The sequence below is a fragment of the Cupressus sempervirens genome, chromosome 4 (genome assembly GCF_028749045.1).
Source record: "Cupressus sempervirens isolate cs-2001-9-10 chromosome 4, ASM2874904v1, whole genome shotgun sequence".
NCBI lineage: Eukaryota > Viridiplantae > Streptophyta > Pinopsida > Cupressales > Cupressaceae > Cupressus > Cupressus sempervirens.
In genome coordinates, this window is record NC_143121.1 from 880,749,213 (window position 1) to 880,821,301 (window position 72,089).

The 72,089-nt window shown below is 33.1% G+C and overlaps 1 protein-coding gene and 1 pseudogene across 1 annotated transcript; both read left to right on the forward strand.

The window, feature by feature from the left end:
* The first annotated feature begins 24,406 nt into the window (after window positions 1-24,406).
* Window positions 24,407-26,313, forward strand: LOC149564201 (leucine-rich repeat extensin-like protein 6 pseudogene; annotated as a pseudogene).
* Window positions 26,314-59,034: 32,721 nt separating this feature from the next.
* LOC149564202 (thiamine phosphate phosphatase-like protein) lies at window positions 59,035-60,905 on the forward strand. The gene is made up of 5 exons (XM_089827274.1): window positions 59,035-59,236; window positions 59,539-59,660; window positions 59,894-60,095; window positions 60,212-60,348; window positions 60,578-60,905. The coding sequence occupies exons 1-5, from the start codon at window positions 59,102-59,104 to the stop codon at window positions 60,690-60,692; spliced, it is 711 nt and encodes a 236-aa protein (XP_089683400.1). The 5' UTR covers window positions 59,035-59,101; the 3' UTR covers window positions 60,693-60,905.
* The last annotated feature ends 11,184 nt before the right edge of the window (window positions 60,906-72,089 follow it).

Genomic DNA, 72,089 nt, shown 5'->3' on the forward strand with positions numbered 1-72,089 from the left:
AGGAATGGCAATCTTATTTGGGCAGCATCAAAAGATGGCAAGTATAGTGTTAAGATTGGATATAAAGCCCTTACTCATTCCCAAAGTTGGGATGAGGTGGAACTCCCACTAAAACTCTATTGGGATCCATCTTGTCTACTAAAGGTTGGGTTCTTTTTATGGTTTGCATATCAAAGCAAGATCCTCACAATTGATAGATTTCACAAGCTGGGTTTGGAAGGACCTTCTAGATGTGTGTTATGCAGACAAAACAGTGAAGATACAAATCATATTTTACTCAGTTGCCATTGCACCCAACATTGTTGGGACTAGCTTAGGCACATGTTGGGCTAGCATGCTCCCATGCCAAATTCCTTAGTTGATCTTCTCAATAGTTGGCCCACTAATACTTGCAAAGGTGTTTACAACTGCATTTGGAATATTTTCCCATCTATCCTCATTTGGGAGGTGTGGAAAGAAAGAAACAGAAGATTGTTCAGGGACCAGGAAATGCAGCCAGATGAGATTGTTAAAAAGATAGAAGCAAGCATAGTCAAGACGTTAAATTCCCACTATAACGCCCCGCCAAGGGATCCAAAAGAATTAACCTAAAGTTTCACTAATTTTGCTAAACATTTTTTTTATTTTTAAAGTAAGAATGTATAACATACACATCAAACACATAGTAGCGGAAGCAATAACATGTAATCATCGACAAACATACATTGCAAGTTACATTTCTTAAAGATCCCAAGACGTTGAGTCACGTTTAAATTTAATTAATTCTAAGTCTAACAACTATCACATACATATGAAAGAATAATCAGAAACTCCACTGTCCATAATATACATTTGTTCCGAATGCTCCTTGGCAAATTAATTCGGAATGCTCAATCATCCACTGTACAAGTCACAGGGTATGAAAGGCTTAAAAGAATATACATATGTAAAGATAAAGATACATCATCCTCAAATCCATGATACAAAGTACAGTAAAATAAATAAAATCATCCACCATACATGATACATCAATACATCCATAATGATAAAACATCTATCATAAAATCTAACCATCCATCATAATAATCCAAGAATATAGTGAAGGTAAATGCTAATCACGAAAACTCCAGCCACGGTGACCACAGAACGGATCTCAATGGTAAGAGTAAAAGCACTACCACCTGACCGCGTGGAACCTAAATGGTCCACTCCCACCGCGCTGAGGAGATAGTCTCAAGTCCCAAATAGGATAACGAAACCTATAATCATAAATACTCTCTAAGTCCAGGAAATCCTATAAGTATGCTAACTCAAGGGTTCCTAAAAAGATCGACATCTAAATCCCAGAGGTACCACAAGACACGTAGGAAACCTAATATGCAAGCGGGAAAGTGTCATCGCAAAAGTCATGTAGAAGTTACCCGAGCAATCCCTTAGGAATCTCGGGTCCCTACTGATCCTGTGGCCACTAGTATCCTCTCGTACTGACGAGGCCTACTATGGAATGCAAGGTCGTAACCAAGCGTCCTCTCTACCCCATCCTAGCCTGTACTAGCACTCAAGGCATGGGAGAGAACATACAATTATCTTGTTAGGTTCATTTTCTCTCATTTAGTGTAAATGTTTTCACTTATTAAAAATGACTTACAATGGGTTTCTCAAGGCAGCCTCTTAGGGCTCCGACCCCCATTGCAAGCCACTTCCCGACTCTACACATAGATAACCTACCCTAGGCTCATGAAATCATAAATCAAAGAATCATAATAAAACCACCTCAGTCCTATACAAGCAACTGAAAAACATCATAAAAGATAAGCCACAAAATTACATCAGTTCTTCATGAGCAACAAATAAGCATCAAATAACAATCACATGATCACGACAATTCTCTATCAGCAACTGAAGGTATCAATGATAGATCACAAAATCCAATGGTTCTCCAATAAGCAACCAGAGTATCCCAATAGTAAATTACAATACTGATCGAAGACTCCAAAATGGTCATCAAATATAACTGATCGAGACTTGAAAATGGTTAAGTCAAGTATCTCAAATACGTACATCTCAGCTTCACACAAGGAAACTGGAAAGCAATAACAAACAGTAAATACAATCATGTCATAGAGCACTTCATCACATTACCATAGTCAGGTTAAGAAAGATCAAAACCAAATCATCATGACATCACATTCACAACCCCGAGCCTCTGGTAACAACCTAAACTGGTCAACGTTAAACCAACCCCATAACATTCAAAGCACAAAGAAAACATCAAAGTCTCAGAGATTGGATTGAAAGTATATTATTGAGTTAAGGTAAGGTTTATGTTTCAGTTTCCACTGTTTATATTCAAGTAAAAAGTTTTATAGTTCAATTTGATTGATAATATACTATTGTGTTAATGTGAGGTTTCCATTTCCAGTTGAACGTAAGTTTTAAACAGATAGAACCCTATCCCGTTCCTAACTCCAAATGATACACCTAATTACCCTTAATTGATTTTAAGTCAAAGTCCTAAAACAATCTAAGGTAATAATTAAATTATTAATAATCCTTGTTGATTATAATAATCTACGCGTCCATTAAAATCGATGTTATAATATTAAATTTGCTTAAACAAATTTTCAATTTAATTAATCCTAATTAAGTCAAACCTAAATAAGATTAATTAATGATACATAAAGAATCATATGATGTTTATTAATAATTTATTTATTTATAAAATTATTAATAAACAATAAAATTTCAATATAATTTAAAGTTTAATAAATTTTAAATTAACTAACAATAATATTTAATAAAATAATTATAAAAATATATTTTTTTTAAAAATGATTTTAAAAAAGAAGAAGAAATCGTAATATGAAATTACGGCGTTTTTAAAGGCCCGTCGGCCTGCCGTCCACTTGCGGCCGTAGGTGTTACTGCTGCGGCAGCATGGGGAAAGGTGTGGGGCGTGGGAAGTGGTGGCCCCGCCCCACCCAAAATATATTATATATATATATATATTTTTTATTATTATTTTTTATTTAAAATAAATCTCTGATTTCGATTTTAATAAAAGTATAAAATAAATTAATTTTATTTTAAAATAGATTTATTTAATTTTATTAAAACTATATATATATATATATATATATAAAATAAATAATGTTTATTTTAAATTTAGTTTTATTTAATTTTCATTAAGACAATACCCTCCAAGGAAAATATATATATAATATATATATATATATATATATATATATATATATATATATATATATATATATATATATATATATATATATATATATATATATATATATATATATATATATATATATATATATATATATATATATTTTATAAAAAATTAGAACTTTTAATTTTACATTCAAAACCCTTACCTAATCAAATATTAATTTCTAAATCAAGAAAACAAGGGTTCTAATAATTCATCCAGTCTCCATGGATATAGAAATTATTGACGAACAATTAATAAATTCACAATATTGAAAAGCTTAAAACTTTCATCACAGAGAATTCGAATTTACAAACCCCAGACACGAAGAAGACAGGAAAGGATAATTATGTATTTAATCGATAATCAACAACACAAGACCCTACCTGATCCTAATGCTATTATGAAATCCCCAGGAACTGTAAGAGAATTCGCTCCTCTCAATAACCTTCTTCCCAAAATCTTTCTTTGGTATTTGCCTTCTGAAAATCGCTTCCAAAAGATGTCTCTCCAAAAATTCCAGTCCAACTTCGTATCCCTCAAAAATGAACCCCCAAAGTTGTGATAAACAATTTCTCCTCAAATCGGGGCACTAATTGTGCGTTTACCCGAGAAGACTCTTTGCACAACTCAGTTAATTCCAAATTAACCTTTATTATCTTTTCTTTTATTTTGCATTCAACTTTCATGCACATTAAGTTGAATTATTAAATAACTTTATTTAATATTCCACTTGACCTCTATTTTAAATTAATTTATTACTTTAATCTTATGTGCACTTTTAAGAAATTAAAATAACATTATTAATTTCTATAATTTAATCTTTTAATTTAATTCTCATATTTAAACTCATGCTTAGATCATGCGATCTAGAATTCTTAATAATTTAATATCTTTCAACTTTTAATTTATTTTAGAACTTAATTGATAACATATTTAATTAATTTGAATAACAATAATATTTAGCATTTATTTAAAAATGAACTCCAAATATATTATTATTAAATTAAATAAATATTATCTTGTTCTAAATTTATCTTTGAACTTTAATCTCCAAATTTAATTATTTTATTTAATTAATTTCTCAATTAATTAAATATAAAGATATCATGATAATTCTCTATTAAATTAAATCATTAATTAATCTTTTTAATTAGACTTAATTAATAGAAAATACACCAAGGACTCATAAAGCAACATATGAAAACCCATCATAGAAAAACACATACCAAATCAAACAAAAGGGTTATAATCACGAAATTACATCATTTGATGCATTCGGAGGGTACTTAACTCAGATACTTGTCCTAATTATCTATTAGGACAATTGGCTAAAGGGTTTAGGAATTGGACTTAAGAGTTTATCTCCCCTCTCTTACCATTGAGACAGTGCGATAGGGTACACTCATCCTGACAATTCAAGGAAGTCGATACCCGGTACCTGCAACTTGCATAAAATTCACGCATGTACAAACACAATATTCTAAGCTAAACAGACAATGGCAGGAAGTGGTGCATCGTGTAGATCCTGACTAGCAGGTGACTACGACTCCCTTCCTTAACCACATCAGAAACACCATACATAAATAAAACAACACGCACACCATACACATGCAGTATGGGGTAAGTATCCATAAGAAGCACATGGAATAATAAACCATCTAACTAATCATCATCGATAACTGAAACCATTGAATAATCATCATACATGCATGAAATATAGAGTACCAAGTAATCTCATCATATAATAAACTGAGTGTAAAACAACATCTGATAATCTCTAAAATAATAATACTAATTATCAAACATAAATTGGCCTAAAAGAGTTTGGCAATGATATCAGAAATGTAGCTCGAAAATGTAGACTAGGGGTAGGCACTACACCCACCTCAAGAAGTCCTAGAAAGAAGAAGGATCATTCTCAAACTGGGATGGCTTTATCAGGAAAAAATGGACTAACCTTATTAACCCTCCGCTTACCTATAAAAAGAAGAACAAAGAGGCAAGGGAAAATTGTAGATGGACACCCCCTTCTAAGGGATGGGCTAAGTTAAATTTTGATAGTGCTTCCAGAGGCAACTCGGGCCTATCAGGTGTAGGTTGTATCATTACCAATGAGTTAGGATATTGGATAGCTAAAAGGGCTAAATCTATTGACCCAACCACTAATAACCTGGCTTAGCTCAAAGCTTTGCAAGACGAGCTTTAGCTATACCTAAAATTAGGACTATCCAAAATCATCATTGAAGGAGATTCCCATATTGTTTTAAATGCTATAAGGAAAAGAGCTATGCCCAACTAGGTTTTGAATTCAAAATTAGAAGAGGTTCTTAATATTCTTAATAGGTTTGTAGATATTCAGATATACCACATTTTTCAGGAAGGTAATAAGAAGGTAGACCAATTGGAAAATGAGGGGGCTGATGGCAAAACTAATCTAATTATCAAAAATCAGTAATCTTATCATAAGCCTTGAGCCACCTCACCTTCTTTCTCTTAATTAATAACATTCTTAATTATTTCCTTTTTTGTTGTTAGATACCCTTGGACCATGTTTTATTTTGTCTTGGTTGGGTGGTACTCTCACTAGACCCCTACCGCTAGTATTATAGGAGCTTCAAAGGTCACTATTGATCTCAGAGGATATTAAATGACAGTCATGTCGGCTACCAAGGGTGCTGATGGTGATTCTCTTTTAATATTTCCCCTATGTATCTAGGTTCTTTTTTTCCCCATCCTCTACCTTATATTTTTATTTTAGGATTATACCCTCTGCATTATACTATTTTTATCCTTATCTCCCCTCATCTTTGTCGTGTTTTTGACATATGTATCATCAAATTTATGTAGGATGTAATCCTTGAGGGATTAGAGTTATTACGTTTAGGAATTTATTATATCCTTTCTTTTTTCTCCTTTTTGTAGTTCCCCTTATTTCTTTTCTTTATCTCTAAGCTTAGCTGTTTTCCTATCCCCATTTTTGGGTCCTAGTACTATCCTACCTTTTCATGATAGTTCTGCTGGCATTGCCCTCCATCCTTCCATCATTAGGTGAACATTGGCTTCCTTCATACTTTAGCCCTAGCTGGCATCATGTTTAGATGACATCATTGTCTCTAGGCCTTTCTCGGACCTTCCAAGTCTAGATTCTCCATTTATACCTTCGTTGTCTCTTTCCATCTTTGTCATTTCGAGTAGTTTTTAAATGGATACTAATATTAGTCTCTTTCACACCTCGAAGCTGCAGACAATGGCATTTCGAGGGAAAATTAAGCTAGAAAGATGGAGTAGAGTCTTGAAACCTGTTGATGATATGACCAGGATCGTGATTAGTCAAGTCATATGGGAAGGCTCTTTTAACTATGATTATACATGGTAGACCAGTAGTGATATAATTGGGACATTTGTCTGTTGTTTGGCCAGAGCAAGGGTGGAGCAATGGGATATGATTAGGCTCTATTGCAATATTTTTGACCTAGTTTGGCATAAGGGGTTTGAAGAAGCCATCAGAAGCATTCACAACAAGCTTAGGATCCCCCTCCCAAAAAGGTACATGGCACATCCTCCAGGCATATCGAACTTGGACATGGTGGTTTTGCATCCTTCCCTTGTCATTCGTGAGAACTTGGCTTTCCATGAGGAATGACCTAAAATGGAGGGTAGCATTCAGTTCCTCCTTCGGTAGAGAGGGATTGTTGAAGATGTCAACAAGGATTGGCTTATAAACTAGCTTAACATCTTCAAGGCTTATATTCATCCAAAGGTGGTTCTGGACAACCTAGAGGCCTTGAATTTTTGCACCCCAAACACGGAGAAGTCTAGCAAAGAGAAAAATGCATTTGAATTTCCTTTGACTTCCAGCTTGAGAAGCCCAATGATATTTTTGAGATCATTATGGTGTACTGAAAGTAGGTGCCTAGACCTAGTGGGTTTTTGTGAGCTGCCTTGGTGTCTTGGTCTTGGTTTTGCTTCTGACAAGGTTGATTGTGGGTATCCCCTAATTTTGCTCCTCAGACCTCAATATGGTAGTATGTTAGCCTTTTGTTTCCAATTTGGTCTGTTAGTTTGGAAGATTTGTTGATGTTTTTGTAGAAGTTGATGAAAGCCAACTTCATAGTACACCAAGATCACCTGCATACAAATAACTTGCTGAAGAGAAACCAAAGAAGAAAAGAGCAAGAGCTTGAAGCAATTCAACAAAGTGAGAAAAAGATATTTCACAATAGGAAAATGAAATTGCTATGTAAATGATATGAAGTTACAATGAGAGAGATCGAATATAAAGGCCTCAAGGAAGCTTGTAGAACAAGCTGGAAAGTGCTAAAAGATAAGGTTGACAACGAAGCATATGTCCACAAAAGGTGGAATATCCTTGATCAAGGTGAGAGGATAAGTATGACTAGATAGGAACAAACTCTCGTGTTGTCAACAACTCATCAACTACAAGTATTAAATAAATGCATTAACCTAAATAAACTTAAGTGAAAGAATAATTAATTAATTACTCTAACACCCCCCCCCTAGGGAATACCTTAAGCTCACAAAAACTAAGATGAAATGCAAAATGGGTCTTGGCAACAAGGCCATGTTAGGTACCCATGTACAATGTAAAGAAATGCAACATCTAAAAACAAGGAAAGAGGGAAAACCTCATGGGAAAAACCCTCCCTCAAAAAGAGGTAAGAACAAACATGTTGAAAAAATGAAGGAAGGCCTCAACAAAACCCCCCAAGGACAACTTCCATTGAAAATGTTTCAAGAGACTCTCTCAAAACCATAAGTACAACCAACCCCCCATGAGAGATAGAAAAGATGCCAAAGCCCCCCCAAAATAATGGAGCCCCTGGAGAAAGAATCGAACCAATGAAACTCCAATGCGGAGTAAACAAGGGAACCCCTAAATGAGAGGGAAAACTAGAAGGCCTAGCTGATGCTCAAAGGAGAAAATATGAGGATCCTAAAAGGGAATCCCCAAGGCAGGTGTGATGATACGGTCATGAATGTTCACTGTAGAATCTGCAACAGGTGCACCTGGAGACACAATGAATGGAGCTGGAGGATCAAGCAAAATAGAAGAAGAATCTAGCTAAAAAGAAAAGACCTCAATTGGATGTGGTGTGGTAATCAAAACAGGGATCTCAGGAACAATACAAAGGTTCAAGTATCCTGACTGCACCACATTATGCTCTTGCAAAAGAGAAGTAGTGTGCTCCAAAAATGGAGATGGTGGGAAAAAATGTGAGAAGGTGTGGAGACAGGTGAAAGAATCAACTGTCCCTATAGCTATAAGGCCTCCTGTAGCAAGATCCCGAATGAAGATTGAATCTACAGTGAACTCAACTGTCTTCCCTGATCCACTACGTGTAATTTGAGAAATTGAGAGAAGGTTGGCAGACAAAGATGGAACATACAATACATCATTGAATATAACATCCTAGATGTAAACTGAACCTTTCCCGTAGACTGGTAGGGCAACGTTATTCCCCATGAGAATATGAGGAATGGGAGAAGCCTCAAGAGTAGAGAAGACACCTTAAGAAGATGTCATATGGTGAGAAGCACCTGAATCCAGTATCCAAGGGACCTATGAAGAGGATGCAATGGATGCTCGTAATGCATGACCCTTTCCAAGATCCGGTGTAGATGTTGAAGATATGGAAGAAGATTGAAAGGAAGACCACTACGAGGTAGAAGGATGGAGAGGAAACAATGCTTTTTTGAACAAGAGCTTGCAAATCTACAATTTGTTTCTCATAGCCATCAAATCTCTTCTGAAAACAATGTGCCTCATCATGAGATCCTTTCTGAAAATAGGAACAGGTAGGAATCTGAGTCTTCTTTTTCTCTTTCTTCTTATAAGAAGATGATGAACCAGTAGAAGGGGAATCTGATATTTGCTTCGGCTTCTACTCCTGTGTATCCTTGGCAAGCAATGCCTATGACTGTGAACCTGAAAGTGAATCCATCTGAGTGATCTTGGACTATTCACAAGTTAACTAATCACAAAATATCTCAAATGAAGGCATCATGTGTCTGTCGCCCAAGGCATCCATAGTGGAGTAGAAAGTAGAAGAGAAGATCTGATATTGTCACCTCAACTTTGAGAGTATCAAAAAGATACACTCATCATTTGTCTTAGTTTTCCCACATCCCTATAAAAGTGTACGCAAAGATTTGAACTTCATCAAGAAGTCCTCAATGGTGGGGAAGTTGGTAGGTGTCAAAGATGTCAACTCTGCATTAAGTTGAGGTGCTTAGAACTCATTCACTATGCCAAACAAAGACTAGAATTTCATCCAAATAGCCCACAGAGTGGTCAAACCATCCAAGTGAAACAGAAGACTATCTGAGATGTTCAGTGCAATCAATCCCATGGCCTCATCCATTTTATTCCTGTGCTTAAAAACCTCAAAAGGGTATGTTAGAGCAGGTTGGTTCTCATCCAAACATGACCATAAGCCTCTTGACATGAGAAGCCTTGTCATTTGTGCCTTCCAAGTGTGATAGTTGTGTGGCATGAGCCGGGTCATAGATGGATCTGAAATTGAGAGAAGAAGATAGAAGTAGAAGGGTGTTATTATGAAGTAAATTACAGAAAAGAAAATGCCCCCCACAACGTATAAAGATATCTCTCAAGTACCACAAAAAGCAACTTAAAAAACACAAAAACTGAAAAAGAACCTGGATTCTAGATGTAGAGAAGGAGGAAACAGAAGCCTCTACTTTGATGGCAAAAATGGGAGCTCAAACAAACTTGAAATGTGATGAAACTAGCACCATTGTCTCCATCTCTGAGTCAATTTTTCGACGCTTCTTTCAGATTGGAAAAGGACCTCTGTATGCTGAAGTTATGGCCAAAAAACCAATTGCTACTCCAAAAGACTAGCTCACTGGAAAAATTATAGTCACTAGAAAAAATTTGATGGCTGTACGACCGTCAATTCGACGTCACCAGGAAAAAAATTTGGCCATCAGTTTGCTGACATCAACAGAAGAAACATGATGTCAGCACATTGAGAAATGACATTAGTAGGTTGTGCAGGGGTGATGACGTCAGCCTAATGTGTGCTAGAAAAAGCTGACATGTTTGCCAAAAAAATGGTGTGCAACCAGGAAGATGACATAATGTTTCCAGAAGTGACATCACACCAATGGTTGTTACAAGTGGTGGCAATGCCAATAGCGATGGTGGGGCCTGGGAGGAGAACCCGACGGTGCTACTAGTGCTTTGTTGGTAGTAGTGGAGGGTTGGTGGGCGACCTGCAGTGGCCAAGCTCGAGCATTGTTGTAGTGGCGCGATCGATTGCAGCAGCATCTAGGCTGTGTGTGGACTGGGCGCTAGTGGTGCCACGATGGAGCTCTAGTGACCGCTAGGTGGCAGTGCAAATTTTTTTTTTTTTTTTGAAAAAACTTGTCCATACAGTCTTTGTACGATTGCCCTAGAAATTTTTTTGCCTCCCGGAGTAACTTTCTCCAAAATCAAAAAGTATTATATGGATTCTGACTGTAATGGGCCTTCTGAACTCAATGGCAGCGTCCATTTAGGCCCAAAGTGCTATAAAAAATTGCTCTTCCCCCTGATTGAAAAAAAATGCACAAATAAACTAGGGTTTGTGTCTCTGAATCACGGCTTCAAAAATCCTTCAACCAAGAAGCAGTAGGGAGGCTCTGGTACCATGTAGAAGTTGATGAAAGCCAACTTTAGAGTGTACCAAGATCACCTACATGCAAATAGCTTGTTGAAGAGAAACTGAAGAAGAAAGGAGCAAGAGCTTGAAGCAATTCAACAAAGCAAGAAAAAGATATTTCACAATAGGAAAATGAAATTGCTATGTGAATGATATAAATCTACAATGAAAGAGACCAAAGATAAAGGCCTCAAGGAAGCTTGTAGAACTAGCTGGAAAGTGTTAGAAGATAAGGTTGACAACTAAGCATACGTCCACAAAAGGTGGAATATCCTCAATCAAGGTGAGAGGATAAGTATGACTAGATAAGAAAAACTCTCATGTTGTCAACAACTCATCAACTGCAACTATTAAATAAATACATCAACCTAAGTAAAGTTAAGTAAAAGAATAAATAATTATTTACTCTAACAGTTTTTTGGGTCTCTGCCTAGATTCCCCTTCTGTTTCTTCCTATCTCCTATCTAGTCAATCATAAAGCATGGAAGGAGTAAGGAGTATAGATATTGGGTCCATTTTCTTTTTGGCTAGTTATCCTAAAGATAGTATGTATATAGGAAAGTATATCTATCATGTATCTTACCAAAATGTAATTTACCCGATTATATATATGAATGATACTTTTATATTTGTAGTCTTGTTCGTCTGATAATATCAAACTTGGTTGTTTGTAAGACTCTTTAATTTTCCCCTTGTCTTTGTTCAGATGTGTAGTTTCTCACCATCTACAAAGGTAATGTGCTCTATTTTTCAATAATCGAAATAAAATAATTGTAGCATTCCTGGAGTCCCTTACTTATTGTTAGTTAATGTTTTCTTGTAAGTTTTTTATTATAGATTGTAGAGAAGTCTGAATCAAATCTATAGTAGAAATAAACATCTTAAGTAGGTTGCTATCATGAATGGTGTAGCTCTTCTAGTCTTAACAAGCTAGGGAAGGCCTATGTTGGAGTCAAAAATCAGGACTTTGATTATAATAGGGTTAGTAAATTTTGTAAAATAAGACCATACACATAAGGAGGGGCAAATCATTTTAAACAAGTAATTAAGTTACTCTATAATACAACCAAAATAAATCAAGTAAGATCAGTCCATTAACATGATCTCTTTGAAGACACTCTAATCTGTATCCCCCATGCAATTATGTGGAATTTTGTTTGTCAAACTAAAACTTGGTCTTTAGTAGGATTCAAATATTAAGATGATATCTGAATTTATTAAAGAATGTTAGGACTAAAAAAATGATAGGACTAAGAGAATTTTTATTCAATTTTGGAAACAATCAGTTTTTCGCTTATGGTGGGGTAGCAAAGCATGCTAACGACTAATCAGGAAAGCCTCTCAATTTTTCTTAAGAAACAATACTAACAATTTCTTCTTAGCAGACTACTATTCAGTAGAGCAGTAAGGCATGTGAGCTTTAGATCTAACAGCAAAAAGGAGAGGTCATCTAAGCATCCATATCTCTGGCTAGAGTGGTTCTCTCAGAATAGGAATATAATTGGATTGGTCTACTCAAAACAAACAGAATGCAGATTAAGACTCTTGTCCATTGCAATAAAACCAAACTTGAAACTAGGGTATGCCCCTTTTATATTGTAATAATAAAGGACTAAGGTGAGTCTAAAACTGAGGTATGCCTCTTTTATATTATAATAATAAAGTACTATGGTCCCAGGCAAGATTGGAGGTTTTCTTCTCCGTTCTTTCTTACCAGTGCCCGTCAGAACGAAGTTAACTTTGATGTATCTTTATTTGTTTAAAAATATAATCAAAGGCTTCAATTGTTTACCGATCAAAAAAATAAAAAATAAAAAAAAATAAAAAACAAAGTCTCTAATAAATATTCTATTGACTAAATAAATTATAGAAACTAAAAAACAATATTTAAAGAAAAAACTAAACTAGCTCTAAAAAATAAATAAAATAATTTTAAAACCAAAACTTAAATCAATTTAAAAAATCAAAAGTTAAATGTGATCGTGATAGAGATTATTGGAGCTTACAAAATTCAAAGAAGAAATCTAGTCATTTATTTTGTATTCAAAAACAAAAGTTGAAAGTTGGTAACTAGGGTATGCCTCTTTTAATAATGTAATAATATAGGACTACGGTCCCGAGCAAGACTGGAGGTTTTCTTCTCTATTCTTTCCTACCAGTGCCTGCTTGAATGGAGATATTTTGATAATTGTTTATTAAATTAATTTAATCAAAGGCTTCAACCGTTTACTGATAAAAAAATCAAAAATCAAAAGTTAAATAAATAAGATCACAAACATGAGCTAATGTTGAGATCAAAAGTAATTATTTTTTAAATAAATAGGAAAAGAAAAACAATAGTTAAAAGTGGAGATTTAAAATATAATCTTATGTGAATAAATTAAATTATTAATAATTTTATATTGAATATAAGGAGATCAAAGTACAAAAGTTTCACCAAGAAATACAAAAAACAAAGAGGCAAAGCCTCACCACGAGAGTATCTATAATGGGCACCCAAGAATGCCCAAAAGCTAAAACAAGGCTGAAATTATATTAATGTTGAGAATGTTGCAATCAATTACAAAGAGATGTATTCCAAAGGCCAAACTCTAAGGGAATGACGTCTAGAATGTTACAACAGAGAATGAATGTCCTCTATTGCCAAAAGAAGGGAGTGTAATTCACACAACCAAGCTCTTATCAAATGCAAGTCATGATCATTCGATGATCAGCAATAAAACTTTCAGCCCTATTTATCATTTTCTTCATCCTTCTAGAAGGAACTAAACATTAATTAATTGCAAGAGCTAGAAGCTTCCTCCTTCTAATAATAAATGCATACCCTAGAAATTCCTCCCTGGCAATAATTAATTAAATCACGAGAGGCTTCCGTCCTTCCAATAATTAATACATGCTCTAGAAACTATTCCCTTGTAAATAATTAAATTAATTAAGTACAAAATCACCTTTAATTTTTAATTGAATGACTTTATAAGAAATTAATTTAATTTCTTCTTATCCTTTGTAAAGGCCAAAAGATGGGATCGTTACAAATCCGCCCTCCTTGAAATTGCTTGTCCTCAAGCAATTAAGTAACATAATGAACTCCAACCTCCACCTGGATCCCAATTGAAGTAGTATGTGACATCCTTGTAGATAATAAACCAATTGCAAATTAGCATCATCAGGACCAACCACATGTCTTGCAGCCTAGCACCCAAAACTTGTGTTGATGATGTAGAAGTCAGAATGTCACCAGAAGGCAACTCCGTAGAAGATCTATGAAATCTCTTCTTCCCAATTGTTGCAACACAAAATTGAATATTTGTAGATGGTGAAAATTGAGCCCAACTCCACTTAGGTGAGTGATCAACATCAACCTCAAACATCAGATTGTCATAAGACAATGTTGCATCCATAGTACTATCCTCAAAGTGAACATCAACACTTTGTTGATCGATAGTATAATATGACTCTGTCATTATATTACTCATCTCATTAGCAATAACAAGTGTACTATCATGAAAACACACATTTACAACCATATTACTACTAAACTCCTCGTTGGATGGTTCAATTGACATAGAAGTGGTTGCTAATATGACAGTTCCCTTGCATTCTCCTAATTCCACTATTGTTGCATCACTCTCCCCTGTGGTCTCCTGACTTTGCATGCATGTCTCTATTGACTCTGCTGAAATGCCCACATCACCAACATCAAAGCTGGGCAGCTCTATACTTGTCTCGATCCCACCTAAGGAATCAACTACCTCCTGCACTGGAGCAACATACAAATCTTCAATATTGATGCCCATCTGTCTAGCCATAAGTTGTAACATCATATCCATTCGCTTATGTTACTCCTGTTGCATACGTCGCCCCTTCTCTAATGTACCCAATAACTGTCTGAACATCACATCTTGATCTAGACTAATATACATTTTGTCAAACAGTTTTCCCTCTATCTGGCTATTCCAAATTCCTTATAAGACCTCCACAGGATGGTAGGACTTATAGCTCTGATACCACTGTAATGGGCACCCAAGAATGCCCAAAAGCTAAAACAAGGCTGAAATTATATTAATGCTGAGAATGTTGCAATCAATTACAAAGAGATGTATTCCAAAGGCCAAACCTTAAGGGAATGACGTCTAGAATGTTACAACAGAGAATGAACGTCCTCTATTGCCAAAAGAAGGGAGTGTAATTCACACATCCAAGCTCTTATCAAATGCAAGTCATAATCATCCAATGATCAACAATAAAACTTTCAGCCCTATTTATCCTTTTCTTCATCCTTCTGGAAGGAACTAAACATTAATTAATTGCAAGAGCTAGAAGCTTCCTCCTTCTAATAATTAATGCACACCCTAAAAATTCCTCCCTGGCAATAATTAATTAAATCACGAGAGGCTTTTGTCCTTCCAATAATTAATACATGCTCTAGAAACTATTCCCTTGTAAATAATTACATTAATTAAGTACAAAGTCACCTTTAATTTTTAATTGAATGACTTTATAAAAAATTAATTTAATTTCTTCTTATCCTCCGTGAAGGCCAAAAGTGGGATCATTACAATATCAATGAGACAAAGTATCAAAACATCCAAAACTAGAGAAAAGAGGCAAGACTAATGAAGCAGGTCAACACAAGCATCGACCCAAGCTATCCATCCCATGCTTCCTTCCATCTAGACAATATTTTTCTTATTATGAATCTGATTGAGCAAGAGGATCATGTTTTCAGTGGTGTTCTTATTAGTCCTTTTAACTTCCTTATTTAGCTGCCTAATAGTCTGCTCAAAAAATTGGAAATTGTCCAAATGCTTTCTCCAAAAGTGGTCATCCTTAAGCTCAGTGGAGAAGAAGGTGGTGTAGCCCATCTTGAGAAGTCTTTTGAACTTGTCTTTATCAATCCTCATATTATTTGCTAAAACCTTTTAAATGGATTAATAAATATTATTTATTTAAATTCAATTAATCAAATATGAAAAATTAATAAGAGAAATACAAAAGAATAATATGAAAAATAGTAATGTCTAAAAAAAATCTATTGACTAAATAAATATAGAAACTAAAAAATAATATTTAAAGAAAAACCTAAACTAATATTAAAAAATAATTGAAAAACTAAAATCTAAATCAATTTAAAAAATCAAAAGTTAAATAAATAGAGATCACAACATGAGCTAATGTGGAGATCATGAGTAATTTTAAAAAAAATAAAAACAATAGTTAAAAGTGGAGATAACAACTAATAAATATCAAAATAAGAGTTAAAAGTGGAGTGAGATAAAAACTAGTAGGAAGATTCACAATTTTCCAACCAAACTAACAACTTTTGACAACTACTATAAATTAAACATATAGTCATAAAATATGAAATTTATTTGAATTTACATAATAATCATTTTAAAAAAATCAAAATACATCTCTAAAAGATATAATAATCATTTTAATTTGAAAGTAAATTATAGTCTTCATATATCAAAAATATTTGTAAACAATTTTATTTGAAGAAATTCGATAAATAAGTAATTTTATCATTTTTAAAGTTTTAAAATTTTAAAACTTAAAATTTTCAACAAATTGGAGGTGTAGAAGTTTTTAACCACATGTCAACAACTCAAATTCTAAAATTATTTGCAACAATAAAAATATTTTATTGGATAATTCGATACAAAATGTAAATTTACTATTAAAATAATATACAACCTCATCATAGCAAATCTTCTTAGTTTCTAAAATAGATTCCCTCAAAAATGGCTAATATGAGTCAAATTATCCCAAAATTAGTTTATCGATGAAGAATTAGCATAAAAAAACTCTTTTAGGATTTATTCTATTGGCTTTGTTATATACAATCTAGGGTTTGAAGATAAAAACTACAATATTTTTATAGTTTTGTTATGTTTCTATGAGTTCGTACTATTCTTGAACTTTTTTAATGTCTAATTCAACTAGCTCTCAACATTGAAAGCACATCCTCTTTGTTTCAATATTGCCAACTAGCTCTCAACATTAGCTCTCAACATTGAAAGCACATCCTCTTTGTTTCAATATTGCCAACTACTTTTATATTAACTTTTAACCCATGCACAATGTAGGGACTCAAGTTCTATTAGAGCTCTTATTTAGTCAATAGGCTATATGTGGGAACTTTGTTTTCGCACAATTACTTTTTTCGCCAAAAAATTGTCAGCCTTTGACTGGTAAATTGTTAGCCCTTGTCATTAATAATTTTGTAACCAATTTTCATTTCACTCCACTTTTAACCTTTTTTTTTTTCTAATTATTTAATTAAATTAGTTATTATCTATTAACTATTGTTTTTTCTTATTTATTTAACTTAAAAATTATAACTATAAAATAATAAAATATGTCATACATTATTTAAATATTTCTATTTATTTAACTTAATTAGCTATTATCTCTATTATTGACTCTTATTTATTAATTTATTATTTAACTTAATTAGTTATTATTTGTTGTTTATTAAAAACTAAATATTATTTTATTTCAATTAGAAATTATTTATAATTTAATTTAGTGAGATGAGATTTTTTTTAATTTTTAATTTTTAATTTATCTCTAATTTTAATTTTCTTATTTATCTATTTATTTAGAAATGTATTTAGTTGTTATCTCTAGTTTTAACTCACGTTTTTCTTCCTTTTATTTAACTTTTGATTTTTAAAATTGATTGAAGTTTTGGTTTTTAAATTACTTTAGCTAATAGTATATTTGTGGGAGGAGTTGCTATTTTTCAAATATCTTTTTATTTTTCGCATATTAATTGAAGTTTTTTTTAATGATTATTTTATTTATGTATTTAAGCCAACAAACTTTAAATTAGTTTAGTTTATTTTTAACTATTCACTTTATACGTGTTAATTTTTTAGATAATAATTTATTAAATAAAATAAATAAATAATATTTATTTAGTTTATTAAATAATTAAATTTCATTTTCTTTAAATTAAAAATTAATGTTAATTTAATTTATCCACATTAAATTATAGTTTTAAACTAGCAGTTCTAAGCTTTTGTGCTTGCAATGATCAGCCAATAGATTTTTACTAATATTTTTTAAAACTATAATTTAATGTGCATAAATTGAATTAAAATTAATTTTTAATTTAAGTAGAATAAAATTTAATTCTTTCAATAAACAAAATAAATATTATTTATTTATTAAGTCGAGAGGCTTTCTACAGTGGCAGCAATCTTCAATGTAAACATTTTTTATTTTGAAAAAAAATTGACGTTCATTTACATGTCAAAAATATACTAAATATAATTATAATTAAAATTGTGAAAATTACAGAAAGAAAATGGAAGTAAAATTGAGGAAGATCAAGAATCTATTTATCATGTACTAATAAAATATCATCTTAAAAAATTACACATATAAAGTGAATAGTAAAAATTATACTAAAATAATTATAAAAATAAAAAACAAACATGAGCCTACAACATAATGGTAAATTGTGAGCCTCTTATCTAGGAGGTCTTGAGCCTCTTATCCAGGAGGTCTTATGTTCTAATAATAATTAATCTTGGCTTCGGCCTCTTACTGATAAAATAATTTAAGTTTTTGGCTTAAATACATAAATAAAATAATCATTTGAAAAAAAATTCATCAAAAAATTTATCATGAAAAATTAATATGATAAATATAAAAATATATCAATAAAATAGCAACTCCTCCCACAGATATTCTATTAGCTAAACTAATTTATAAGATAAATTAAATTAATTTAAAAACTAAACTTTAAAGCAAGTTAAAAAATCAAAAGTTAAATAAAAAGAAAAAAAATGTGAATTAAAAATGGATACAACAACTAATTAAGTTTCTAAATTAATAAGAAAAAGAGAGAGTTAAAATTAGAGATAAATTATAAATTATAAATTAAATAAAATCTCATCTCAATCAATTAAATTATAAACAATTTCTAATTAAAATAAAATACTATTTATTTTTAAAAAATAAACGACTAATAGGCAAGAGCCTACAACATAATGGTAACTTGTGAGCCTCTCATGTGGGAGGTCTTGGATCTAAATTTACTTAACACATTAAAATTACAACAAATAACAATAACGAATCTAGGAGTCAACCATTAACCAATTAAAAATTTTAAAAAAATAAACAACCAATAATAGCTAATTAAGTTAAAGCAAGAGTCTGCAACGCAATGGTAAATTGTGAGCCTCTTATCTTGGAGGTCTTGGGATCAAATCTACTCAACTTAAATAATTAATAATAATAATTAATCTTGACTTTGACCTCTTACCTACCAAAAAAAATTAAAAATAACTAATTAAGTTAAATAAATAAATTTAAAAATAAGAGTTAACAGTAACATAATAGCTAATTAAGTTGAATAAATAAGAAAAAACAATAGTTAATAGATGATAGCTAATTAAATTAAATAAATAGTTAAAACAAGTGTTAAAAGTTGAATGAAATGAAAATCGGTCAAAAATTTATTAATGGAAAGGGCTGACAATTTACCAGTCAAACGCTGACAATTTTGTGGCCAAAATAGTAATTTAGCCTATCGGCTAAAAAAATTTAATAAACACCTATGGCTGATTGTTGCAAGCACAAAAGCTTGGAACTGCTAGTGTTTTTTTTAAATTTCTAAAACAACTAATTAAGTTTCTAAATTAATAAGAAAAAGAGAGTTAAAATGAGAGATAAAGTATAAATTATAAATTAAATAAAATCTCATCTCAATCAATTAAATTATAAATAATTTCTAATTAAAATAAAATACTATTTATTTAAAAATAAATAAAAGACCAATAGGTAAGGGCCTACAACATAATGGTAACTTGTGAGCCTCTTATATGGGAGGTCTTGGATTTAAATTTGCTTAACACATTAACATAATTAATTACAACAAAAAACAATATCGAATCTAGGCTTCAACCGTTAACCAATTAATTTTTTTTTAAAAAACAACCAATAATACCTAATTAAGTTAAGGCAAGAACGAGGAACACAATGGTAAATTGTGAGCCTCTTATCTTGGAGGTCTTGGATTCAAATCTACTTGACTTAAATAATTAATAATAATAATTAATCTTGGCTTTGGCCTCTTACCAACCAATTTTTTTTTAAATAACTAATTTAGTTAAATAAATAAATTTAAAAAATAAGAGTTAACAATAAGATAATAGCTAATTAAGTTAAATAAATAAATAAAAACAATAGTTAATAGATGATAGCTAATTAAATTAAATAACTATATAAAACAAGAGTTAAAAGTGGAATGAAATGAAAATCGGTCAAAAAATTATTGACAACAAGGGATGACAATTTACTGGTCAAAGACTGACAATTTTGCGGCCAAAAAAGTAATTTAGCCTATCGGCTAAAAAATATTAGTAAACACCTATGGCTTATCGTTGTAAGCACAAAAGCTTGGAACTACTAGTTTAAAAAAAAAAAAATTAGTAAGAGGTCGAAGCCAAGAATTATTATTATTATGTGTTGTAGTTAATTATTATTATTAGTTATGAATCTCGAGTAGATTCAAACCCAAGACCTCCTTGACAAGAGGCTCACAATTTACCATTGCATTGTAGGCTCTTGCCTTACCTTAGAAGTGCTAGTTATGATAATATATGACATTCTCAAGAACAATACATGACATATTCTAATAATACATGACATCCTTTTTTTTAAAATTAAAAAACTTGACATATTCTATTTATCACAAGTGTCGCTAGTATCTAATTTAAGTAGTTGAGTCTCACAAGCTTTTGAAGACTTGTTAAACACCTTGCATAACAATTGTCTTTATTTGAATAGGTGTAACCATGAATTTTGGCATCTTTTAAGTACATGAAAATTTTGCTTATCCCTAAAGACAATGATTAGAAAAGGTATTTAATAAGTTTTAAAAAGAATGTGGGAGACAACTACTTAGTGACACATGTACTAAATACATAATATCATGCATTATCATAATAATAATTATATATAATTGAAATAACCAACTTAATATGTCTAAAACAAAATACTTCAAATAGGAAAAAAACAACACAAATATCTTATTCAAACAAGAGCTCTATAGAGCTAGAGTCTCGCCTTGTGCAAGAAGTGCGAAACATTTTAATATTTATTTGAAAATAAAAATAGAAGGTATTTTTGTTTGGATCACCACTATGAGATAGATTGTTTGCTATGGCGGTCCTAAAATCTAGAAGACACGTAGATGTTGAATTAATTATGGTACTAAAATGCAACAAGTGTCTTATATGACACCCACACCTAGTCGATGTCCTACCCATCCCATCTCATGCCATCCATTAGATTATAAGTCCCATACCCATACCACAAAAGTAGCACAAATATATACTATTTGTTATATATTACATTGTATAATATAATATAATATAATATTTTAAAATATTATTAATTCTATAATTTTTTTTATAGTTCTATTATATTATACAAATAATTTATTTTAAAATTTCATTAAATTTAAATTTAGCATAAAGAATTTTTTAATTTAAAACAAAATTAAATATAATTATTCAATGCAAATGAATTATTTGTTAATATAATATTAAAATTATTTATAAAAATATATATTGTATTTAAGATGGATTGACAAGATAGAATTTTCTTACATAAATATACTAATTTATTATAGATGTTAAATCATTTATATATTACATGCACTATAATATAATATAATAATTATCCATATCTTAGAAATAAAATGTATAATTTATTATTAATGTAATATTAACCATCATTTTTGTTATTTTTTATTTTACTAACAATGACTATTTTATTAATTTAACATTTAGAAATATTTAGACAATACAAAATTCAAAGGGGAAAAACTAAGATTAATTAGTTTTAAAACTTAGAAAGACAATTTATATATATATTTTTTAAAAAATATTTATTAATAGAATTTTAAAATATCAAATCCACATCTTGCTGTGAAACATTTGAAATAATTTCTAGCCGGATGACTATCAAAATATAGTTGGGAAACAATTTATAGATTTTTCAATTTAACAGCAATAATCATAGTCATTCTAGATTTGTTTCATAGTTTTTGACATTTTTTATTTCTTTAAATGCTCATTCTATTATGTGAAAAACGTAAATGATTTTTGCGAGCTAAAATGCTCTCATGTTATTGCCTTTTTAGTTCCTGCCGTATGGCAGGATACTATAGCAATCGGGTTGTTGTTATTTGTCCACTAATGTTGATCAATGGGAGAACTTTATTTTTTCCCCATGACCTATTTTGCTATGTTTTGCTTTTCTTCAGAGTTAAATTATTTTTCACAAGTGCTTTGTTGTCACATTCTCATTGGTGAGTACTACAAACAGTAGGGTTTCCACCATCTTGTGATGAAATGGTGACATTTCATCTCGTTGATGGGTATTTTGCAGTCTTTAATTTCATGATTTTGTTTTGTCTTGTCAGTTTTAATGGCTGTGTCAGGGAGGGTGCAGAAAATCTAACCCAAATCTCTTCCTTTGTGGCCTAAGTACAAATCATGAACTGTTGTGTTGGCATATGATAGCACATTTTGGGATAAAATGAGGACACGATGCATTTGGTCTTACACTGAGAATTGACAGTGTTGAATATTTGCCTACAATTCTCTATCATCATTATTTTTAAATCTTTCATTGTCCTTGCACCCTTGCTCATTCTTTTGAGTAAACAGTGACATTATTAAATTTCTGAATCTTCAATATCCCTGAATCCACGGTTGATTTTTTTTATTGGTCTCTGTGGATGTCGGTGTGCGTGAGTTACAAATAGAGAGATGAGCAGATTCTGGGGTCATGAAAACTAGAGAGGAAAGATTAGAGAGTGCTTGTTCCTTCTCAGGTAAGCATGCTTTGCATTTGCCATTCGATTCTGTGTTTTTGTTTTTGCTTTGTGTTTGAGCTGTCTTTGTTTACACAGCATGTTATAGTTGAAACCTGTTATATATCTACATGTATATTTAGTTGCAGTAGGATGGGTACAGGCGAAAATGGGTTCTTGTTTATACTCCTTGCCATACATGATGTTTATTTTCAGATTGTTCTTCTTCGTTGTTGTCCTTCTCCTCTTCTAGCTGTTCTTGTTCATATACATCTGGCTGTAGCTGTACAGATCTGCACAGTTTGCTTCTAACACTGCACTTGCTATGATTTTGGTAAAGGATGCATTTTTTCATAGAATATGACAACTTTAGTTTATTGTTAGCTCATTTTGGCCATTTTTATCAAACTCGAGCATACTCACAAAGAACCCAAAAATGTCATGAGCTGTTTTCTCAGACACTTACCAAATCACATTTAAAAGTAAAAAGCCCATGCCTCCAAGTAATCAACAAACTGTTATGGAAAGCAGTTATCACCCCAATATGCTTCCGATCAGGTCCTATGGAATTTGAGCGCTTAATAGACTGTTTCGGAAACAACAAACCTATTTCTTTCTTTCTTATAATTGAATCCAAATTTTGGTGGTAGAATAAGCTCGAATATTGCTTGATGCGCTTGGATGACTCTTTGTAGAATAGAAAGAAATTCTGTTTGAGCGCGACTGTGAGTAAGCGCTTACAAAAGGTATTTAAGACTGAAAAACAGTGAATTCTGTTAAGACTGAAAAACAGTGAATATTTTCAGCCCTCTTGCTCTTTTCCCAAAGGTGCACGCATCTGTTCAAATCTTGCTTCGATGGGGGTCTTGGTTTAATAGCTTTTTAAAGTGCGTACTAGAGTTTCTGCACCTATATTGATTGCTGGTCAGACTATTATTAGGGAAGTAGCAGGTCGCATACATCTTTTCATCCAAAAGCATCTGCAAGTTAAATTACGCTGAGATAATTTTTGTTCTCCTTTAATTCATTGGTCTCCACATTGGCAGAGTGGTTGAACCGTCAAGTTTACACAAAGTAAAAATATAATCCCTCTGCCAAGCGCCTAAAAGGAATGATGGCTCCTGACAAGATGTCAGAGGATTTAGCAATCAATTCTTGCCGCCATCATCTTGGGAGAATGTAAAAAGGGCACTTGCCTAATTTAATGCGGTTGACTACGCTAAAAGACCTTCCTCCTTGGGCAGCGAGCACATTCAAAAGAGATAACAAGCTCTTTATGGTGGAGGGTGTCTTGGAGGACGCACCCACTTTTCCACGTTTCTCTCAACGACCTCCACTCACTCATTTACGTATCCCCATACATTTTAGACTGCCATAAAAGTTTTCGCTTGAAATGGGATTGGCGATCTTTCCACAAAACTTCATGAAGTTTAGAAAACAAATATATATATATATATATATAAAATGAAAGGCAATGTAATTAATATATATATTTTTTGAAAACGTTACTCCCATTCTTTTTCGCTGCAAACGTACCTCAACCTGTCGAATGCAGGCGTGACGTGGGGAAACACTAAAGTCTCTGTATTTTATGCAAACAAACTTGCACACCCCACTTTGTTTTAGCGTATCCTCCGGCTTCATCCTCGAACCACGTACAGGGTGTTTGGAATGTTTATGGGTGTCAGTTTGAAACCAAGGGCGAGCAGAGTTTGGAACTAAAATCTTTGGATTTAATGCCAGGATAAATCTTGCCCATCTCTGACATGACCAGGAACTTAAATCTTATCTTTTTCCCCCCTCCATTCGAATTTCTGCTCAGACACACATGTCACATGTAATCTCTATGTGTTGGAGAATTAAAAGGCCAAGTCTTCTAGGAAACATTTCGCTGGCATTTCTTTAGATAAATCATGTGAGAAAGTTGTTGCAGGGATTGATTTGAATCATGGGCTTCTACAGGGATATTTGGTGGAGGAACTAGGTATGCTCACTGACATTGCTCTCTTCCATCTCAATAGCAATAGGTTTAGTGGCAGCATTCCTCTAGCTTTCAAGAACTTGCAGTTATTATCAGAAGTAGATGTCAGCAACAACTGGTTGTCTGGGTATTTCCCCATTGTGCTTTTGGAGTTAGAAAACCTTATCTATTTGGATCTGAGATTCAACAAGTTTAAAGGTGCTCTTCCTCCAGAGCTTTTCAACAAGAAGTTGGATGCTATCTTTGTGAACAACAACTATTTTGAGTTTGAAATCCCTCCCAATTTGGGTGACTCTCCAGATTCAGTAATTAGCTTTGCTAATAACAAGCTGAGTGGAGGGATTCCCCAAAGCATTGGCAAGATGGGTGGGACATTAAATGAAGTTTTGTTTCTCAATAATCAGTTGTCTGGATGCCTACCTGACGAGACAGGATTGCTGGGCCAAGTGAGTGTCCTTGACCTCAGCTTCAATGGCTTCGAAGGCCATCTGCCCTCATCTCTGGCCTGCCTTCACAGTGTGGAGCAGCTCATTCTTGCTCATAACAAGTTCCATGGAAGCATTCCTGATGGCATCTGCTCTTTACCTTCACTAAGGAACCTCACAGTTTCTTATAACTATTTTACAGGTGAGGGCCCAACTTGCCATGCTCTTCCGGCCAATGGAGTTGTCTTTGATGATTCACACAACTGCATTCCTGCGCATGGAGATCAGAGAACAGCTGGGGAATGTGCTGCTTTTGGTGTAAATCCTAAGAAATGCATTGAAATGCCTCTTCCTTCTCTCCCACTATGTGCTCTGGCACCTCCCCCTCATTTCCCAATACCAGTACCTTCCTTCATCTATGCCTCCCCTCCTCCACCGCCTCCTTCGCCTTCCCCTCGGCCTCCGCCTCCTACTCCACAATGCCCTAAATCCTTCCCTTCACCACCCCATTGAAACTGCATTGTTATCATAGGTTTCTGGGTTTCTGGATTGTGTATTTAGCATTAACGTTTGGGATCCCACTCCGTGATCCATCAGCATAAGTAGCAAGAGATGTATAACAGAAAGTGCATTGTCTTTTCTCATGTTAAGTGCTCTCTCCAAAGCCTCTGTCCATTCTTCTATCCACTATACACTATCTCACGTCACACTGCATAAACAATGCTCAGATTTACTTCCTGTGGGTTCCCTCTGTTATGTTCTGGGGTAGTTAGTTTTGGGTTTTGCATTGATGGCGCCTTTTCTGATTTGGCTTTATGCCTTTTTAAGGAGATGGTTTTATTTCCAATGTCTTTGTGCATGAAAAATAACATTGTTTACAGAACCATTCAGTGAATGGTTAACCCCTTCATAAGCTTGATGCAATTCAGATGCGGAAATGTCTTCCATTATTCTAGAGAAATAAAGGCAATTAGGATTTCTTGTCAATGTGATCTAGCAAAGACTATGATCCATAACAAAATGGTTCGAACTTTTAGCTATTAGCTGCTTTGCTGTTACCTGTAAATATAACTGCTGCCTATTTTTCTTGACAGTATCATATTGGGCTGGCAAACTGAGCTTTGTTATTTATAATTCTTACTCTGTATTTTTGGGTGAAATTAGCATCTATCTTCTTTTGGGAATAAGTATTCATGTGACACTTTTTGTGCTCCAATAAAGGACTAAGTATGCCCAACTACTATGCCTATTATTGGAGCACTACCAACTCTTCTTTTATTATGATTTATACCTTATACCTATATACTTAATTTTATTTTGATTAACTTTTTGTTATGAGTAGGTTTGAAGAGATTCTATATTTGTTTATAATAGAAATCAGGAAACAAAATTGAAGCTAGTTAATATTAAGATTATAGTCTAGTTAAAGTTCTCAGAATTTGTTTGCAGGAAAATACATATCATTAACATATTTAACATAAGTTGATAACAACTAGGCATTTTTCTACCTCAAAACATTAGTTATAAATATCATCGATTATAAGAATAGTTTAATAAATATATGAAATAACTATATTTGTTTCAATTAAAAAATGAAATATATTGATTTTATTGTTTTATTATTGTAAATAATTCTCAGTATATTTTGGTACAAATTATTTCAACAAGTAATATTTTTAAACAATTTTAATAACTATTTATGTTAAAATGATGAAATCTGAACAAAGAAAACAAAAAAATTAGATGTAAATGATTTAAATTTTCTATGAAATTGAATATTCAACTTTCATTGATTTATTTACTGACATGTTTTAGTAGTAATTCTTTTGAAATTTGTATGGGTCTAATGTGCCAGTATTCATGAAACTAGTATCGGTTTTCCCAAAATGTAGTTTCAAAAGTCATGACACTATTTGTAGTTTTTTGAAATAAAGAACACGCTCAGTATAGCTTATGTTGTAAGTTGAAAAATGGTTTAGTTTGTTTGTAATGATGAACAAAAGCTAGTTATAGTCAAAGATCAATGCTTTCAAAGTCTAAGGGATCATATTACCATTGTCTACTGAAAAAGTTTCAAACTCCCACAAATAGCTTGCCATTTTATTTTAATTGCTTGTTTATCAAAGGCTACCAAAAGTGTTTGGGACTAGTATTTGAAACTTTGACAGTGTTGAATATTGAAATCTTATGAGCCTTCTTATGGGCACAATGAAATTGTTTGACTAGAATCTGTCAACTTATACTTTCTGCATATAGCTTCACATTAGGGTCAAAGATCTGGTAAATCAATGCATGTTTTCCCATATTTGGCATTTAATCAGTTCTTTCTCCTTGGCATTCAAAATACCCATTTGATTAATGTTCAAGCAAAGCACAACATCACCTTATTCTCTCTATATTTGCCTCCATGTGAGAAAACTAGCAAATGATTTTAATAATTTCACAAATAATGAGTCAGAGCATTGGATACCAGAGACAAATTTCTCAAGTTCAAGTTCATGAAAGTGAAGAAATAATTTAGCAATCATAGAACACACAAACAACATTTTCAAGGGTGAGTAGTCAAATCCATTTCAACAAGGCCAATAGACTAATCAAACAAAATTACAGTATCATTCGCATTGCAAATAGGTCAAATAAGAATACATTATTCCATGTCTAAAAACATATTAATTATTATCTATAACTCTTTTTTTTAATCTAATTTCGTAGTCACTTCTCGCAGATTTGGACTTTCAGAATGTGTGACCGAATTTTTATTCCATGCCCAAGTGCAGAATGGACTTCTCCAATTATTGGTGCAATTGACTCAAGACATTTGGAGACTGTGTTTATTATTGAATGCCCAAATGTTGAGAAATCTTTGCGCATAGTGCTCAGTGAAGAATTCTTGCAGAATAAATCTAGTTCAACACATTATGCAGACATTGTTTCTAAATTCTTGACCAATTGCATGGACCTTTTAGAAGATATACAAATTGTGAAGCAATTAGCAAATGCGTATGTGAAGCATTACTTCAAGCCTGAAGAAGACTATGATCCATACATTGCTGCATATGTTATAGAGATGAGTAATGACCTTATAGGTGGACTGTTTTCACTAGAATCTTTAAGTTCATGTGCTGTCACAACTTGTGTGTACAATTCCCTAAAAATTGCGATTAGTAGTAAATATAAGGCAATTGTTGATCATGCCTTGCATGCTCATTGTTCGCATTTTTCACAGCAGAGTGCTTTGAGAATCTCAGCCGTATGCAATGCACTCATATTCCTCCAAATGCATATGTCTCCTCCTCCAATCAGAACTTATGCACAAAACAATTGCTCCTTGGCAGAAATGACTACTTCTTAGCTCGGCAAAATTTGAATACATGACTTGTTATCATAGATAACATGTCATGATTCTATGTACATATTCCATAGCATATGTAATTTGTATACAATAATTTGTATACACCTCTAACCTTGCTAGAAAAATGAATTCTACTGCTTTGTAAAATCAATGCTATAAATAGTAAACTGTTATATTTTGGACTAGTCTTTAACTTTGTGATCTTTTAAATCAAAACCAATGATGATCAAATTTAATGCATATACATTAGATAGGAAATTATTATTTGATTAAGAATAGTATTGAAAATGCTCTTTAAATTCTGAACATTTGATGTCGATAAATTAATTGACATGTTTCTTGTGTGGTAAATGTTGTATCCATAGTTAATAATAATATGTCTTTTTGTTCTCCATATTGCAAAGTGTGATTTTTTTTACGAAGACTTGTTGCACTGAACTAGTTTGTACATTAAGTATTACATGTATTAGTAGAAATGGAGAAATTTGAACATAGATTGAAAATCATTACACCAATTAAACAATGGGTATGTAGCATGATAAATAATGCCTAATTGCCTCATAAATTATGTTTTCCTTTGCATATTGTCATACTTCATTGTAAAAAATGTATTCTGATAAGGTGAAAAAAAATTATTTATGGATTATATGTCTTATATTGGTGACTTTTGAATTTTGTAGATTTCGCAGATGTTTGAACTGTGCTAGGAGTTTTGGAATTTGATCAGACAGTTGACATTGCCAGCTACAAGTAATCGGTATGTTTCAATTCAGAGTTTTCAAACTAAAAGTCCAAATTTTATTTGTAATTGTAATCATCAAGCAGTCGTAATTATAACAATAATTTATAGAACAGTAATATTTCATTAGTACTGATATTTTGGGAAATTTATCTACTTGGTTTTCCATATTCTCTTCTAAATTATTGATTGAGGGATGTTTGTATCAATTGTCACTTAGAGAAAAGAATTGATGTTTCAAATTGACATGGTTTAGATACCATGAAACATAGTTTTTCAAATTCACATTGTTTAGATACCATGAAACATAGTTTGAACATATTTTCTATCGTGTGTAGTCAAAAAAATTATGTATATAAATCCTACCCATAAAACAATGTTTATTTACTTAGATTCGATATATATTTAAGATACAAAATAGCTTCTAATAAAGGATAAATGAACTGAAAACTAACTAAAACCAAAAAAAAATCATAGATTATAAACTGGTTACAGATATTGAAATTTTAGATAAACAAATATTCAATTATTTGAAGAAATCAATTCATTATCATTTTGTACTATGTAATGAAGTTAAGCTATGTGTTAGAATTCATTGACGCTTAGCAAAATCTAAGAATTATTGGCCATTGTTGACAGGTTTCCTGTACTTCTATTGCATGAATATGAACACTCTAAATGCATCAAATACAATAAACTACCCATCAGATCATGAAAATCCAGAATCTGAGGTCCTTGAAAGAATCCAACAACTTCCAAGTGAATGTCAAAGGAATATATTGGAAAAATATTTTTATGAAAACCATGATGCAATGTTTCAATACAATGGATGGGGAAACATTCAGACAATACCAGAGACCAATCAAATTCATGTCTTATCTCCATTCATGACAAATGGAGAATTGATTTACTTGAAATATCTTGTGCGAGTATATACTGAAGCTCATATCATAGTTCACTGTCAAGATATTCTAATCCATTTTCCTTATGAGAATCATAGTATAGAACAATTCATAAATGTTTTTAATCCAGCATGCAAAACACTATTCTGTCAGCTATCACCATTTAAAACCCCTGTTGAAAGTGAGACACTTGTATGCATAATAAACCTTCTCATATCATATCCAACTCTCTCGCTTGAATGGATTATAACATATGACAGTATACAACTTCTAGGAGAATGGTATGATGGTACTACAGGTGCTATAGCTACTAAAAGCATAAAGCACCACTACTCATACCATTATTTGTTTGTATTTCCAAATAACGAGATGCCACCTGGCATTCATCTTGTAGCAGATATTGGAAGATGACGCATCCTCTATGGATGAATTAATTTTTACAACATGGTTGTTGCCAAAAGTAAATACTTATAATGTATAAGTATATGCTCCATTGTGCTATAGAAATAGATTATTCGATAATTTGTACAATGTCAACCAATGATAAAAGAATCAATTTCATGTAATATTTTGATTCCATGAGAAAAAAGTTGTATTCATGTCTCTTTGTTGTTCAAATTCCAAGTTTGCAAAGCACATCAAATTTGCATATGATTTGTTATGCTTGCTTTCAAGCATCATAGGATACTTCAACTATAATTACTACAATTTCTTCATGAAAAATTTATGGAAATTGAAAATTCATTACGGCAATTATAGCTTTTCGATCTGCAAAAGCATCAACGACATCTGTACGTAATACCTAATTTTTTACACTACAATGTCACTTCAATGTAATTTTTTACAGTTTTCCACTAATAGCTATAGAGGTAGTTGCATTGGAGGACGAACATAGCATAATGATAGAAGACCCAACCATCCATTAGTTAGTAGAAACAGTTAGTATTTATTATTTTAAGTTGTCATATTATTCAATATTTGGCATTAGAACATTGACACAATTTCTTGAGAAAATGCTAGAATTAGCATTGCATATTAAAAAGACATTAGAACTAAGGACATTCATGGGTGTCCACTAAGAAAAAACCAAATTTCGAATATTGCACTCCACATGAAACTGTGCGACAAATTTATGTGACTTTTAATCGGAGACAAAAAATAGCAATGTCAATCAATAGGCCTTTCAATTTATTAATTATAATACTATTTGAAGATAATGTTAAATGATTTATAATTACATGGTCTACTAGACAGATAGCAATAGCCATGTAACAAAAGGTTTCAATATTCATATGACAGGGTAGACAAGCTTTGAAGACATAATTGTGGTATATAAAGTTCAAGGTTCCACATACAAACAAGTTCCCCAAAGCAAATTGTTGTGGTGATTCCTAAAGGCACCATGCCTTTACCTGAATTGTTCGCGGTACTTAACATATGCATTCTCTTAATGCTATATTTTACTGTCAAGGAAACACCTTTGTTCATATTCCTATTAGCATTTGACGTAATAGTTTTTTATGTCACCTTGTACATAATGGAGAAATATATGTAGTTTTTAGGAGCTCGAAGGACATAACATAGAGACTAGTATACATTTGGAGTGTCAATTTTTGAGAATCATGTAATTTAATCAATGCGAACATATATAATTTAAAGCAAGTGTCTGGCTACAAAATACTTGCTGCACCAAGAACATAACATCAAGTCATGTTAGCTCTTTGTTTTCTTGGACCCACTTTTTGAATTCTTATGCAACTTTTATTTCATAATGGATCTGGACCCTTACATGATCTGCATTGATTTATCTAAAGAAGTGTTAGACCTTAAACATCATCTAGTCTTACTGATTCATAGGATCAACTCATGTTACCTGTTTCTTTTGTTGCATCCATTTTCTGAATTCTTCTGTAAATTTATTTTTATACTGGATCTGGACCCTTACATGATGTACATTAATCTGTCAAAAGAACTATTAGAATTTAAACATTGTCTACTCTTATTGTTTGGTAAAGTAATAATAAAGGATCGCAAATTGAAAAAATTAGATAATTAGATCTCATTACTTCTAATGAGATCTAAATTACTATATTCAAAATAACAAAATCATGGTAAACATTTTGAATTGTTCTACATAGCATTTTAGTAAAAAGATACTATATCGATATCTTTGTTTCTTTCATCTATTCAATTGGTCTACTTTGTCTAAATTGTGCACCATCTTTACAGAACCAAGAATATAGATGACTTGTTTCAAGGCAAAAAGAATTATAGATTTGGAGAATGAAGACACGTCCACCTTTAAAGAAAGCAAAAACTTGTCTTCCAGGTCCAAAAAATGTCCAAAGCATAGGAAATACAAGGGTATCAGGAGACGTCCTTGGGGTCGATATGCTGCAGAGATAAGGCATCCAGAAACTAAGCGACGCCAATGGCTTGGAACATTTGAATCGCTAGAAGAAGCTGCAAATGCATATGATGAAGCAGCACTTTCTATGAGAGGAGTGATAGACTGTGCAGACTGCTATAAGAAAAGTGCAATAGAAACCAGTGATACATTAGTGCATATTAACCCATTAATAACAGAAAATCCAATCTACCAGACCACAACCCATCAAGAGGAAAACATAAAGCTTCACTGTGCACCATTGTCTAATATACATGATGGTACACTATCACAAAGACCATCCTTAGACGACATCCCATTTGATAGCACAGTAGTACCTGATGTCCATTGTGTAATGACACCTACAAATTACAATTTTGATGCAGTCCAACAAACTAAAGATTGTCAATCATCAACAATTTTTCCTAATCAATATCAAACTAGTTATCTCCCACCATATACACATACATCATCGGGATTACTAGGAAACATAGTTGCCCATAACTGTGTTGGAAATGATAGCATCAACGATGCATACAAATTGGACAATACTTCGAACATGCATTCAAGCTTTCAAGGAAAACCATCGTCAACCTACGATTGCAATGTTGCAGGTTCAGATTTATTGCAAAATGCTATTGAAATTTTGAAATCTGAGCACTTTCAATATAAAGGAGTACAACAACAAAATGGTATTTCCTTTTACCGTTTTTGATGCATTTTCTAATCATAGTCAATGAAAAATATTAGATAGTGTAGCCAAGTAATTAGAATCATTTGCACAAATAAACGTGAATCAAATACATTTGAACATGAAAGATATCTAATTATATTTTTTGAGAAATTGTAGGGTACGAGAACATGAACAACCGCAAGCTTAAACCAATGCTCCCATGGAACACAAAAAGTGGACCTAAAGAACTAGATTCAAGCACCTATGATATGAGTCTCTATAGTATGAATGAAACAGTGGACTACAAAAGCAATTTTGTGGATGCACCAGAACATAATACAGGTTGCAGAGCATATGGAACTCTTCTCTTGACAAACAATGTCGATAAGAAAGTTTTGTCAATTAATGACAAGATAATTTTGGAGATTGGTATTCTAAAAAGCAAGTTATCTGAAATTGTGGATGTGATAAATAATATGGAAAGCACACTCCTCAAACATATACCTGCATCTGTGCATCCACTATAAGATCTTTGTGAATATACAAAAGTTTTTGCACTTAGAGATTAATGTTGAAGATGCTTGCACACATAAGCAAAAATCTTGAAACATTTCATTGAATTCTCTATAGTCAGTTTTTACAGCTATATTGTAATGCTTATGCATATATATTTATATCTTGGTGATTATAAACAGTATAGTATCTGTGATTTGTTCTAAGACAATCGTTCTTTTCTTGTATACTAGGATAGATTATGAATAGTACATATTCAAATGTGGCAAACATAAATTACTAAGTATTGTTAATTAGTAAGAAATATTTTCTTCCAAATTTGTCTAAAGTCTCTTGCAACATGATCATGTACATATTTGTCTCTATGTGTTGGAAGAGTCAAAACAAAATTATTCATCACAAAGTTGAAAAGTGTAATTAAACAAAACTAACAAAGTATCTGTCTTGCATGCGCAGGCTAAGACACGATAGCTAACAATTAACCAAGGAATCCAAAATTCATAGAGAAGTTGACTAGTTTCATACAGTGCATTCCACCCACTTCCTATGAAGATCATTATCATATGTTAGAAGTTACTATGTCTTAAATGCATTAAGTACAAGTGTGCATTGCCAACAAATACTCATCAATTGCAACTTTTGATCATCAAATATTCACATTGTCAACATGACTAATAAAGATCAATCATGCAACATTGATATACAGTTGGCAAACCAAGGACTTTGTAGACTACAAAAATTCAAATACAATGTTGGCAACTGCTTGTTTGACTCTATTGAATACTTACTTCAGTTTACAAAAACTGTCAAAGAGCTACGAAATGGTACAATAGACTATTTTTCAATGTGCCTTGCAAAAGCAGATCCAGAAGCATTACATGCATACAATCATGAGTTGCATCCTCTTCTGATCAAAGACCTCCATAATGTAAACGACCAGAACACTTACTTGCGACGAATGCGTCTATCTGCAAAAGAAGTAAACAATAGTAATGAAACTGGTTTATGGGGAGACATATTTTGCATTCACTGGCTTTCCAAGTGGTTAAATATTCGTATTTGTGTCTTTTCACTGAAAACAGGAAAACAATACCTAGACTTCAATAAAACATTGAACACAGAACCATATCGTATACTATTTCATGATACCAATCCTCAAAGTGGCCATTTTGAACCTTTGTTGCAATTGCAACCAGTCCAACACATAAACCATACAATCAATTTTCATAAGTTTAAAGAATTGCTTGGTCAGAATATGGACATGTTAAAAAATCACAATATTAGAGAACAAAAAATGCAAAAAGGTCCTAAAAACAATAAAGAGCAACAAAATATGCATTCTGCTAAGCAAATTATTTCGCAATCTCTTAGAAACACAAAAAAATTCATTAGATCTAAAATGATAAGCAATGAAAGTAGTCTACTCTGCAATAAACCTAGTTTGAATAGTCATAAACAACAATTCAATATTAATGTTGTACCTATATCACCAAAAACTATATCACCAACAACTCATAGCTTAAAAAGAAAGCAAACAAGATCAAAGAAGACACCAGTAGAAATATATGAATTTGAAATACAAGACACTCCGAAACATACCTGCCCGATTTGTCAGACTTTGCATTTCAAAAAAAATATCAAACATGTAAGAGCAAAGGAAAAAGATATATACAAAATGTTGACCCAACGTAATTACCCAAATGATAATGCAAACATATGCAAAATATGTAACAAATCACTTAAACAATCAAAGCTTCCAAAATTTGCAACACCAGAAAACATTGGAACAAATAATCCTTTACAACATGTAAAATGTCTGAGTCAACTAGAGGAAAGACTAGTGTCCTTGAGAATTGCTTTTGCTCAAATATGGGAACTAGGACATAGAAGATCGCAAATTGGTCTAACCGGTTCTATCATAAATGTGCCTGTCAATTTGAACATTGTCCAAAACGCTTTGCCCCTATCATTCAATAACACATCAACTGTTGCAGTCTCTCTTAAGCGACGACTTGAATATAAAAGTGCCTTTCAAAAAGGAATGGTAAGGCCTAATCTTATTATGCAAGCTCTTCATGAATTGGCAGACACAACATTATACAAATTAGAAAATGTTCAAATCAATGATGCATGGTTGCAATTACTAAAGGAAGAGAAACAAGATAAAATATTATGTCAATCTATGTCATCTGATTCTTATTCAGAAAGTAATAGTGACAATGCTAACCCATTAGAAACACTGATACATGGATTTACAGATTCAAGAAGCATACAAAACATGCATGACAAAATTATTGAAATAGCACCTGCTGAAGAATCTTATCCAATAGGAATATTCAAAGATAAACATGCAGAGGAAATGAATTTTCCTACACTATTTTTTGGAGAACCACGAAAAAATCATGTTTTAGAAAAATTAAGTTATCAAAAAGTAGCACAATGGGAAGTCTTAAATAGTCACCGTAATTTTGCACTGCATACAACAAATCTTTTCTTCAAAGCAATCAAGATACTAATACATCAAGTATTGTCAACAATGTGGGTCAGAATAAGAAAAGGTCAACTTAAAGGAAGGAAACTCATTGCAAAAGACGTCAAAAACAAGCCAAACTTAGAGAAGATATTGAAATCAGACATTGGCTATGTTGACTTCAAAAGGATACGAATATCTCCGGACTACTGCCAACAACTCAAAAAAAATGCCTTTGCTATGATACGTCAATTGGGACCACCAACTTTTTTCCTTACTTTTACAAGTGCAGAACAAAATTGGGAACCATTAACAAAAACTTTACACTCTTTGCACAAAATGAATGAATCAAAACCAGAGAACAATGAAATAACTTCTGAAAGTAATACTGACATAAACACCCTCATTCGCAAAGACCCAGTTACATGTGCACGTTATTATCGCCATCGAACAAAAGCTATCCAAAAATTAATAATGACTGATGTCTCCTTCTTTGGTAAGGTTTCTGACTTTTCTCTGTAACAGAATTTCAAAACAGAGGTAATGAACATGACCATCTTCTAATTTGGGTACATAATGCCCCAATCTATGGGAGAGAAAGCAACATGGACATAGTTAATTTTGTCAATAACTACATAACTTGTAGTACAGAGCACTTACAACAATCTTTAGCAAAACTGCAAATACATAACCATACAAAACGATGTAAAAGATCATGAAAAAGAACATGCCGATACAACTTTCCCATCCCTCCTTTTCCAAAAACAATGATACTTGAACCTTTAGCAGAAAGCTCTAATACAACATCAACAAATGCAGCAAACATATTCTCAACACTAGAAAAAGCAAACTATGATAGTTCATTCACATATGATATGTTTCTAGATGAACTGCAATTGACAGAGTACGACTATGTCAACTCAATTAGGTCAACATTAGATAGGCCTACTCTATTTCTCAAACGAAAACCTTGTCAAATATGGAATAATAGTTTCTCAAAGAAAATGCCATTGTTATGGAGAGCAAATACAGATGCACAATTTGTACTAAATGCATATGCTGCGGCTATGTATTGCAGCTCATATATGGCAAAAGTAGACAGATCAATGACAAATGCATTCAAACAGATTCGAAAAGACCACCAAAGAAATAATATAGATGCACTTCACATGATAAAAAAACTAGGAAATGCTTTACTAAACTTGCAACAGATGTCAACACAACAAGCTGCACATTTAGTCCTCTCAATGCCACTCAATCAAAGTTCCCGAAGATGTATATTCATTGACACAAGACCTGATGATGAGCAGATTTTTGTTCTTAAATCTTCAAAAGAGTTGAGAGAAGAGCCAGATGAATCTGAGAATATAATGGCAAAATCTTCACTACATTACTATGTTAACCGTTCAGAAACTCTAAACCACATATGCTTTGCCGAATTTGTTTCAGAATATAATGGAACTAAACATTTTACTAGAAAGAAAAAAAAACTTGCTATAATACATTTTATGAATTACAACATCCACATTGATCCAGAAAACTACTATAGAGAACAAGTCCTATTATATGTTCCATTTATAATAAGTATTCAAACAATCTTTGAAAATTTCAGCTCTTCGCAATTAGCATATGCACACCATGAAGAAACAATTATAAGAAATCGTGCAAAATTTTGTTATAATATGAATAGCAAATGGGGAAACATTGAAGAAGAGGAAAATGAACTACAGCTCAAAGACTCCAGTAAACAAAACAAGGAAAAAGGAAAAAATGACATAACACATGAAGCTTATGACATATCAACAGACATTCCAACAAATTCATTTAAAAACTTGTATAAATCATCAAATGTTGGATTTGACATAGCCAAACACCCACAGATAATGAATAACATTGACTACTTCAAGTTGCGTCGAACACTCAATATTGAGCAACAAATGATAGTTAAAGACATCATAACCAAGAAACAAAAAGATAAGGTCACACCAATACACCTTTTCCTCACAGGTGGTGCTGGCACTGGCAAAACATTTACAGCTAAAGCTATTTACCATGCATTGCTACGTCTATATAGTAATGACATCAATGACGACCCTGACAAACCAAAGGGATTGATAGCTGCATATACAGGAAAAGCTGCCTACAACATTGGCGGTGTTACAATACATTCTGCATTACACATACCATTCAATAAGTCCGAATTTATCCCTCTAAATAGTGATACACTTGACAAAATGTCTAAGCATTACTGTCAGCTTCGAATCCTACTCATAGATGAGATATCCTTAGTGGGATCCTCTTTCTTGAGATACATTGACTTACGTTTGCGTGACATCATGCAAAAACCTACTATTTATTTTGGAGGATTAGACACAATCTTCTGTGGTGACTTATACCAGGCATTACCAGTTCTAGATTCAAATGTCTTTGAAAGCAAACCAACAGGCAAAGACTTGATGCCTTACAATTTCTGGAACGACAATATAAAGTGTTTCTCTTTGAGAAATACAATGCGTCAAAAAGACACCACATTTGTTCACATTCTAAACAAAATCCGTATAGGTGAACAAACAATAGAAGACATAGAATACCTTAATGACCACTGCATAAAACCCATACCAACTGACCCCACTCTTCCTTTCCTATACTTTAGGAGATCGGATGTGGATAAACACAACAAGAATATGTTATCAAGTATGCCTGGAAATACAATTACACTAAGAGCAATTGATGATTTTGAGGAAAACTACAATGCATTACGACTTTATGCTCATACAACATGCCTTCCTACTGAAATAAATGTGAAGGAAGGAGTGCTCATAGAAATTTATTCAGGAAACTACGACACACAAGATGGTATTGTCAATGGCTCTGACGGAATTTTCAAATTATACACTAGAAATAACGAGCACGACATTGTATGGATCAAATTTAACGATGCAAACATAGGCCACCAACAAAAAACAAAGTATATTACATACTACAATGATGAAATTGAACAAGATTGGGTACCAATTCTACGCATTGCAAGACCAATCCTTAAAACAACTGCAAATAAAAAAATAACCATACGAAAACAATTTCCAATTCAACTTGCATGTGCTCGTACTATCCATCGATCTCAAGGACTAACAATGGACGCGCTTGCTTTTGACCCAACAGGAGTGAAAAATCACGGGCTCGCATATACAGCACTTTCACGAACAAGAACAATTGATCACTTATACTTCGTGAAGCCTCTTACAAGCAAAAATTTCAAAGTCAAGCAAAAAATAATTACAGAAATGGAAAGGCTAAATACAATTGCACAGTGGAAACTTCAAAATCATGACATATGCTTGGAATCATTACAACATTTGACCATTTGCTCACTAAACACTCGTGGATACCATGCACATTTACTTGACCTCTCAACTGACTATGACATCATCTCTTCTGACATCTTATGCCTACAGGAAGCCAACAGCAAAATTGATGCCTCAAAACCTTTTACTGACACATACAACTACTTTTCTATTCATGGTATCCATGGTTTAATAACTTTGACAAGAAAAGGATTATTAGCAACCAAGATCAGTGAACACATTACAGAAAATGTAGAAATACAAAGAATAATAATAACAAGCTTCAAGAATAAAATTAATATAATCAACTTATACGCAAGGCCAAACTCCGATATAGATGAGATACAAAGAGCTCTAAATTATGTACTAAACAACATAGAGCAAAATAACATATTGTACATATTAGGAGATTTCAATATAAATATGCAAACAACAAACAACCGAGCTAAAACTCTTAATAATTACATGCAACACCACAAACTTAAATTTCTCTTACAAGATACAGACAATATGAACACTCCACTTATTGATCATATCTGGTCCAACATAACTACAAATATATGCAATATTTACAAATCAGAAGCATACTAGACTGATCACCTATCAACAATATTAAAAATTCATCCGACAAATGACAACTTTTCCCAACATGACCAGAATTACTGAAAATTCACCCAACAACATCCTACATTTCTCCAAATATATTTATCACCAACAACTATCTACTCCACATAATCACATCAAACTCACATAACTAGACAACATAACAATTCCTTTTCTCATTTCTTGTTGCCAAAAAAACAATGTAGTACAACAAACAAAATATGCAATATTACAATGTTTAAAACGAAAACAAGTTAGAATATTCCATGGTAAACAATTTAAGACAAAGTAGTTTAGTAATTATTGTACTAACGTGAAACTTTCAGATTCAATAATCACATTATACAAATTACAAAATATCTACATAGCAACAAAGAATTTGATGCACTGAACAAATTTTTTCTACCCACAATTTATGCAGACAAATCAATGGATGCAAACAAAAGAGCAGGAAAGGCTACACAAATTAGACAAGAACAATCTACAAAAAGGTAACCTATATTTTCTTTTAACAATTTTTTAGTTTCATATTCAGACAAAAAATACACTAACATACGTACCAATGCAGGACAAAACTGAAAACACCTGGCTGCATTTCTATAGAAGACTTGAATGCAAGAAAAGGAGGCAACACATTTGAAGGAGATGTCTTGGTTGTCTACAAAGTGAACCTTGACAAAGTCAACAAAACACGAGAAGTGCTACGGGCAGACCTAACAGATCCTAAAGCAGAAATGACAATAACAGTGACTGTTACTGAAAACTTAATCCACCAATATGAGGACAAAATAATCCCAGGCATGGGTGTCTCTATAACTGGATTTGAAATTCAATCAAAATCAGACTATGATAGAGGTGATTGTGATTGCATTCTTGTACTAAATGAAACAAGCATTGTTGAAACAATCAATCGCATATGCAATGACTACAATTTCATCCCCAGCACTACAATAAGGAACCTGTTAAATAGCACAAGCAACTACCCTATTGGAACAGTAGGTGCATTGGTCGTTGCAGCACAAAAGCAAGGCAACCTCAACATTCTAGAAATAAAGGATGGTCATTCTGAGGAAGACAGGGCACAGGTAACAATTAATACAAATTACTTCTCCAATTGTACTTTTTCAAATTAGCACACTATTTATTATGGAAATATTCAATTCAATATTTTAAAGTCTATCTGTATATTCTACGCAGTTGGAAATCCATCCAAATTTTATTCAGCACTACATCTCAGCAAAAGAACATCTCGCTCGAAATGAAACACCAACATGGCTCTTTAGAAACATTGTAAGAAGGACAGACCGAAAACAAACACTTCGAACAGGCCTATCCACATTTATTTGCAAGCTAAATGACAAAATGACATTGCAAATGTTACATGACATAATGCAGAAAACTAGAGAGGTAAAAGAAAATCATTGTTCAAATGTAAACAATTGTTGCTATAACATGTAATTGACATTTACAAACTGTACTTTGAAACAGGTCAATGGGAAATTGAAGATTGCAAATCCATTCTCCAATCCATTTGGAGCATTTTGTCCACACTGCCAGCACAAATTTGAAGGATATGGAATCCTCGAAGAAGAAACTGCACACTGTATTGGATGCAAGCAAGATGTCAACTATGTGCACAAGTTACACCTGAAGACATTGCTTTTTAGTGAAAATAAACAACCAATCCAGTGCTTCATTGACAACATGATGGTTGACCAATTAATCCCAGCACTCCGCAACATCAAGTATCATGAATATATGCAGCAAAAATCCAAAGTTGTATTCATGCTAAGAGACCTTTGCATTCAAGCAACTTTCACACTGACCCAAGCCAATGCAATCACACATGTCAACTTGCTTCAAACCACTCAAACAAGTGAAAAGGTGAGCTTATAAATACTTTTAAAAAAACACTAAAAACATGAATTATTGCACAAATGTTTCATGTATCAATAACAAATATCTAACGTAATTCTTTTGTTGACATTGCAGGCAAAAGAGGAATAAAAAAGCTACAGAATACTTTATTACAAGAACCTTTGCTACAAAGTCCATTGAGCCATCATAAACAAAAATGCTATATTGTACATATGCTTACAGACAATATTCTATCAATAGCTTAGGTTGAATAGTAAACCAAATATGTCTACAACTATGTACCTTATTTTCAGACATTTCTAAATTGTTAGTCAGCTTTCACTTCTTTGTCACCCTCTATAGCATCAAAGCTATAAAATTACTTTATATGTCATGAAGTAAATTAAAAAAATGGAACAACTAGTTCCTACCGTCATATGTCATATGTGAACATAAATTTTAGTGTTGTCATGCATATGAATGAATATAATGCAAATGCTTCTTTCTTAACTTTAGAAAATGTTGTTATCATTGTCTCAATGTAAATAATGTCATTGAAAATAAAAATTAATCATCATACAATTAAGACATTCAAAATTGTTCTCTGCAAATTTGATTCTAAAAATATGACAAATCAACTATTGTATTTTGTAGTAGGAAAAGTGAATTCTGCAGTCTTATTGCCTCGTTCACTTAGTCAAATAAAACAAATACAAACAAATCAAACAATAATAACTAGCAAAATGAACAAGTTATTTCACCTGAACACTACAGCCTCCAATTCAAAATACATGACGGCAGGAACTAGACGCTTTGCGTCCTTGTTTTTAAAGGTTATGATTTATTTTATTTTCATTGTTCAACATGAATGTTAAAGGCTATTGCAAATCGACAGTTGTAAAGAGCTCTCAAACATTATATTTCAGATGATCAAAGGAAGATATAGGTTTGTAAGATACTAATCCATTCAATTATTAAATTAAGATAAATTATGGAAAGTCAACCTTCTAAAGACCGGCAAAGGTTGCAAAATGGAGTTGTCAATGGTTTGATCCAAAGTTGAAATCAACAAATCCACCATGTGAGTAGAAAAAAGGGGTTTGAGGGAAACTCGCAAATTAAGGCTTCAAGGGGGACAAACATTGTTTCTCGCCAATTCCCAAGCTAAGAGAACCACCAAGAATATTGAGTGTCATCCTTAGAAAGGCAAAGTAGTAGCAAAAGGAGTGGGCGGTATACCTGAATGTGCATGGAACTATTCTTCCACATCTTTCCTCGAGTTTCTATAGGAGCCATGATTGGACGATATCTATCTGTGTTTAGCCTATTAGATCTAGAAGTCGCAATTATTAAATCCAGAAGTTTCTAAGGATCTAGCATTTTCGTTGGATCATTTTTATTGAATTTTTGAATTGAAAAAATAATAACAACCCTGGGAAAGTTTGAGCAAGCCAATCAAAAAATTGAAATTTTCTAAAAAAATGAAATAAAATAAATGACAAGTGAAACATTAGTAAACATTGGAAAAAATTAAATTGTAAACTGTAAACTAATGCAAGGCATGCAATCGAAAACATTAGTTCCCGCCTATAATAATTAATTATTCAAATAATATTAAAAAATCTAATGACAACTTGTTGGGCTAAAAACACAAATTAAAAACAATATTAATGGCTACCATTAATTAATAATAGAGTTACTATCTATAACTCTATTATATACCATTAATTAATTATTCAAATAATATTAAAAAATCTAATGACAACTTGTTGGGCTAAAAACTCAAATTAAAAACAATATTAATAGCTACCATTAATTAATAATGGAGCCATGATTGGACGATATCTATCTGTATTTAGTCTGTTAGATCTAGAAGTCGTATTTATTAAATCTGGAAGTTTCTAAGGATCTAGAAGTTTCGTTGGATCATTTTTATTGAATTTTTGAATAGAAAAAATAATAACAACCCTGGGAAAATTTGAGCGAGCCAATCAAAAAATTGAAATTTTCTAAAAAAATGAAATAAAAATAAATGACGAGTGAAACATTAGTAAACATTGGAAAAAATTAAATTGTAAAATATAAACTAATGCAAGGCATGCAATCGAAAACATTAGTTCTTGCCTATAAATAGGCAGGACTAATAATAATTAATTATTCAAATAATATTAAAAAATCTAATGACAACTTGTTGGGCTAAAAACACAAATTAAAAACAATATTAATAGCTACCATTAATTAATAATAGAGTTACTAATGAATTCTCCTGCTCTTCCTCGCGATTTTGGCCTGCGTCTACTGCATGCACAGGGTCCCTTTGGCGCTACGTGGTGTTGATGAATAGGTGGTTCCATTTTATGGTGGGGTTTGTAAGCTTTTTGCATCTTGGTTCGTTTGCATCATCATTGGTCGAGACTTTGGTCTAGGGTCAGAGATCGTGGGGTTCCTACGCTAATTTTTACTGGTGGGATTGTTGATCTTGCCCCATGGTGAATCAGGGTTTAGGGTTATCTCAAATTGCCTCTGAGGATTTGGAGAAGGCTGACCCGTTGTCTTTAGCACATGCTAATAGTGGAAATTAGATGAGTAAACCTATAATGGGAGATGGGGTCTCACCTTCAAATGGGATGCCTCAAATTAAAAAAGTAAATGGATATTTGGAAAGATCTAAAGACCGACCGGTTCTAGTTGTTCAACTTGAGCAGATTTCAGAGGATGTTGAATACTAGCAGAATCATGCCCTTATCTGCAAATTTTTGGGCCTTCATCTATCCTTACATGTGTTGGATTCCTGGGCGCATCAAGTTTGGAACCCCGAAGGTGATATGGAGATCATTCTGGCAACGAATAACTACTTCTTGGTTATCTTCTCTTGCATGGCGGATAGGAATAGGGCATTTGAAGGAGGCCCTTACTTCTTTAACTAGGTGGGGCTACACAAACTCAGGATCGTAAGGTAATTTCTTATGCTCGTATTTGTGTTGACGTAGATTTAACTAATCCATTACCAGATTCTATGGAAATATGCTTGGGATCTTTTCCCTAGATCCAACAACTGGATTATGAGACTCTCCCTTTCAGATGTCGAATTTTCCATGAATATGGTCACTTGCTCCGCAAATGTCCTAGATTTAAGCCTGCTACTTTGGATGTCTCTGGATCTCTTAAGGGGGACAAGGGGAAGGCTCCTGCATCTACTGGACCTATAGATAATGAAGGCTTTACTCAGGTTAAAACTCGGAATAAAGGCAAGGGTAAGAAGAGAACCTACAGGAGAGACACAATGATGGTACTTTTAACAAATTTGATGTTCTTGAAGACCTAGTACAGGAGGAAGGTATTCCAGTTGAACTTTCTTTTCGGGATAAGGGTCTGCATGAAGTTCAGGAAGAAGAGGCAAAGAGGGAGGATTAGTTACTATCACTAGAAGATCCTCAAAGTGTACAGATTGATATGGACCTACCTCCTCGGGTTCAAGATACCAGGGAGCCCCAGGGATCACAGGTTATGATGAGTTCAATTAAGGTGGTACTAGAGCCCACTACTCCTAAGGGGGCCTCAAATTTGGCCAAGGGCAGCAAAGCCCATCCTACTTTAGGGTTACAACATAAATCTTTTTAAAAGGGGTCTTTGGAGAAACCGTAAAGGAGTGGCAAAAAGACTGATCAAGAGAGGGTCAAGATTATGGGGGATACTTTGGTTGAGTTTAGGTCTGTGAAACCCATTGATTCCCATTTCACGCACCCCCATAAATGATTGCTTTATCATGGAATGTATGGGGGTTGAACAACATCCCTAGACAAAAGGTTATTCATAGATTAATTGATTCTCAGTTACCTGATGTGGTTTTTATTCAGGAAACGAAGCTTACAGTGGATGGTTTGGTCAATTGTGCTTTGCAAATTTGGCCCCAGGGTAATTGGTAAGGGGTGGGAGCTTGAAACAATTTAGGTGGGGTTGCTTGCTTCTGGAACCCAAGAAAAGTTCTTCCCTTATGGTGGATTTCTAGTCGATCCTCTATCTCTTTGGTTGCATCTTGTTTGGCAACTGGGGAAAGGTGCCTTCTATCTAATATTTATGCTCCTACTAATATTTCAAGAAAGTCAAATCTTTGGGCTCATATTAGCTACATTCGAGCCATGTACCCATTTCTCCCATGGATCTTGGCTGGTGATTTTAACTCCATTACTAGCTTAGATGAAAAACGTGGAGGACTAGCTAGGTTGGACACCTCTGCAAATCTCTTTAGGGATATGATTGACTCCTTGAATCTTATTGATGTGAAGCCAACTAATGGTGTCTTTACATGGAATAATAGGAGGTGTGGTGCTGAGGCTATCACAGAAAGGCTAGATAGATTTTTGGTTTCCTGTTATTGGATGAACAACAGGTTGATCACTAATTCAGAAATTATGGATTGGAGAGGCTCTAATCATTGGCCTATCAAGCTCTCGGTTACTGCTTATGGAGTCACCAAGAACCCTTCTTTTAAATTTCAGTTAATGTAGTTAAGAGATTAGTCTTTGCAGGATCTTATGATGGATTGGTGGTATGAGGGGATGCCTACCCATCGGACGACAATGTTTACTTTTTGCAAGAGGCTTCAACATGTTAAGTACAAGCTTAAGAAGTGGAATAAACGATTTTTTGGAAACCTACAGGCTCAAAGGATAGATGCTCAGGCTAAGTTAGACAACATCACTCGGTTGATTCAGGACCAAGGGAGAACCTTTGATCTAAGTGAAGCGGAGTACTTGGCTCTTAAAGGATTGGAAGAGTGGGAGCTTTGGGAGGAGATCTTCTGGAAGCAAAAATCGCGTATTGACTAGCTTCAAGAGGGGGACAGGAACACTGCATTCTTTCATAACTCGGTCAAGGCTTGGAGACAGGGGAATTCTCTTTCCTCCTTGGTCTCGCCTGAAGGAATTCATCTTTCTTCCAATGTTGATATTTCTAGGGCAGCAGTCAACTATTTTTCAAATCTCTTTTCTAAGGAGGATCTTGATGCTAGGGCTGAGGAGAGGGCAATCTTGGATTGCATTCCTCACCTAGTCTCTATGGAGATGAATGAGGCCCTTTTACGTCCTATTTTTTTATCTAAAGTGGAGAAAGTGGTGTTTAACACGAAAAAAGGTAAGGCTCTAGGCCCTGATGGATTTCTGATTGAGTTATTTCAGGAATTCTGGGAAATTATTAAGTTTGATCTCCTTGAGGTGGTACAAGAGTCTCATAGGAATAAGTAGATGCTCAAGTCCATGAATTCTACTTTTCTAGCTCTCATACCTAAGCAGGAGGGGGCTAATCAATTGGCCCATTTTAGACCTATTGCACTTTGTAATGTTGTCTATAAGATCATCACCAAGCTGATTGTGAAGAGGCTTAAGCCGCTCCTCAGCACTTTGATCTCCCTAGAGCAAGGGGGTTTTTTTGAGGGAAGACAAATTTTGGATGGTGTTGTGGTTGCAATGGAAGCTATTCATTCTATGGCTAATTCAAAGGAGAGGGCTATGTTCATGAAGCTTGACATGCCTAAGGCTTATGATAGGGTGAGCTGGGAATTCTTATAGAATGTTCTCCTGGCATTTGGCTTTGCTGAGGAATGGGTTAATTGGATGTTGAGTTGTGTGACGTCCTCTTCTTTTTTTGTCATTATAAATGGAGAACCATCAGATCTGTTTAGTGCTTCTCGAGGACTTTGGCAAGGGGATCTGTTATCTCCTTATTTATTCATTATCATGGCTGAGGGTCTTGGAAGATTTATTAAATCTCAAGTGGGGCGGGGGGCACTTATTCAAGGTTGGAGTTGGAATGACTCTCTTCCTTCCTATTCTCACCTTCAGTTTGTGGATGATACTGCATTGATGGGCATGGCCAGAGTTAGTGAAGCTATTAATTTCAGGAGACCCTTAGACATTTATCTAAAGGCTTCAGGTTAGTGTATTAATGATGACAAATCTTCCATTTTCTTCTTCAATACCCCTTAGCCTATTCAAAACAGGATTGCTAGGATCCTCAGTTTTCAGATTGGACCTCTTACCCTATTATACCTTGGAGTCCCCTTGGTTTTGGGATCTTAGTATAAAGTGTATTGGCAAGGAATTTTGGATAAATTTCGGAGTAAAGTCAATCATTGGACTTATAGGTGGCTTTCATCTACTGGCAGAGTGATTCTTCTTAAGACTGTGGTGTAGTCTCTCCCTATTTACAGGTGTTGTGTGCAAGTTCCCCCTTCTACCTTTGTAAGAGATTTTGATGCTCTTTCTTGGTAGTTTCTTTGGTCTGGTACCCTTCTCTCATCGAAGTGGAGTTTAGTTAAGTGGGAGTGTGTCTGTAGGCCAAAGTATGCTGGGGGCTTGGGTCTTAGGTCAATGGAACTTGTTGTCACAACTCTTGCTAGTAAGCTGTATTGGAGGTGGTGCAACAATTAGCACTCAGACTGGGCCAAGATTCTTACTCACAAATATTTTCCTGGTGCGGATAGTTCAGATGTGTCACACCTTGCTTTGGTGGGTAAAGGTTCTTGTGTTTGGAATACTGATGCAGGAGCATCTTGCATGGGAAAATTATTGGAAAAACAAAAAAAATGGAAAAAAAATTTAAAAATAAAAATAAAATTTTGGAGAGAGAAAGTGACGAAAATTAGAGGAGAAATAATAAAAAAATAAAAAAGGGGAAAAAGGAGAAAAGAAAGAAAAAGAGGATTTCTATTTTCGAGGTGCATAGGTGGCATAATAGAAAAAAATAAAAAATAAATGGTTGTAATTCCATTTATCGAGGTGTGTGGGTAGAATTCTAGAAAGTTATGAATATTGTAGAAAGTTGTGGATATTGTAGAAGGTTATGGAAGTTGTAGAAGGTTGTGGAGGAATTCTATAAGGTTGTGGATAAGTCATGCATGGGGTGGTAAGTGCCTATTTAAGCAAGGCATATGAGCATTTCTAATCAAGCTCAAGGAGTAGCTTGAGAAGTGGAAGCTCAAGGAGAAGCTTGAGAAGTGGAAGCTTGAGAAGGAGAAGCTCGAAGAGTAGAAGCTTGAGAAATGGAAGCTCAAGGAGAAGCTTGAGAAGTGGAAGCTTGAGAAAGTTGGAAAGTGTGAAAGAGAAGGAGGAAGTGAAGAGTGAGTTTTCCTGAGTCTATGGACAGAGCGCCGAATGTGAGGTAGTTTACAGCAGGATTATGGTGGAGTTGTGAGTGTAGACAGAGCGCCAAATGTGAGGCAGTTTACGCTTGGATCTTGGATAGAGGTTGTGAGAAGAGCTAGTGATTGCGGTTTAGAAACAAGGAGGTTGCTTGGTGGCTTGCAAGCACAAGTTGAGATCTCGGAGGTTTCTACTAGAGTGTGGATCTGGACTAGCTTGGGTTTGGATTGGATCTTGAGAGATCTTGTAGAAATGTTATTGTAATTGCTATTGGACTTTCAAGTATAATAAAATTGTATTCAGATTGTTGCATTCTTGGTTGTGAGTTGGTAAGGGTGGTGTGGCCCTTTGTTAGTGGTATCAGAGAAGTACTTCATCAAGTGGTATGCAGAGCGGCCCTCCATCAAGTGGTATCAGAGCAGGAGTTCCTAAGTGTACAAGTAGATTGCCGAAGAGTGAGGCAGTTTGTACCAGGACCTTGGTTGGGTGAAGTTTATCAGAGCAGGTTTTCCTAAGTGTACAAGCAGATTGCCGAAGAGTGAGGTAGTTTGTACCATGACCTTGGTTGGGAAAAGTTTATCAGAGCTCATGGATTGCAAATCCGTTGTCCTAGACTTGTGATGTGGTTCTTGATTGTTCGTGCGAGGTGGCAGGTTGCGATCTGACTTGCAAACAATTTGGTTGTCACAAGAAGTGTGGGAAGGATTTGTTACAGAGGGTTTACGAAGATCTTGGGAGATGGCTCCAAGAGGATTGGACCCTAAGATGATTGCGAAAATCCATGATATAGTGGCTCAAGTAGACTTCTACTTCTACTTCTACTTCTAGAAATTTTTCTAAGATGTTTTCTCGGTTGGATGCTAGATTGGCTAATCAAGCTAAGAAGGTCAAGGTGGAATAGGTTGGTTTTGTTGATCAGTTTGTGGAGTCTGATGCAAAACCTACAGAGCAACTAGAGGTTGTTGCTGAAGATATTCCTAACTTTATTGATGTTGGAATGGAGATTGGTTCTCATGATCAGTTGGTTGAGTCTGGCATGGAGATTGTGGAGCACTCGGTCGTGGATGATCCAATTGTTGGTGGTGACTTGTATCTTGCAAAGCATCTTGTTGTGAGCAATGAGGTTGCTGGTGTTGAGATTTTGGCATGTGTTGATGGAGATCTACATGTGGTTGTTGATGTGGGGTTTGTTGCTACGGGTGTGGATTCACTAGTTGCTGATGTGAGTGAGGTTTTGTTGATGAAGCAATATGTTCAGTGTGTTCCTGGGAGTGAGCATGCTAATTGGATGGTTGAGATTCGGGTGTTTGATAGAGTAATGCAGATGTAGAAGATTTGCATGGTGGTTTTGTTGTCCCTGTTGAGGTGGAAACCTTTGGTGAAGATGAAGATGGTTGTAGATCTTTCTTTTTGGAGTCAAAGTGTGGGACACACTTTTCTATCTACCGGGGGAGTCTGATGCAGGAGCATCTTGCATGGGAAAATTATTGGGAAAAAAAAAAAATTTGAAAAAAAAATTGGAAAAAAATGAAAAATAAAAAAAATAAAAATAAAAATAAAATTCTGGAGAGAGAAAGTGACGAAAATTAAAGGAGAAATAATAAAAAAAATAAAAAAGGGGAAAAAGGAGAAAAGAAAGAAAAAGAGGATTTCTATTTTCGAGGTGCATAGGTGGCATAATAGAAAAAAATAAAAAATAAATTGTTGTCATTCCATTTATCGAGGTGTGTGGGTAGAATTCTAGAAAGTTATGAATATTGTAGAAAGTTGTGGATATTGTAGAAGGTTATGGAAGTTGTAGAAGGTTGTGGAGGAATTCTATAAGGTTGTGGATAAGTCATGCATGGGGTGGTAAGTGCATATTTAAGCAAGGCATATGAGCATTTCTAATCAAGCTCAAGGAGTAGCTTGAGAAGTGGAAGCTCAAGGAGAAGCTTGAGAAGTGGAAGCTTGAGAAGGAGAAGCTCAAGGAGAAGCTCGAGGAGAAGAAGCTTGAGAAGTGGAAGCTCAAGGAGAAGCTTGAGAAGTGGAAGCTTGAGAAGGAGAAGCTTGAGAAAGTTGGAAAGTGTGAAAGAGAAGGAGGAAGTGAAGAGTGAGTTTTCCTGAGTCTGTGGACAGAGCGCCAAATGTGAGGTAGTTTACAGCAGGATTATGGTGCAGTTGTGAGTGTAGACAGAGCGCCGAATGTGAGGCAGTTTACGCTTGGATCTTCGATAGAGGTTGTGAGAAGAGCTAGTGACTGCGGTTTAGAAACAAGGAGGTTGCTTGGTGGCTTGCGAGCACAAGTTGAGATCTCGAAAGTTTCTACCAGAGTGTGGATCTGGACTAGCTTGGGTTTGGATTGGATCTTGAGAGATCTTGTAGAAATGTTATTGTAATTGCTATTGGATTTTCAAGTATAATAAAATTGTATTCATATTGTTGCATTCTTGGTTGTGAGTTAGTAAGAGTGGTGTGGCCCTTCGTTAGTGGTATCAGAGCAGTACTTCATCAAGTGTATGCAGAGCGGCCCTCCATCAAATACCCTTAAGAAAGGTGCTCAGCTGATTAAGGAAGGCTTCTTTTGGATTTGTAATGGAGGCTCGTATGTTTTGTTTTGGCAGGATTCTTGGGATGGCCATCCACCCATGACCTCTAGCTTTCCCCAGCTTTAACCTCTCTGCAACATTTTCACTGATGTTGGTTGGTTTAAGGTGGAGCATTTTAAGACTGTCAAGCATTTTGGACAGGTGGAGGTGACTTGCTGGAAGGATTCTTAGGAGTGGCTTGTCAGTGGCTCTGATGAGGATCACACTCTTCTTGCTCAAGTGTTGGAGAACAGGTTTTGTAGTTCTCTTAAGGGGAGGGATATTTTGGCTTGGGATCCTAGCCCAAAAGGCAAATTCTTTATGGCTCAAGGCTATGCTGTGCTGGACAGGAACCTCAATGGTACAACTGAAGTGCACTAGTGGAAGAAGGTTTGGAATAGCTTTTCTTGGCCCAAATGTAATTTCTTCTTATGGTTGTTGGCCCAGAAGAAATGTCTTACATGGGAGAATCTTTGCAAAAGAGGCTTTCAGGGACCTTCTGTTTGTTTCTTATGTTCACATAATGAGGAGTGTATCTCTCACTTATTTTTTCTCTGCCCCTTTTCGAAGGAAATTTGGCATAGATGGTGGGAGGCTTGGAGTCATAGCTGTATATTCATGCAACTTCTCTCATTGACTTCTAGGAAAGTCTGGGTCGACCTCCAGCGAAAATGTCTTTCTTGCAAAGTGCCTGGACGGTTGGGCCAATTTTTATTCTCTGGAACCTTTGGTTGGAGAGGAATCGTAGGATCTTTTGTGACTCTAAGTTAGATTCTTAGTAAGCTGCAAGAGACTATTTTTGCTAAGTGTGACATGCCCGAAAGTATAGATCCTGGGGAACAAAGTATTGTGAGGAATTTGAGTTTGGATGGTAGTAATCGGGGAGGTACTCTTGGAAAACGATCGTGCCATGGCAAGCAACGTGTTTTTAGGGATGGGTGATGGTCCCCTCCCCTAGCTGGGTTCTTCAAGATCAATATTGATGGGTCTTCTCGGGGAAATCCTGGTCATGCTGGTATTAGAGCTATAGGTAGAGGTAATGATGGTGGTGCGGTTTTTATATTGTCCATTTATAAGGGTTAACATTCTAATAATCTGATGGAGGGCCTTGCTATTAAGATTTCTATGGAGAGAGGATGTTCTTTAGGCTGGAAAAAGGTTATATGTGAGTGAGTTTGACTCACAGATTGTTGTTGAGATGTTGAATAACCAGAGCTTGGAAAGGGTTAATTGGAGATTAGCCTCTTTGGCTAGACAAATACTAAGCTTATGTAGTTCCTTGGACTTTGTTTCCTTTCATCATATCCCTCACGAATGGAACAGAGTTGTGGATTGTTTGGCGAAGTGGGCTTCAGAGTACGTGGATAGTTGGGATATTAATGGAAGGGATGAGTTACCTCGAGAATATCGGGAGATTGTTAATCAGCTGATTTTGGACGATAAGAATATATAGTGTTGTTGTGGGCCTTTGGCCTTTGTTTTGTAATCTGGATTTGATTGAATAAATTTTTACCCCTTTTTCAAAAAAAAATTAAAAAAAATAATAGAGTTACTAATGACCTTCATTTAAGACTTTCAATGTGACTAAGTTTGAGTCTTGTACAACTTTCTATGGTTTTGTGCATTTTTTTTAACTTATGCAAATATCTTTTGAAATAATAATAATATTTAAACAATATTAAAAAATCTAATGACAACTTGTTATGCTAAAAAAAATAAAAAATAAAAAACTATATTAATAGTCACCATTAATTAATAATAGAGTTACTAATGACCATCATTTAAGAGTTTCAATATGACTAAGTTGGAGTCTTGTATAGCTTTCTATAGTTTTTTTGCATATTTTTTAACAAAGCATATCTAGATGATGACCAATGCTAATAACATGCCTAATAGTAAGGTCCCAAAGGTTTTTGAGACATACACTTCCTTTACAAACACATTGTTATTTGGTATCTCTTTTATTATTTATAAATCCTTTTTTTTAAAAGTTAAGACACATTTGAAGGTGGGAAGGAACTTCACATCCCTACATATATTAATAATAAAAATAGCCGAGATCCTGTGGAAAGCAATTGGAAATAGGGAGACAATGAGGAACTTTTGATAAGAATAGTGGGCATCTAAAAGAATATTAAGCAACATATTCCAAAAAGATTCCTAACACAGATTTCCTGTTTTCCAAGCTAGTGGATGGATGCCATGCATCTTCTACTTTATTCAATGACATATTCTTCCCCTTTGATCCTATTTAAACCCAATTACTCTTCCTCCTCTTTCGAACATATTGTGTTTTAAGGTATTTCTTTATTTCCTCTGAGTTGTTCCAAACATGGACACGGTAGTCTTTTTTGATTTTGATCTCACCATTATCGTGTTTTAAGGTATTTCTTTATTTCCTCTTTCAAACATACTATGTGTTCTAGTTGACATCAAGCGATAATGGCAAACAATCTAGTTGCTTATGGATCTTTCGTATGAGTTTTAGTTTTCTGTTTATATTGACTAGGTATTTACGGCATATATTGTCCTATCCATGTTGAGTCTGTTTCTGTTAGTATAAGATACTATAGACTCAATTCTAAAGTATAAAAATTCATAATATACTAATTGATCTAGCATTAAATTGACATGTAAGGGCAGGATTTTATTCACCGTTAGGAAATTATTGATCATTAGATTGAAGCCACAACCTTAGATCTAAGTATAAGGCTTTTAAATAAAAAATGATTTTAATAGGGAATCAAATTAACTGACAAAATCTTAAACTAATCAACACTATTAGGATCAAGTTTATAATATAGGTGGATATTAAATGTTAGAATTTAAGTAAGAGCATTCTTAAAATGTACTACTGATCAATAATCTTTGACATAATGTTAAAGGAAAGAAACATAGGAATCTCCAACCAAAAATTTAGGGATATCTAAATTGAGGTTTTAATTAATAGTACTAACATTCATTTTCAATTGCATTACTAATCAACAAGTTAGCTAGGTGTTATCACTCCATCTAGGATTGCAAAAGAAGAGTCAACTATAAAGTATATATAGATTTGTTCCAAGCGGTCATTCTCATCTTAGACATTGAAGAGCTCAAATGATTGTTATAAAAATCATTGGAGCTTGTATAATTCATAGAAAGAATCAATCATTTAAATTGTACTTAACAACAAAAATTGGGAATTGGTAACTAGGGTATGCCCCATTTAATAATGTAATAATAAAGGACTATGGTCCCGTGCAAGACTGGAGGTTTTCTTCTCTGTTCTTTCCTACCAGTGCCCGTTTGAATGGATATACTCTGTTGTATTTTTATTTTTATTAAAGTAATATAATCAAAGGCTTTCGTCGTTTATCGATAATAAAAAAGTACATAAATTAAATTAAAATTAGTTTTTAATTTAAGTAAAATTTAATTTAATTCTTTCAATAAACTAAATAAATATTATTTATTTATTTTTATTTATTTAATTTATCACATACTAATAAATTATCATCTAAAAAAATAACATGTATAAAGTGAATAGTAAAAAATAAATTAAAATAATTATAAAAAACTAAAAACAAGCATGAGCCTACAACACGATGGTAAATTGTGAGCCTCTTATTTGGGAGGTCTTGGGTTTGAGTCTACTTGAGCTTAATAAATACTAATAATAATTAATCACAACACATAATAATAATAATTAATCTTGGATGTGGCCTCTCGACAAATATTTTATTAGCTAAACTAATTTATAAATTAAATTAAATTAATTTAAAAACTAAACTTTCAATCAAGTTTAAAAATCAAAAGTTAAATAAAAGGAAGAAAAATGTGAGTTAAAAGTGGATATAACAACTAATTAAGTTTTTAAATTAATAAGGAAAAAAAGAAAGAGTTAAAATTAGAGATAAATTATAAATTATAAATTAAATAAAATCTCATCTTAGTAAATAAACAACCAATAGGCTAGAGCCTACAACACAACGGTAACTTGTGAGCCTCTCATGTGGGAGGTCATGACACATTAGAATAATTAATTGTAACAAATAACAATAATGAATCTAGACTTCAACAGTTTACTGATTAAAACAAATAAAAATAATAAACAACCAATAATAACTAATTAAGTTAAGGCAAGAGCCTACAACACAATGGTAAATTGTGAGCCTCTTATCTCAGAGGTCTTGGGTTCAAATCTACTCGACTTTAATAAATAATAATACTTAATCTTGGATTTGACCTCTTACCAACAAAAAAAATAAAAAATAACTAATTAAGTTAAATAAATAAATTTAAAAATAAGAGTTAACAGTAAGATAATAGCTAATTAAATTAAATAAATAAGAAAAAAATAATAGTTAACAAATGATAGCTAATTAAATTAAATAAATAGATAAAACAAGAGTTAAAAGTGGAATGAAATAAAAATTAGTCAGAAAATTGTTAACGGCAAGGGGCAAGGGCTGACAATTTACCTATCAAAGACTGAACATTTTCCAACCAAAAAAATAATTTAGCCTATTGGCTAAAAAATATTAGTAAACACCTATCGGATACAAGCATAAAAGCTCGAAACTACTAGTTATGATAATATATGACATTCTCAAAAAATAAAAAAATACATAACATTCTTTAAAAAAATAAAATAAAAAATACTTGACATATTCTATTTATCACAAATCTCACAAGCTTTTGAAGAGTTGTTAAACACCTTGCATAACAATTGTCTTTATTTGAATAGATATAACCCTGAATTTTGGCACCTTTTAAGTACATGAAAATTTTGCTTATCCCTAAAGACAATGATTAGAAAAGACATTTAATAAGTTTTAAAAAGAGTGTGGGAGACAACTACTTAGTGACACATGTACTAAATAGATGATATCATGCATTATCATAATAATTATTATATATAATTAACTAAACTAACTTAATATGTCTAAAACAAAATACTTCAAATAGGAAAAAAAACAACACATTTATCTTATTCAAATAATATTAAAAAATCTAATGACAACTTGTTGAGCTAAAAAACAAATTAAAAACAATATTAATAGCTACCATTAATTAATAATAGAGTTAAGAACGACCTTCATTTAAGACTTTCAATATGACTAAGTTTGAGTCTTGTACAACTTACTACGGTTTTGTGCATTTTTTTTAACTTACACAAATATCTTTTCAAATAATAATTATATTTAAACAATATTAAAAAATCTAATGACAACTTGTTATGCTAAATTTTTTTTTTTTTTTAAACTATATTAATAGCCACCATTAATTAATAATAGAGTTACTAACGACCATCATTTAAGAGTTTCAATATGACTAAGTTGGAGTCTTGTATAGCTTTCTATAGTTTTGTGCATATTTTTTAACAAAGCATATCTAGATGATAGTTAACAGATGATAGCTAATTATCTAAATAAAATCTCATCTCAATAAATTAAATTATAAATAATTTTTAATTAAAATAAAATAATATAGATTTTTATAAAAAATAAACAACTAATAGGCAAGAGCCCACAACACAATAGTAACTTGTGAGCCTCTCATGTGGGAGGTCTTGGATTTAAATTCACTTAACACATTAAAATAATTAATTACAACCAATAGCAATAATGAATCTAGGCTTTGGCCATTTACCAATTAAAAAAAATAAAAATAAACAACCAATAATAACTAATTAAGTTAAGGCAAGAGCCTGCAACACAACAGTAAATTGTGAGCCTCTTATCTCGAAGGTTTTGGGTTAAAATCTACTTGACTTAAATAATTATTAATAATAATTAATCTTGGCTTTGGCCTCTTATCAACCAATTTTTTTTTAAAAATAACTAATTAAGTTAAATAAATAAATTTAAAAATAAGAGTTAACAGTAAGATAATAGCTAATTAAGTTAAATAAATAAGTAAAAAAAATAGTTAACAGATGATAGCTAATTAAATTAAATAAATAGATAAAACGAGAGTTAAAAATGGAATGAAATGAAAATCGGTCAAAAAATTATTAACGACAAGGGTTGACAATTTACCGGTCAAAGACTAACAATTTTGCGGCCAAAAAAGTAATTTAGCCCGTCGGCTAAAAAATATTAGTAAACACCTATGGCTGATTGTTGCAAGCACAAAAGCTTGGAACTGTTTTTTTTTTTTTTTGTTGATCGGTTAGAGGTCAAAGCCAAGATTAATTAATTAGTATTATGTGTTGTAATCAATTATTATTAGTTATAAATCTCAAGTAGATTCGAACCCAAGACCTCCTTGACAAGAGGCTCACAATTTACTATTGCATTGTAGACTTTTGCCTTAGTTTGGAACCGCTAGTTATGATAATATATGACATTCTCAAAAAAAAAAATTAAAAAATACATGACATATTCTAATAATACATGACATTCTTAAAAAATAAAAATAAATCTTGACATATTCTATTTATCACAAGTGTCGCGAGTATCTAATTTAAGTAGTTGAGTCTCACAAGCTTTGGAAGACTTGTTAAACACATTGCATAACAATTGTCTTTATTTGAATAAGTTGTTTATTTGAATAGGTGTAACCATGAATTTTGGCATCTTTTAAGTACATGAAAATTTTGCTTATCCCTAAAGACAATGATTATAATGTGGAAGACAACTACTTAGTTGACACATGTACTAAATAGATAATATCATGCATTATCATAATAATAATTATATATAATTGACTAAACCAACTTAATATGTCTAAAACAAAATACTTCAAATAGGGGAAAAAAAAAATACATATATCTTATTGAAATAATAATTCAAATAATATTAAAAAAACTAATGAGAACTTGTTGGATTAAAAAAAATTAAAAACAATATTAATAGCTAACATTAATTAATAACAGTTACTAACGGTCATCATTTAAGAGTTTCAATATGACTAAGTTGGAGTCTTGTAGAGCTTTGTGCATATTTTTTAACAAAGCATATCTAGATGATGACCAACGCTAATAACATGCCTAATAGTCAGGTCCCAAAGGTTTTTGGGACATACACTTCCTTTCCAAACACATTGGTATCTGGTATCTTTTTAGTATTTAAAAATCCTTTTATTTTAAAAAAATTAAGACACATTTGAAGGTGGGAAGGAACTTCACATCCCTACATATTTTAATAATAAAAACGGCCGAGATCTTGTGGAGAGCAATGGGAAACAGGGAGACGATGAGGAACTTTTGATAAAAATAGCGGGCATCTGAAAGAATATTTTGCAGCATATTCAGGAAAGAGTCCTAACGCAGATTGCCCGTTTTCGAAGCTAGTGGACGGATGCCATGCGCGTTCTACTTTATTCAATGGCATATTCTTCCCCTCTGATCCTATTTAAACCCAATTGCCCTTCCTCCTCTTTCGAACATACTGTGTTTCAAGGTATTTCTTTATTTCCTCTGAGTTGTTCCAAACATGGACACGGTAGTGGTTTTTGATTTTGATCTCACCATTATCGATTGCGACAGCGATCCATGGGTTATGGAACAGCTTGGAGCCACTGAGCTCTTTGAATCCTTGCTTCCCACTCTTCCATGGAATACTGTCATGGTAAGGAACCCTAACTGCAAACATTTGATTTGTACAGCATGTGATGGTTCATTTTGTCTTTTGGGGGTTTTGATTGTGTGCGGTTTTTGAAGTAATGTCTGGAATCAGATTTTATGATCTCTGATGCTCTGTTTCTGATTTTGATTTTGATTTCTGATTTCTGATGATGAATTGTGGATTTCATGGAAAAAAGAGCGGCAGAATCATAATAAGAACAATGTGCTCTAACTCTTGCAATGATGACGCAATTCTGTTTTGAATGTTTGTAGGTTTTAAGCCTCGGATTGTGTTTGTGGGTGCAGGATAAAATGATGGGCGAGCTACATGAACAGGGGAAGAGCATAAGTGACATTGAAGCAAGTTTGAAGACCATTCCTCTATATCCAGAGACCATCAGGGCCATCAAATTTGCCTTCTCTGTGGGGTGAGTTTTTAGATTGGATGGTTTAATGAAGGAGCCGTATGAAACTTTTTCCCTTTTAGCTGAGCTGTTTTTTTTAAGGGGTTTTTTAAGTTGCTCAGGACTTTCTTTTACGTGGAGGATCTCTGGTTTTTAAGTTGCAATTGGGTTTTATATAATTTGTCTTAGCATCTCAGCTTTCTCCTGTTGTTTGAGCTCTGCAGAGTTTGTTTTAATAGTTGCAATTGTGTCTTCAGGTGTGATCTTAGGATTTTAAGTGATGCTAATCTCTTCTTCATAAAGACGATCCTTGAAGCCCATGACCTGCTTCAGTATTTTACAGAGATTAAGACAAACCCTTCATCTGTTGACGAGGATGGGAGATTAAGGATTTGCCCATACCATCCTTCTACAGTTGCTCCTCATGGATGCAATCTCTGCCCTCCCAATATGTGCAAGGTCATACATAATCTCTCTCTTTCTTGCCATTGTTGTAGCATTATTTTACTCTTCTACGTACTTTTTGAGATGAGATTGTTATGCTAAATGCTAAATGCTCTGTTATGTAATTGCAGGGAGCAGTGATAGATGAGATGCGAAAGTCCATAGAAGATGGGTCTAACAAGCGCTTTATTTACCTGGGAGATGGCAGTGGAGATTTCTGCCCCACCTTGAAATTAACAGAAATAGATGATGTTTTGCCCAGAAAAGAGTGAGAGAATTAACCCCTGCATTATCTTTTCCTGTTCAAACGTACTCAATTTGTTTGATAGAACAGTTGTTTGTTCGATGGCTCTCAGATGTTCATTGGAAATTTCGCTTCATTAGCGATCATATGATGCACTCGATTGTTTTTAGATACCCGTTTTAAAAGATTGGTGGAACTCTTATTTAAATTGATTGTTCTGACAATACCCATTTAAAACTGTGATTGTTTATAGGTATCCACTCTGGAAGCTAATCGAAAAGAATCCCGATTTGGTGAAGGCCAAAGTTGAGGGATGGTGTAATGCCAGGGATGTTGAGGATTCGCTAATGAAACTGCTGAAGCAATGATCGGGCAGAGTGTTGTTTCTGTCATTTTCCAGAAGCATAACCATGGTGAATGGAAGGAAACTTATTCTGCATGTGCTGATATCACTGTAGTTCAACCAATTGCAAAACTTAATTGACAACTGTAGTTCAACCTTCTTGGCTTATTGTAAAAGAAGGCGTCAAAAATTCGGTGGAATTTCAAGATCTTTCAACGAATGACTTTATTCTACTAAATTTGATAACATGTGGACAACTTTTCCGAGTCATAGGCGGCTGTATTTTATAAGAAAAATATTATTAGGTTGAATTTGGCATATACAAATATACAAAGTAGATTAATTCTGTAAGGATATAGGGCAAGATCTAGTAGCTGCCAAACTAAGGCTGGTAAGGAATTTTTTCTATCAATTTGACTAATAACTTAAGATTTAATACAAACTAAATAGTTACATTTTTATTAAATTTAGTTCTAAAATATTTAAAATTGTTCAATAATTTATTCTATTAAAAAATTCAAATTCAAAGATCTGTCACAATAGATGATTAGATTTGATTCACCTAAATATTATTTATTATCGAAGAAATTAAAATTAATTCACCAATAATTATTTTAATACTTTTTTTTTAAAATGGTGTAATTTTGGATTTGGGTTACTAATATAATTACTTTTAATATCATTCATAGGATATAATTAGGGTTAGAGTTCTAGGAATAAGATTTAGGGTACGTTAGGATTAGGATTTAAGATTGAAGTTACAACTTACATCATGGTTAGGGTTTGAGTTAGTGATATAATTAGGTTTAACATCATTCTTGAATTTTTTTTATTCTGTTTCAAATATAACTTATTATTAGGATTACTCTTGCTATATATTTATTTGATTATGTTTCAAATACAACTTTTACAATTTATATCATGGTTAGGTTTAGTATTAGGATTACTCTTATTATATATTATTTATTATAATAATTAGAGATAAGGTTTAGTGTTAATGTTGGGTTTATCATCTTGTTTAGAGTGGAAATATGCTTAGCGTTAGTATTAAAGTTAGGGATAGGGTTAGGGTCAGGGCTTGTACTTATATTTATGCTTATAAAAATTTAGTAAGTTAGAAATAAATTTTTGATCATGATATGTTTATAATTTAATGTTAAGGTTTATTATTAGCGTTAGATTTATGTTAAGGTTTATTGTTAGGGTTGGATTTATGATTAGGGTCATAATATATTTTTATGGTTATGATTGTGTTTTGCCTTTAAATCAAAGTTATTGTTATGGAAAGGATTAAGATTAGAATTATAATTAGGGTGATTGAACAGTTAAAATGGAGAATATTATTAATATGTTTATGATACAATAATAATTAGATAATGGACAATCTTGAGATTTAAATTATGTTTAGGAATATGCATATAATTAGAATTTTGGTTCAGAGAGACATTTAGATTTTAGTTTATTTTTGGTGTGTACATTATAAATAACACTTCATCTATATTTTCCACGTCCATTTAACGTTATCTATTTTAGAATTCTATTAATGATACATATGATATAAATCTATACAAAAAATAATGGTTAGGTTTAGGATTTATACATGATGGTTAGGTTTATGCATAGAATTAAGATTTATTATAAATAAATTTAATGTTTGATATATTTGTGTTACCACATATTTGTCACTTCCATATAAAGTAATATTTTGATACCAATCATATTAGAAAGTCATGCATATATACTTATGAAAGTATAGCCTACACATGTTTTGAATTTAGAGCTATGAAAGTAACTATACACATTATGTGAAGAAAAACTGAATTTCATTCTATTATAATATAAGTTAAAAAAGAATATGGAAGATATTTATAAAATCCCATAAAAACCACATATATAAAAAAAAAAAAAAAAAAAAAAAAAAACAACATCATTTCTATCAAAATCAAACTTAGTATGCACTGTTTTTAACTCACTGATAATGTTATGATCCACATTTGGTGATATATTATCCAAAGCATTTTCATCAATAATCACATCAGAGTAGAACTTATCATGCATAATCTTGTATCGTAAAGCAACATACGCATGATCTCTGTTTACTGTGAAATTATAGTGTGTTCCTCGTTGATCCTTTCTGTGCACTACAATCAATGGAAGACCTTTAACCAAATGAGGCAATTTCTTTGCCACACTCTCAATATTCTGTGGAAAACTTATTGTATGCCCTCTGTATTTTAATTGACCACCTGTTGCATGTGTCACTTGTAATATTAGGCTGACACGCACAATGAGCATTTCTTCCATTTGAGTTAAATTTGCTAAATCTATTGGTTGTGCTTCTGGATCCATATTATTTTCAATTGACAATTTATGGATGCCCTTTTCTTGTTTGCATCAAGTACAAACAGGACCTTGAGCAGTACCAGAGACGGTAATTCCTATTATAGCCTTCTTGACAAATGTAGCACATGGCTGGAGATGCCAACCTATCCAATTTATTTTGAAATGCCAATTGTAATTTCATGAAATTAGTTTCTAGCAATCCATTGATCACAACCATTTTAGAAAATCAAAGACTTTTACTGGAAATGAATGGTTTTAATAATTCAGAAAAATCTGTGGGTGTAGGGAAATAATGGAAGAGTTTGGAAAGAAGGTAACTAATTTGGTAGAGAAACTGCTAGAAATTATCAGAGAGAATCTAGAAAGAGAAAGACTATATTAAAAAGATATTTGGAGGTCCTAAAGGCCATGCTTTCTTTGGTACTTAAATTAGCCATTTTCCACCATGTCCAAGACTAGATCTCTTCATGGGCCCACACTCACACAGAGATGCAACTAGCCTCATTCTTCTTTTTCAAGATGACCATGTTGGAGGTCTTCAATAGTAATTGATGTGGGCGATCAGTTGGAAGACATTAGCAATGGGAAATACAAGAGTGCATGGCAATGTGTATTGGTTACAGAGAAGGGGAATAGGAGATTTGTGGCTTCTTTTTACAATCCATCATATAATGCAATTATATCTCTAAAATACTAAACCTAATCGAATCGATAAAATACGATATTAGTCTGAGAAGAAATCAAGAAAAACCCACAACAAAACTAAAATATTCATGAACAAGAAATAAGGACATAATAGGTAAGCTAATTCTGGATCAAAATTATGTGTTAACAAAACTTCTTGGGTTTCTAAGACACGATTGTCTCATTATATGGTAAGTACATAGCAAGGTTGAATATAAAACAATAATTGGCGTTTCAACTTTCGTAATTAAATCAATAAATGTTTTGAAGTATGGGTTCCCATTTGGCATTTTCAATACATGCATTAGAATTGACTGAAGCGGTTTCCTATATTCTCAGTCGTTATTGATTGAAGTGGTTTCCTATATTCTCAGTCATTAATGATTGCTATATTTTGGACTTTTTACATGTTCACAATGGAATGTGGATGGTTTCTTTTTCTTTCATCCATTTTTTTGAATGACCTCCTATAGAAGGGTCGAATGCCATTGTAGTTTTATGCCTCTCGGCATAATTAGGTTTAACATCATTCTTAGGCTGTATAAATAAATAGGGTAAGAGATAGTATTATGGTTATGATTTAGGTTATGTTTGGGTTAGAGTTAGGTTTATGGTTCTAGGTTAGAGTTTACTTTTATGGTTATAATTATGGTTACAACATTATTATGGTTTTGATTAGGTTATAGTTATAATTAAGATTATGGATAGGGTTTAGAGTTATCATAGAGATTATGTTTAAATTAGGATTTGTGGTTGATTTGGGATAGGGTTTATATTATGGATATAGCTACGAGCGTTAAGACTACACTTGAGATAATTATGAGGATTACGGGGATTAGAATTTATGGTGAGTGTTTGTATTTATATAATGTTTAGTATTAGTCTTAAGGTTTGGGCTAGGGTTTAGATTTATGTTATATTTAGCATTAGGGTCAAAGTTGGAATTGTGATTATGGTTAAAATTGGGATAAGTTTAAACCTAATTGAACAAGAAATATTAAAAATAAATTTTATAAAAGTCTATGAAATATCTTATAAATACAAATAAAAATTTTCTATTATTTTTTATTTAAAATATATAAAAATTGAATATCTAAGAACTTAAATTAATATATTTCTATTGTGTATGTAAAATACAATATTGTGGGATTCAAATTCTTTAAAATATAGAAAATAAATAATAGCTCTTAAAAATTAAGTAAGATTTTTCCTTTTTAATAATTTTTCTATTGGCATTTCACATTTTCTTTTTTATTTTGTAAATTTGTTTATAAAATAAATGATATTGTTAAAAAATAAAAAGAAACTATAAGTCTAAACTTAGAAGTTATTTTTTTCATAAATATTCTTACCAATATTTTATCAAATAAATAATTAAATTATAAATCCAAACTTCAAACTAAATCTTTCCATAATTTTTTACTAACATTTTCCATGATTTTTAATGAAGACTATCAAATTTTTTATTGGTTTATTTTTTAAATTCTAGTGTATTATTTTGTGAACTAAATAGAAAGATAAAACTATAAAAATTCCAAGATGTATACACTAAATAATGCATGTGGTGCATTTTTTCAAGAAATTAGTCAACTAATTTGTTTACCATTTACAAACAAAGATCTTTCATCTTTCTAAATATTAAAAAATCATAAGCAATTATTTTTTTATGCAAGCAATCGCATAAAAAAAATCATAAGCAAATCAAATATCTAATTCAAAATTGAAAAAATCAATGTACATATATCATGATTGTGAAAGATTAATGTTAATATACCTTATCTAAAAATTGAACAAAAGAAATTGCAAGATTATATTGCAATCTTGCTCACAATCATTGATTATAATTAGAGACAACCAAGGTGATGATTATTATTCGCCCTCGATGAATAAGAGGCCCAAATTTTCCATAGCAACTATTAAAACACCAAAAAAAATCATAAAATACAAGATCAAGTGTCGTCTTTTCCCTTGTGTTCAAAATGATCACCTTCCCTCTCTCTGGAATCATCTTTCGACATTGCTTCAGAATCCTTACACAGTCATCTTCTTCCCAAATCTTGCATTATTCACATTATCCACTGCACAATTTCAAGAAAACAACACAAATCACATTAAGAAATTTTAGGAAAAAGGAAAGCATGATGGGATTCAAACCACCAACCTTCATGAATATAGCGTTTGTGGATGGCACCTCTTTGAGCATTCCCCTCCCACATGCTTCACGCATGCACGTGCACACACATACACACGTACACACACACGTACACACAGACACACATACAACATTGTGATTCAGAGAAAGAAAAAGCATGTCTATTTAAAGTCACCCTATGCAAGCAATTGCTTAACAAAATTCCTTCAGGAAATGGTTCATAAACGTCACCTCACCTACAAATTAAACAATAATCAAACTAAATTCACTGAAAGCCATAGTGAGTATTTCCATCATATCAAGGAAAATTAAGGTTCAAACTCACACGATGTGAAAACAATAGAACATGAACAAATCCCTTTCCATTTTAAGAAAAACTAGAGGAAAAAAAATGCAGAATTAAAATTTCAAAATATTCGAAAACTTTCTTGAAATTCCAATATACTAGGAAAACATGAGGCCTCTGCTTGCTACCAACATGCATGTCATGATCACTTATAGTGTTATTCATGCCTCAAACTCTACACTAGCAGGAGCAACTGGAGCTGCAAACCATCTCAAATGCATTTTTCTTGTTGGATCTTTCCACAAACTAATAAAAGCTTCACAAAATTTTAAAAAATCTAATTCTTCACAAATCTACCAAAGATTTAGAGGCTCACAATTTACCCTTGTGTACAATGATTTTTAAAGAAAGTATACAAAATAGAAAGAATACAAATAAATAAGAATATAAACAAATTTAAAGGAAATAAATTTAAGAAAAAATAAAATAATGAGAAAGCAACTCAAAATTGTAAAACCACCCATATATAGGTGTATCAACTTAAAAATCAAAATTTAAAATTACTTTGTGTTCATGTCAATGACATATGGTACAACTAGAAGGGTGACATTCACACTAGTTAGAAATTTAAAATAAAAATATTTGACATTATTAATATATGATAATATAAAAAAATTAGGCAAGAGCCTATAAGCAATGGTAAATTGGGTTGATGAATAAATTTAATATATAATATTTTTTATTGAATTATAATATTACCATAATATACATGTGTGGCAATATATTGTTAAATTGTTAATATAATAATTTATAATAATTGTTCCAGATTGTTGGCAATATATTTCTGTTCAATAATCTTCTCCAAACTTATACACAAGATAGGATGTTCTTATGTCTAAAAATTGATTTAGACTTAGGTAAAGGAGGTTAAAAAAGCTTCGATAATAAGCTAGCAATTGGTACAAGTTGAACTTTGATGTGGCCTCTAGGGGAAACCTTTACCCATATGGTGCTAGATGCATCATTCACTCTAGCAATGGAGATATATAGCTAGTTTAACACTACTGATGTAGCTCAAAACCTTCAAAAATAACAACTCAGAAAACAATAAAAACACAAATTTTCAAAATGCCAAATTCTTTATTAAATTCTTCCAACTCTAATCTCCCCTATAATGAAAGCAAACAACTACTTATTAGAATTTCAAAAATTACCGTATTTGGCAAATCTTAGGGAAATTTTTTTTTTCAGAGTGTAAGATGATATTTTAGGCTCTCGGAAAAATGTTGAAACAACCACCTATTGAGCTGAGCTTAATCAACAATCCAAATAATTCCTCACACAACTGCCTGTAAAATTTCAGCCAAAACTCATATCCAAGTCAAAAGTTATGACTCTTGAAAGTTGATGCATCATTCTCCCTTTCTTGAAAGAAACACAGCTCCTACAAGTGGTTGTCTATGAATTAATGGAATTTTATTAAATCTAACTACATTACTGCCCACTCAGATAACCATGTACTCTCCATCTCAGGTAACCCGTCCCATTGTATCAGGTATCTGTTATGTTGGCCATGCCTTGTGGAGGTAGTCTGCTTGTTAAGAATTTTGGCAATCTTTTCCTTCTTCTTATTGGGAAGGTAATGTTTCCAATCCACTCCTTGTACGTCATTTGCACTAGGAAGGAACATCTCCATGGAATGTGTATAAACTAGAAACATTAAAAATAGGGGAGATGTCAAGATTTGCTGGTAAGTTAACCTCATATGCATTATCATTAATATTTTTGATGATTTTGCAAGGCCCAATCTTTTTATACTTCAATTTATGATATGTGCCTATAGGAAACCGTTCACACCTCATGTAAACCATCACTAAGTCACTGGAAACAAATATTTATTGTCTCCAAGTAACATTTGCAACAATCTTGTAACTCACATTACTATCATGTAACTTTTGTCTGACATCTTGTTGGAGTTGGTGAAGGTGTTCAGCAAAAGCAACTCCATCATCACTAATTTTGTCTCCCAAGGGAAGTGACTCAAGATCTAGAACACCTTGAGGGTTTCAACCATAGACAATTTGAAATGGAGATATTCTAATGGATCTATTAACAAAGCTGTTATAGGAAAATTTTGCTTGGGGCAATACCATGTCCCATTGTTTAAGCTTCTCCCCCACAATGCAACGTAATAAATTTCCCAAACTTCGACTGACTACCTATGTTTGTCCATTAGTTTGAGGATGATAAACACTACTAAACTATAACTTTGTTCCTAATTTCCCCTAAAAATGGCTCAAGAACTTAGTGTCTCTATCAAAGGTAATGGTCTTTGGAAGACCATGTAAATGGACAACTTTTGAGAAGAATAGTTCTGCTACTCTAGTTGCATCGTTGGTCTTTTTACAAGTAATAAATTAGACCATTTTTGAAAATCGATCAACAACCAAAAAAATAAAATCATTACCTTGTTGAGTGTGTGGGAGACCCAATACAAAATCCATACTCAAGTCAGTCCATAGTTCAATGGTATTGGTAAAGACATGTATAATTATGTATTCTATGAATGTCCTTTAGCCACTTGATAGATTTTGCACCTTGCCACATATTTAGTGATGTCCCTCTTTATCTTGGGCCAATTATACTTATCTTCAACCAAGTTTATTGTTTCATCCTTGTCAAAGCATCTAGCTTATCCACCACTAAGAAATTCCCTGATAATGTTTTCCTGCATAGACCCGTCTGGTATACATAGTTGTTTACCTTTAAAGAGGTAACCATCCTGCATAAAATAGTCACCTTTCACATGATCCAACTCACTAGAAGATGAAGCCTTTAGTTGTTCTACAATTTCCCAAAAGTCATCATCAATTCCATACAATGCCTTAATAGCATCAAAACCTGTGACCTTTGTTTCCATTGTGATTAATAGTGTAGCAGGCCTGCCCAAGGCATCAACAACTTGATTTTTTTTTCAAACTTTTGTTTCAGAAAGGTATAGCCTTGTAAGAAATATACCCACTTGGCATGTCGACTATTCAACTTCTTTTTTGTGTTGAGATATTTTAGAGCAATATGATCAGTAAATAGCACAAATTCATGTGGGACTAGATAGTGTCTCCAGTGTCTTAATGTTCAAACAATTGCATAAAACTCTAGATCATAGGTAGAATAATTCTTTCTTACTTCATTCAATTTCTCACTAAGGAAGGATACGGGCTTACATGCTTGGCTAAGAAAACACCTATCCCAACATGTGAAGCATCACACTCTACTTCAAAAACTTTGTCAAAATTTGGAGGTGTCAATATAGGAGCTTTAGTTACATTTTTCTTTAAGAACTTAGAACTTTCTTTAGCATCTGTTGTCCAAGTGAAATCCCTTCCTCTAGTATAATCTATTATGGATACTACTATACTGCTAAAATTTCAAATAATTTTTTAGTAGAAAGTTGCCAACCCATGAAAACTTTGTACTCCTATTATACTAGAAAGACTAGGCCATTATAGGATCACTCTTACCTTTTTTGGATCCATTTGAACACCATCTTATGAAATGAAAAAACCTAGAAAGGTCAAAGTAGTTTGCATGAACCTACACTTCTTCAAGTTTGCAAAGAGCTTCTCCTTCCTTAGGACACTCAAGATGATCCTCAGATGTTGTGAGTGTTCTTCCTTGCTTCTACTCTAGATCATAATATCATCAAAGTAAACTACGAAAAACTTACTAATGTAAAGTTGCAACACTGTATTCATCAACTGCATAAATGTGCTAGGTGTGCTTGATAGCCCAAAAGGCATAAGCATCCATTTGTATAAACCATCTCTTGTCTTAAATGTTTTCTTTCACTCATCTCCCTCTCAAATGTGGATCCAGTGGTAGCCACTTCAAAGATCAATCTTGTTGAAGTACTTAGCCCCCACTAATTCATCCATCATGTCCTTTATCCAAGGCATTGGAAATCGGTACTTAATAATCTTATTGATTGCTCTACTATCAGTGTACATCCTCCATGTGCCATTCTTCTTTGGAGTCAACAATGCAAGTACTACACATGGACTCATGCTTTCACTGAATAGGCCCTTTTGCATCAATTATGTCACTTTTTTATTCAAATTTGTATTTTGTGTTGGATTTAATCAATAGGTTGCTTGATTAGGTAGAGTTGCTCTAGGAATAAGATCAATATGATGTCAAATATCTCTTTTCGATGTGAGACCATCAGGTAGTTCATCAGGAGCAACATCAACAAACTCCTCCAACACCTTCATTGCCTCGGGTGGCACCAAGTTTTCTTGTTCTTCTCCTTTTTTTAGTACTAGTGCATAACAACAACCTATTACTTTCATTTCTTTAACTTCTTTTGTAGATAACATGGTTTCACTCTTCTTATCATCCTTAAGCAACAATAGCACCACTTTACAACCATCCTTCCAAACTGTGTAAGTATTTTTCTCCCCATCATGTATGATCTTCCTATCATACTGCCATGGTCTTCCCCACAACATATGGCAAGCATCCATGGGGATAAAATCACACTAGATCTCATCCTTATAAAATTTTCCTATGGTAAATCTGACTAAACATCTTTTACCAACTGTTATTTTATTTCCTTTCTTAAACCATGCAATACGATAAGGACGAGGATGCTTCTCACATTGTAAATTTAATTTCTCTAGATACCATATTCTCACAACTACCCCCATCAATAATAACTTGACATACCTTTCCACCAGAAGTGCATCTAGTTCTGAAAATGTTGGTCTAGAGCCACGAGTCGTTAGAGTTCTTTGTAGGAACTTCATCTTTTTTTGGAATGATCAGTGATCTCCTCATCATGAGGGTTTCTCCCATATCCGGTGGAACTTTTTCCTTCTCCTCTTCTGGCTGAACTAGGTTCACTCAGGTTGTCTTCCTTGATTCATGTTTTGCATGTTATAATTTGAGCATTCAAAGGCTCTATGTCCTTCTTCTCCACATCTAAAATAGGTAAAGGGCCTCAATTGTTTTTCCCATCCTCTTCCATTACCATAACCTCGTCCTCATTGAAATCCTCTCCCTCTTTCCTATTTTGCAGGATCTTGTTTGGAATCTATATTTCTTTTGAATCCTTGAGAGGATTCTGATGAAAGTATGCTCTGATACCACTTGATGAAGGTACGCTCTGATACCACTTGATGGAGGTATGCTCTGATACCACTTGATGAAGGGCCACACCACACTTACCAACTCATAACCAACAATGCAACAATATGGAGTCAAGACAGATAAAATGCTTCCCAAGAAATTTTATTATACTTGAAAATCCAATAGTAATTATAATAACATTTCTACAAGATCTCTCAAGATCCAATCCAAACCCAAGCTAGTCTAGATCCACACTCTGGTAGAAACCTCCAAGATCTCAACTTGTGTTCGTAAGCCACCAAGAAACCTCTTTGTTTCTAAACCGTAGCCACTAGCTCTTCTCAAACTCTATCCAAGATCCAAGTGTAAACTGCCTCACATTCAGTGCTCTGTCTACACACTCACAACTCCATCATAACCCTACTGTAAACTGCCTCACATTCGGTGCTCTGTCCATAGACTCAGGAAAACTCACTCTTCACTTTCTCCTTCTCTTTCACACCTTGAAGCTTTCACACCTTGAAGCCTTCACACCTTCTAGCTTTCACACTTTGAAGCTTTTCCTACCAAAGCTTTCCAAGCTTCACCTTCCATAGCTTGATTAGAAATGCTCATATGCCTTGCTTAAATAGGCACTTACCACCCAATGCATGATTTATCCACAACCTTATAGAATTCCTCCTACACAATATCCACATCCTTCCACAATATCCACAACCTTCTAGAATTACAACTAAGCACCACCATGTGGCCCAATTAGAAAATTACATTTCCTTTATGGATCACAACAAATATTAAAAGCATGATTTAAGGAACTTTCCACAAGCTTC

Coding starts and splice junctions, on each gene's coding strand:
- LOC149564202 (XM_089827274.1), top strand. CDS start 59,102: ATGGACACGGTAGTGGTTTTTGATTTTGATCTCACCATTATCGATTGC. Junction 59,237..59,538: donor TTCCATGGAATACTGTCATG/GTAAGGAACCCT, acceptor TTGTGGGTGCAG/GATAAAATGATGGGCGAGCT. Junction 60,096..60,211: donor GCCCTCCCAATATGTGCAAG/GTCATACATAAT, acceptor ATGTAATTGCAG/GGAGCAGTGATAGATGAGAT.